The sequence below is a fragment of the Mizuhopecten yessoensis genome, unplaced genomic scaffold, assembly GCF_002113885.1.
Source record: "Mizuhopecten yessoensis strain PY_sf001 unplaced genomic scaffold, ASM211388v2 scaffold11119, whole genome shotgun sequence".
NCBI classification, from domain to species: domain Eukaryota; kingdom Metazoa; phylum Mollusca; class Bivalvia; order Pectinida; family Pectinidae; genus Mizuhopecten; species Mizuhopecten yessoensis.
Window position 1 is genome coordinate 64,466 of NW_018408889.1, and position 72,089 is coordinate 136,554.

Here is a 72,089-nt window from a genome sequence, read left to right on the forward strand (position 1 = left end):
GAAGTGTAGCAGTAAACTAGACAAGGACTAAGATGTTGTCCTGGAAACATCCAGTTAGACAGATTCCACGTAACCTTGGATAAATGAAGTACGCCAATGTGATGTTTCCAAATAATTCGACAGCCGGTATAGGAGATATTGCGTTACAGAGAGAGGGATTTACCCGCATTTTCCACAATAAAATACATGAATTTCGTCTATGATGTGTTATTTACATTTGAAAGAATTGCCATTTTAGAGCCAATGAATAAAATGCTGTTATTTCTTTTCCAAATCATCCGCATAAACTAACCAAATAAATATTTGGCATGCTTAAACAGTGTCATACAAGTGTTCATTCGTAGAAAGGAATTTGTGTTGACTTGTGCTTTGACACGGAGTGAGTTCGTTGCTGTACTCGGTGAACCCGTGCAAACATTTGTTTTGTAATACCACCATGAGTATTTGGGATAGACTTAAACTTAATACTTCAAAGTAGAAAAAGACTTAGGTAAGGACCTATAAACAAGTGTATTGCCTTTATGTTTTGATTGTCAGAAGAAATGCTACTTATACTTTACTTCTACTTAAGGAAAATTGTTTAATTAAACAATACGGAATCTAACTTGTCTGTAAACCTAAGTAAGTGCCAGTTTATAACGTTAATCGTCAGCATATAAAGTATAAACAATTTCAAACCTTTCGTAGATGCACTCTCATATCCCTTCATACTCAACTCTTGCTCAATGTCATTTACATACATGGCAAATTTAAATGGGGATAAACTTTCCCCTTGCCGTACCCCGTAATTCTGTTAAATTCCTCTGAAATATCACCTTTTTTTTTTAACCCTAGCTTTAACGGATTTATATACTTATTTCACAACATCCAACATCCAAACTCTGATTCCTAACCAACTTACACCACAAGTCTTCTCGTACTACATAGTTAAAATCATTAGAAAAATTCTCAAAGATACAGTATAACATTTTTTTAAGTAATAATAAGTATTACACGAACTCTAATGAAACGACGGATACATCTCTTTCCTTAAGTAGAAGTAAAGTATAAGTAGCATTTCTTCTGACAATCAAAACATTAAAGGCAATACACTTGTTTATAGGTCCTTACCTAAGTCTTTTTCTACTTTGAAGTATTAAGTTTAAGTCTATCCCAAATACTCATGGTGGTATTACAAAACAAATGTTTGCACGGGTTCACCGAGTACAGCAACGAACTCACTCCGTGTCAAACCACAAGTCAACACAAGGAAGTGACAGCAAATAGAAGTTTTAATTTTAGGGATGTGAAAATACATTTAATGTGATTTTCTTTTGTGAATGTTTTACGTGTTTATTTCCTGAAGGTGTCTATCACATTGACGTTTATATAGTCGACCTGACAATAGCTGTTACTTATCATAGGGTAATTCCTTTGGCGTTATTTAGGAGAAAAACAGATTGACCTTAATTTATCATAAGGCTCACTTGTGTGGATGTGGTATTGTCACTTCCCTTCTGTATATATAGAGTGTTGCACAGGCTTTTTTGTATTTGCAGCAAGATGAAGGTCCTTGTCGTTGTTGTCTTAGCGTTATGTCTGCTGACAGTAGAGACTGAAGCGCGGTTGTTTAGGGGTGGTTTGGGGAGCCTTTTAGGGGGCGCTGTACTAGGATATGGCGTTAGCTCTCTCATGAATAGACGAGGCGGATATTATGGCGGACGTTATGGTGGCGGATTTTATGGTGGCGGACATTATGGTGGCGGATATAATTACGACCCATATCACCACCATCATCATAGTCCTTATGGTGGTTTAGGATATGATTCCCCCTTCCTCGGCGGTGGACTGTTCTAGAAAACTATCTGGTAACTATGTTAAAGTATTATTTTTATTCGTTTGTCTGTTCTTTTGGAAAATAGAATACTTCTTTTATACTGAATCCGTTAAAATAAATTTAAAGTTATCTCTACAAATTTTAACAGTTTTTGTATTTGTTTTATTTTTATATATTTGATAGCAAATCATATTTTATACCAATACATTTAAATTCACATGAAACATCTTCTTGTGTATAATAAATAAAACGTTGACGTAATATATACTGTGTGTCATTAATGAAACAAAATAACAGTTATATGTGTTAAAAATTTCTATTTAATTTCAGGTAATTTACCAACTTACCGCTGACCGTCAGAAAACACCATGTCTATGTGAAAGTGTATCGTGTGTATACATCGTTATGTGTCGTCTGGAGTCCTTTTCGCCTTTCAATTTAGAAAATTGTATTTTCCTTGTTTTGAATAAAGTACTCAACTGCAAATAAGTGCAAATTAAATGTGTTAACCGTTTTGAAAAGAAATATAGGATTATGGCGAAAACAATTAGATGTTGCCTATTATAAGCAGTTTTTTGTTAATAAATTTATTATTGATCATCTAAACAACAATTATAACAACAACTTTATTTGATTTAAATTGAGAGAGGGAAGCAATTTTAAGACACTCAGTTTTGTTTGGTATACACTTTTTGCAACATTTTTTTTCAAACAATGAATAAAAACAATTTCCTGTGCATAAAATCAATTGTTGTTTGTCTTTGAAAAATATAATGTAAGAAATGACCATAATATATGGGTGTAATGTACAATTTATGGACGGAGTGGCAGAGTGGTTTACACTCCGGCCTTCCACGCGAGAAAGTGTTTTTCTCCTGCCCATACAACCCATAAAATGGTCTGCAGTATCAAAGTTTCTGCATGCATTCAAGTGCGGTGGCTCTATAAAAGATACCGTTGTCAGTAGTTAACGACTGATTAGACAGCTCCTCAAAATTGTATTGATTCATGCATTATTTAAGGGATATGTTAATTGTATTGGTTGTATAAGTTGTGTATCACTCTTAAGAGTTGCTTATTCTAGCTATATAAGGCTCTATATCAAATGGTGTATAATTTCATTTCATAATATAAAAAATTTTCTTGGTATACTGTACATGCAACGTGTAACTTCATCGTAGATAAATCAATCAAGAGAATATTTTACAAAAGCCGGAAGTAAGATTCTTGCAATGACGTCACGTAATTAAATGACATGATGACATTCCATACACGTATACATTATGTAAATATATTTTTTCTCACAACCACTACAGGTTTCCTCACTCCCGACCCATTGGATAAACCTGCTAGGAGTTGGTGAAAAAATTATAACTACAATGTATGACGTTAAGTAGCAATACATTGTGACGTCAGATCCCATTGGAGACAGAAATGATTTATTCTCAAGAGAGAATCATATGGCTTTCTTAATATAATATCTGAATGTTATGGTACAAAAAAGGTCCCATAACTCGTGATGGTTGATTATCAGGATAATCCTACACACTTTATGTCATGGGGAACACAAGCTTTGACGGACAGTCCGAAGTTAGGTGTCATTCTGTCCATCTGTCCTTCAATTGTCGCTTGACATTGAATTTGTCTCCATACCACCTTCTCAGTTCATCAGTTTATTCAATTAAGAATGGCATGTGCATGGGAAGCGGAACACACTAAGAATGGTTATCCTTTAAGACAATCTTTATGATATTATTGCAGTGCAGATTAGTCTTCGTTATTCCGTTAAACTTCAAGGACATTCAATTCAACTCCGTAACAAACCACACATTTATTTTAATGTCGACTTAAGTGAACGTAATAATGCTAAATACGCTGATGGTGTACACTCTTTAAACAAAGGCCATGGGCTTGATGTTGATTGGATTAAATTGTATTGTCCATGTCATTGCGTCAAAGGAATTGCACAGCATCAAAATGAGGGAAAAGTACCTGGTCATAGGACGTAGAACTATGCCAGAGAAAAAGATGCTTTGGTTGCTTTATGATTATGGTTGAGCATTCACAAATTTTAAAAAACGGAAAAGTAACAAAAAAAAGAGGATCTAAGTGGAATTCTTCTTCGAAATTAAATCTGAGACTATTCTTTAGAAACTTCACATTTTGAGAGAATTCCTGCACTTCTCTACTAAATACAGGCATTCGTCTATAATCATACAAAGACCATCATTTTAGGGGTTAAAACATGCTAAAATCAATGCCCAATAATGTTGCTGAAAGCTATAGTTTTAAAAATAGGATGACCTGTTGCGTAGTGCTTAGCATTGTAGAGGTTCGGGAATCGAATCCCTGTTGGGAATGTTTCTGTGAAAATGATAATTAATATATTTCTTTTGTACATACGTAACTCTTTGCTTTAACCAACACCAGAAAAAGTGAAAACTAACGCGGTGTAGAAATGAAATAGCAGGCAATTACAAGCAACACGTTACCTGGCGAGTGATATCAATATAAAAGATAGTAGCGGGTTGTCATAGAACCCGGTTAGGAAAAACATTGTAATACAAAAATATAGGGAGCAGATTCCGACAGAAAACAAGTAACAAAGTACAAATGTACGAACGATTCATCTATACTCATAAAAAGACCATCATTTAAGGGGTGAAAACATGCTAAAAATAATTTACTGTACGTAATACAGCTAGTTTTTTTCCGGCGAAATGTTGAAATATTAACAGCATATGACATGTAACAACATATTGAAATAACCATACAGGAAATATTGATGGTGTAACTGGAAATTTGTGTCACTCACCATTCATTTCATTCGGTTTTATCAATTTTTCCAACAGGGATTTGAGAATTTGTCACAGCATAGCTATACTTGGACCTTAACTGTTTATATCAACTTTTGCTAAGGCCGCCAACATAAATGATTGTAATATAACTCTGAACCCATCAGTTTGTGATATATTATGTTTTAGGGGTTAAATCAACTTTCGCTAAACTTGCCTCCCCAAATGAAAGTATACAGACATGCAACACGTAAATGATCAGGTCCCTGTAGAAACTATCTACTCATTATCATAAATTCAACAAGAAGCGCTAGCGCGCTTTATGGAATTTGCCTTTGTCCAGTTGGCATTCATATAACCTATGAATGCCAACTGAAAGCAGTTCAATGCTTAAATGACACAACGTATAACCGAAGATTAGCTACAGAGTCAGTCCCATAGGCTAGTAACTTGGGTGTTAATTTTTGCAGTGATATGACCATGCCAATAGCCTACCATCATTGCAAGGGCATACTACATTTAAATACAAAATGGTATATATACTCGACATTTCAGCACCATATATGCCATTACATGTAAAACTTAGGTATTCTCGCAGGTACATTGTAGCCTATCAGCTAGACTACGGCAAAGTTAAAGGATGATTTAATAGTTTTTCCCTTGTAGTTTAAAAAGCAAAGATTTTCTAAACAACCCATTATTCTACGTTGCTTCAGATGCATCTGACCAGGAAATATGTAGTTTTTGATACAGTGAAAAGATAGACTCTTAATCTTGACTGTTCATTACCAAATGTCATATTTTTTTGAAACTGTAATAAATATCACTTTCTGTGTTACACGTTTCACAGTGAGACAGATATTACTTTTATCAAGATGATAAAATTCAATTAACCACTGGAAAAAGTTATAAAGCTTGTTTCAATGTACTGTTACCTATATTTGAAGAAAAAATACCAACGTGTCAACAACATCACAACTATAACTCAAAATCGATCAATCCAGGGCAGAATAAGGACAAAGGGAACAACTTAAACGGAGTCCATGCAAACGTGCAAGGAGAGTCAGACCAGTGTTATGGTCGCCATCAGGGTCTCGCAGGGATGTACGCTATTTCTGTGTGAGATATGACGGTCGATGCTTTTGATTATGCTCATTAGAGGGCCTTGTGGTTGTGTACCTGAGTTCTCGATGCAAGGACGTGATAATACTTGGATTTGACCAAGATTTACATGACAGGTGCCATCGATGACGCAGAACATCCTTGCACCTTATCCATCTTCTTTTTCATCAACATGCATCATTGGAAGCCCTGTGTTGTAAATGTGTCCGTCAGCAGTCGACATCAATCACGGAAGGCGTGATATTCGGAGCAAGCTCCTGAGTGCCGAAACAACTGCGACATGTAAACACTATAGGCAGAGGAAGATGATGAAAGACAACCCGTGATCGTGTTGTACTCCCTTCAGGTCCTGTTTACTTTCATCTTCTTGTGGAGTCTTCATTGTCCCTTTTGTCTTTCTTTATGTTTCGGTGTCTCCTCTTTTCCTCTGTTGTCTTTTGATTGTTTGTCTCCTCTGTCCCCGTTCTATTACCTGTTGTATTTGTGTCTCCTTTCCCCCCGTTCCTTTTGATTTTGTGTCTCCTGTGTCCCCGTTCTATTACCTGCTGTATTTGTGTCTCCTTTCCCCCCGTTCCTTTTGATTTTGTGTCTCCTCTGTCCCCGTTCTATTACCTGCTGTATTTGTGTCTCCTCTCCCCCCGTTCCTTTTGATTTTGTGTCTCCTCTGTCCCCGTTCTATGACCTGTTGTATTTGTGTCTCCTTTTCCCCCGTTCTTTTTGATTGTGTGTCTCCTCTGTCTCCGTTATTTAACCTGTTGTATTTGTGTCTCCTTTTCCCCTGTTCTTTTTTATTGTGTGTCTCCTCTGTCCCCGTTCTATTGCCTGTTGTATCTGTGTCTCCTTTTCCCCCGTTCTTTTTTATTGTGTGTCTCCTCTGTCCCCGTTCTATAACCTGTTGTATTTGTGTCTCCTTTCCCCCCGTTCTTTTTGATTTTGTGTCTCCTCTGTCTCCGTTCTTTAACCTGTTGTATTTGTGTCTCCTTTTCCTCCGTTCTTTTTTATGTTTTGTCTCCTCTGTCCCCGTTCTATTACCTGTTGTATCTGTGTCTCCTTTTCCCCCGTTCTTTTTTATTGTGTGTCTCCTCTGTCCCCGTTCTTTAACCTGTTGTATTTGTGTCTCCTTTTCCCCCGTTCTTTTTTATTGTGTGTCTCCTCTGTCCCCGTTCTATTGCCTGTTGTATCTGTGTCTCCTTTTCCTCGGTTGTCTTAATATTTTGTGTCTCCTCTGTCTCCGTTCTATTGCCTGTTGTATCTGTGTCTCCTTTTCCTCTGCTGCTATTTGATTTTTTGTCTTCTCTATCCCCGTTTTATTACCGGTTGTATTTGTGTCTCCTTTTCTTCTGTTGTCTTTATATTTTGTGTCATCTCTATCCCCGTTCTATTACTTGTTGTATTTGTGTCTCCTTTTCCTCTGCTGTCTTTATATTGGGTGTCTCCTCTATCCCCGTTCTATTACCGGTAGTATATGTGTCTCCTTTTCCTCTGTTGCTATTTGATTTTTTGTCTTCTCTATCCCCGTTTTATTACCGGTTGTATTTGTGTTCCCTTTTCTTCTGTTGTCTTTATATTTTGTGTCATCTCTATCCCCGTTCTATTACTTGTTGTATTTGTGTCTCCTTTTCCTCTGCTGTCTTTATATTGGGTGTCTCCTCTATCCCCGTTCTATTACCGGTAGTATATGTGTCTCCTTTTCCTCTGTTGTCTTTATATTTTGTGTCTCCTCTGTCCCCGTTCTATTACCTGTTATATTTGTGTCTCCTTTTCCTCTGTTGTCTTTATATTGTGTGTCTCCTCCGTCCCCGTTCTATTACCTGTTGTATTTGTGTCTCCTTTTCCCCAGTTCCTTTTTTATAGTGTGTTTCCTCTGTCCCTGTTCTATTACCTGTACTATTTGTGTCTCCTTTTCCTCCGTTCTTTTTAATGTTTTTTCTCCTCTGTCCCCGTTCTCTTACCTGTTGTATTTGTGTCTCCTTTTTCCCCGTTCCTTTTTTATTGTGTGTCTCCTCTGTCCCCGTTCTATTGCCTGTTGTATCTGTGTCTCCTTTTCCTCCGTTCCTTTTTATTTTGTGTCTCCTCTGTGACCGTTCTATTACCTGTTGTATTTGTGGCTCCTTTTCCCCCGTTCTTTTTGATTGTGTGTGTTGTATTTGTGTCTCCTTTTCCCTTTTGATTTTGTGTCTCCTCTGTCTCCGTTCTATTGCCTGTTGTATCTGTGTCTCCTTTTCCTCCGTTCTTTTCTATTTTTTGTCTCCTCTGTCCCAGTTTTATTACCTGTTATATCTGTTTCTTATTCCCTTCTTATTCCCTCTGTTATTTTTTGATTTTGTGTCTCCTCTGTCACCGTTCTATTTCCTGTTGTATTTGTGTCTCCTTTTCCTTTGTTATCTTTATATTTTGTGTCTTCTCTGTCCCCGTTCTATTATCTGTTGTACTTGTGTCTCCTTTCCCCCGGTTGTCTTTTGATTGTGTGTTTCCTCTGTCCCCGTTCTATTACCTGGTGTATTTCCTTTTTTATTGTGTGTTTCCTCTGTCCCCGTTCTATTGCCTGTTGTATCTGTGTCTCCTTTTCCTCCGTTCTTTTTAATGTTTTTCTCCTCTGTCCCCGTTCTCTTACCTGTTGTATCTGTGTCTCCTTCTCCTCTATGGTCTTTTGATTGTGTGTCTCCTCTGTTCTATTACCTGTTGTATTTGTGTCTCCTTTTTCTCCGTTCTTTTCTATTTTTTGTCTCCTCTGTCCCAGTTTTATTACCTGTTATATCTGTTTCTTATTCCCTTCTTATTCCCTCTGTTATTTTTTGATTTTTATTTGTGTCTCCTTTTCCTCTGCTGTTTTTATATTGTGTGTCTCCTCTATCCCCGTTCTATATCTGTGTCTCCTTTTCCTCGGTTGTCTTAATATTTTGTGTCTCCTCTGTCTCCGTTCTATTGCCTGTTGTATCTGTGTCTCCTTTTCCCCCGTTCTTTTAGATTGTGTGTCTCCTCTGTCCCCGTTCTATTCCTGTTCTATTACCTGTTGTATTTGTGTCTCCTTTTTCTCCGTTCTTTTCTATTTTTTGTCTCCTCTGTCCCAGTTTTATTACCTGTTATATCTGTTTCTTATTCCCTCTGTTGTTTTTTGATTTTGTGTCTCCGTTCTATTACTTGTTGTATTTGTGTCTCCTTTTCCTTTGTTATCTTTATATTTTGTGTCTTCTCTGTCCCCGTTCTATTATTTGTTGTACTTGTGTCTCCTTTCCCCCTTTTGTCTTTTGATTGTGTGTTTCCTCTGTCCCCGTTCTTTAACCTGTTGTATTTGTGTCTCCTTTTTCTCCGTTCTTTTCTATTTTTTGTCTCCTCTGTCCCAGTTTTATTACCTGTTATATCTGTTTCTTATTCCCTTCTTATTCCCTCTGTTATTTTTTGATTTTGTGTCTCCTCTGTCACCGTTCTATTACCTGTTGTATCTGTGTCTACTTTTCCTCTATGGTCTTTTGATTGTGTGTCTCCTCTGTCCTCGTTCTATTACCTGTTGTATTTGTGTCGCCTTTTCCCCCGTTCTTTTTGATTGTGTGTCTCCTCTGTCCCCGTTCTATGACCTGTTGTATTTGCGTCTCCTTTTCCCCCGTTCTTTTTGATTGTGTGTATCCTCTGTCTCCGTTATTTAACCTGTTGTATTTGTGTCTCCTTTTCCTTTGTTATCTTTATATTTTGTGTCTTCTCTGTCCCCGTTCTATTATTTGTTGTACTTGTGTCTCCTTTCCCCCGGTTTTCTTTTGATTGTGTGTTTCCTCTGTCCCCGTTCTTTAACCTGTTGTATTTGTGTCTCCTTTTTCTCCGTTCTTTTCTATTTTTTGTCTCCTCTGTCCCCGTTCTATTACTTGGTGTATTTGTGTTTCCTTTTCCCCCTTTCATTTTGATTTTGTGTCTCCTCTGTCCCCGCTCTATTACCTGTTTTATTTGTGTCTCCTTCTCCTCAGTTCTTTTTTATGTTTTGTCTTCTCTGTCCCCGTTCTATTATCTGTTGTACTTGTGTCTCCTCTGTCCCCGTTCTATTGCCTGTTGTATCTGTGTCTCCTTTTCCTCCATGGTCTTTTGATTGTGTGTCTCCTCTGTTCTATTACCTGTTGTATTTGTGTCTACTTTTCCTCCGTTCTTTTCTATTTTTTGTCTCCTCTGTCCCAGTTTTATTACCTGTTATATCTGTTTCTTATTCCCTCTGTTATTTTTTGATTTTGTGTCTCCTCTGTCGCCGTTCTATTACCTGTTGTATCTGTTTCTTATTCCCTCTGTTGTTTTTTGATTTTGTGTCTCCGTTCTATTACTTGTTGTATTTGTGTCTCCTTTTCCTCCGTGCCTTTTTATTTTGTGTCTCCTCTGTGACCGTTCTATTACCTGTTGTATTTGTGGCTCCTTTTCCCCCGTTCTTTTTGATTGTGTGTATCCTCTGTCTCCGTTATTTAACCTGTTGTATTTGTGTCTCCTTTTTCTCCGTTCTTTTCTATTTTTTGTCTCCTCTGTCCCCGTTTTATTACCTGTTATATCTGTTTCTTATTCCCTTCTTATTCCCTCTGTTATTTTTTGATTTTTATTTGTGTCTCCTTTTCCTCTGCTGTCTTTATATTGTGTGTCTCCTCTATCCCCGTTCTATTACCAGTAGTTTTTGTGTCTCCTTTTCCTCGTTTGTGTTTATATTGTGTGTCTCCTCTGTCCTCGTTCTATTACCTGTTGTATTTGTGGCTCCTTTTCCCCCGTTCTTTTTGATTGTGTGTATCCTCTGTCTCCGTTATTTAACCTGTTGTATTTGTGTCTCCTTTTCCCTTTTGATTTTGTGTCTCCTCTGTCTCCGTTCTATTGCCTGTTGTATCTGTGTCTCCTTTTCCTCCATGGTCTTTTGATTGTGTGTCTCCTCTGTCCTCTGTATTTGTGTCTCCTTTTCCTTTGTTATCTTTATATTTTGTGTCTTCTCTGTCCCCGTTCTATTATTTGTTGTACTTGTGTCTCCTTTCCCCCTTTTGTCTTTTGATTGTGTGTTTCCTCTGTCCCCGTTCTTTAACCTGTTGTATTTGTGTCTCCTTTTTCTCCGTTCTTTTCTATTTTTTGTCTCCTCTGTCCCCGTTTTATTACCTGTTATATCTGTTTCTTATTCCCTTCTTATTCCCTCTGTTATTTTTTGATTTTGTGTCTCCTCTGTCACCGTTCTATTTCCTGTTGTATTTGTGTCTCCTTTTCCCCATTTCCTTTTTTATTGTGTGTTTCCTCTGTCCCCGTTCTTTAACCTGTTGTATTTGTGTCTCCTTTTTCTCCGTTCTTTTCTATTTTTTGTCTCCTCTGTCCCCGTTTTATTACCTGTTATATCTGTTTCTTATTCCCTCTGTTGTTTTTTGATTTTGTGTCTCCTCTGTCACCGTTCTATTACCTGTTGTATCTGTGTCTCCTTTTCCTCTATGGTCTTTTGATTGTGTGTCTCCTCTGTCCTCGTTCTATTACCTGTTGTATCTGTGTCTCCTTTTCCTCAGTTATCTTTATATTTTGTGTCTCCTCTCTATGGTCTTTTGATTGTGTGTCTCCTCTGGCCCCGTTCTATTACCTGTTGTCTTTGTGTCTCCTTTTCCTCGGTTGTTTTTATATTGTGTGTCTCCTCTGTCCTCGTTCTATTACCTGTTGTATCTGTGTCTCCTTTTCCTCGGTTGTGTTAATATTGTGTGTCTCCTCTGGCCCCGTTCTATTACCTGTTGTATCTGTGTCTCCTTTTCCTCTATTGTCTTTTGATTTTGTCTTTTCTGTCCCCGTTCTTTTAACCTGTTGTATTTTTGTCTCCTTTTCCTCCGTTCTTTTTTTATTTTGTGTCTCCTCTGTCATCGTTTTAATTACCTGTTGTATTTGTGTCTCCTTTTCCTCGGTTGTCTTTATATTGTGTGTTTCCTCTGTCCCCGTTCTATTACCTGTTGTATTTGTGTCTCCTTTTCCTCCGTTCCTTTTTATTGTGTGTCTCCTCTGTCACCGTTCTATTACCTGTTGTATTTGTGTCTCCTTTTCCTCCGTTCCTTTTTATTTTGTGTTTCCTCTGTCACCGTTCTATTACCTGTTGTATTTGTGTCTCCTTTTCCTCGGTTGTGGTTATATTGTGTGTTTCCTCTGTCCCCGTTCTATTACCTGTTGTATTTGTGTCTCCTTTTCCTCCGTTCCTTTTTATTGTGTGTCTCCTCTGTCACCGTTCTATTACCTGTTGTATTTGTGTCTCCTTTTCCTCCGTTCCTTTTTATTTTGTGTCTCCTCTGTGACCGTTCTATTACCTGTTGTATTTGTGTCTCCTTTTCCTCGGTTGTGGTTATATTGTGTGTTTCCTCTGTCCCCGTTCTATTACCTGTTGTATTTGTGTCTCCTTTTCCTCGGTTGTGTTTATATTTTGTGTCTCCTCTGTCACCGTTCTATTACCTGTTGTATCTGTGTCTCCTTTTCCTCATTTCTTTTTTATTTTGTGTCTCCTCTGTCATCGTTTTAATTACCTGTTGTATTTGTGTCTCCTTTTCCTCCGTTCCTTTTTATTTTGTGTCTCCTCTGTGACCGTTCTATTACCTGTTGTATTTGTGTCTCCTTTTCCTCGGTTGTGTTTATATTTTGTGTCTCCTCTGTCACCGTTCTATTACCTGTTGTATTAGTGTCTCCTTTTCCTCTGTTGTCTTTATATTGTGTGTCTCCTCTGTTCCTGTTCTATTACCTGTTGTATTTGTGTCTCCTTTTCCTCTGTTGTCTTTATATTGTGTGTCTCCTCTGTCCCCGTTCTATTACCTGTTATATTTGTGTCTCCTTTTCCTCGGTTGTCTTTTGATTTTTTGTCTTCTCTGTCCCTGTTGTCTCTTCATTTCTTTGTTTAATGTCTCCTTCATTCCTTTTGCTTATGCGTCTTCTCCGTTCTTTTTGTGTTTGTGTATCCTCTGTTTTTGTATTCTTTATTTCTGTTTGATGGTGTCTCCACTGTCTTTGTGGGTTTTCACCTAGTTTAATTAACGTCCTAATGCAATTGTAAGGGTTCACGCTAAGGTTAGAACATGAATTGGTTTAAAGTCTAACAAATCCTATCATACGTCTATAAGCTTTGGAAACACTTTTTTATAAGATATATGCGTCCAACTACCTAATTGTGCGTGAAGATGGATGTTCGGCTGAATGAGAGTTTTCCTGTTTCACGGATTAAAAATTCGTCATCCTCTGATTGATACTGATCTTTGACAAAGATATGGGTTAAATAGTCCTTTTGTACGCATGAAAGGATTGTTGCAAAGCTATACACTCTAAGAACAGGTAAAAATCATACATACATACATACCGCGCTTTCCTTGTTCACAAGGTAGGTAAGGGCTTTCTATCTGATATTGCTTTTACTGGCTGTGTGTAGAAATTAAAGCAGTGCTGTATTGTATTAATATTGGTTTAAAATCAATCGTTTCTGTAGTTAGGACTTAACTATACCATCTTTTGTATATTGTTGTGAACAATACATATCCCGGGGGAAAAGTGGACAATTATACATATATATCATATATTGATATATTTTTTTTTTCATTTATTGTTTTACTGAACAATTTGGTAATTGTGCATAGGGTTGAAATGTACAACGCTTCTGTTCATTTTAATTAATTGCTCTAAGACTAGAATAAAGAAGTAAAAAGTACAAAGACACAAATATAGTTATGAACGGAACAAAACAAATGCCGTATTGACTAAATGTTGAGGTGGAAGCAACCAGTAAATCAAGTTCAGCAAAACCCCTCATCAGTTAGCTGTACGCCAACATGAGGGAACCCCAAATAGAACGGTACCCAAGATGGAACACTTTATATATATGTGATGCAGCATTTTAATTTGCAATACAAATTGTTGGTATCTATTCTTAATCAAAATTCATACAGTTTTAAGCAATTGGAACAAGTTCTGTCCGTTTACCTTTTGGTTTTTTATCGTTAACTAATTGAAAAACTTTTTAAAAGAAACGAAAATTTAAAAAAATCCGGAAATGGTACGGTGTGACAACAACGATATCCTACGAAATTTGTAAACACATACATTTTTGTTCAAATGAATACTTTAATGATTTAATGACTAATATTTATCAGAGAGTGTCAAAACTTTCTTGAAATGGAGAAAACTATATTAAATGCTGTCAATTATTTGCATAAACTGATTTATACCATGGGTACCTAGAAAACTAAAATTTCAAAGTGAACCTGACGCAATTCAATGAGCTCTAAAAGTAGACACGTACACTGGTGACACTCAAGAAATACATAAAACGAAAGCTAAGGACATATATAATTCTATCATCGTAAAACATTGATTTTCTAGAAAATAACTAGGAAATTTTAATATTTGCCTTCAAAAGGTTTCCAATTTTTGGTACCCTGCATGACGTTTCTCTAGAATGCTAGAAATATGGTCTACAGCGCTAGGTTTGAAAATCGTTTCTTTTTTGTATTGAAGGTACTGTTGAGTAGTAGCGAATATATATAACCTATACTAGTCGACTCCAAAACTAATTTAAAACAGAAATAATCTAATAATCCTAATTTCGCAATAGACATTACTGTCTTTGTGTAACACATGTTCCCAGTGTGGTAGTGGTACAAAATTTACAGTCGGCTACATTTAAACAATCTGTACAGAATAATTTCATATGATAACCCCAACATTAAGAGGATACATTGACATATCTCAATGCAATTTTAATTCAATAATACTTCATATCTGATTTTATTTACTTTTTCAAATAGACATCGCTAGTTTTGAAATTATAGTTGCATCTCCGATGATAAAAGTTCTACAACTTTTCCATATTTGGTCGGATAAACATTGTTGTAGTATTCATATGACCTAAAGAAATTTTGATTTGGTAAATTTCATTTCTGATATTCACTTTTTTTTACAGACATTAGTAGATTTTGTTTATAGTTACGTCTCCGATGAAAACGTGTTCTACAACTATTTCCTTGTTTGGTCTGATATAGTTTTTCCCATATGAAAAAACAATGACCTCATTTCAAAGTATAATCAGCATTCCATAACAAAATGGTGATAACCTTCAATTTGAACGCAAGCCCTATAGACCTGCATTTCTTGGGTAATGGGGTTAGGTCTTCGCCGTATTCCTGCTTCTGCATTAAGTCTATGTGATGATACCCTCAGGCCAGTTAACTATTTTTGAATCTAATATCAACTTTATCAAGATAATTCTTGTGACAGAATTTGTTTCAAAAAGAGGAGAGATGCAGGGCTCACAATAAGAAAAAATTCTGTGTCGCAAATTGGTTTTGCTATCAAAATTTTGTGTCGCCAAAGTGAGATTATTTGTCGCCAATTTTTGTCGTGCTCACAACTTTAAGTGTCTTTTTCAGATAATGATTTATTTATTAAGAACTAATTCAGTATATATTCATTCTAATTGCTCCTTTTGTTTAATGTGTATTATAAGCAGAATACTAGTTCAAGAGAAAAACAAAAGAAAACAGTGTTTTCCATCTTTTATTTATTCATTCCCATCATCTATTATACTTTATTTTTTATCCAATTTTTAATATCAATTCATCAATGCTAATAACATCTTCAGACCATACAATACTGCATTTAATTTTCAATTCATTTTTATATCCCTTCGTTATATAGGTATACATCTTCTGGAAATCAATACTACTGACAATACGGTCTAACTCTTATTACTTTGCTGAGCATCAAAGTCACTTAATGTCCAATAGGCTAACTCAAAGCTTTGATGCACCTGTCACAATAGTGTTATCATTGTCTCATCGGGATATATACATCTTAACCACGCCTGTCAATTGCCCATTTTGGGTTAAATATCTGACATTTTTTGGGGGAGACGGTTTGAAGAAAACATCACACGGTGTCATCCGATGGGTACATAACATATGGTATCTGGCTCTGAGCGATTCAAGAAACGCCCTGTGTCAATCTACAAAGGATATGCTTCTTTCCTCAAATATCAGTAACAAGCCATATGATAATCAATCTTAACTCCAAAATGAATGGTTATACATGTATTTATCACATACCTGTTGAATCTTGTTATAGTAGTACAAGCAATTTTCAGACGTTCTGTTTTTCACATGTGCAAACGGAATGTTGTATTTACCTACGAGCTGGAACTACTTTTTATGGGAATCCCCTTGTCATGGCGAACTGAAAAGTTCCCGTTATTTGCAAAAAATATCAATGTTTGTTGTAAAAGCTTTGTATCGATCTCTACCAAATACGGAAGGTATGTGATAAAAGCAAGACCGCACACTTGTGTTTCTCTAACGAATCAGAAAGCACTCATTTATTGCGCGGACATATATATTCACTCGTGCGCTCCGCGCACTCGTAGATATATTCGTCCGCGCAATAAACTCGTGCTTTCTGATTCGTTAGAAAAACACAAGTGTGCGGTCTTGCATATATATACAAGTTGTTATTACGGTGCTTTCTGCTTTGTTGTATTTTTAAGTATATCAGAACTACTCCTGTTGGTATTGCATTAACAAATATTTGCATGGGGTCACCGAGTACAGCAACAAACTCATTCCGCATCAGGTCAACTGTTGACGCAAGGGAGGAGTAGCAAAAAGTATATAATGATCAATAATTATAATTTAAGTCATGTATAAATTTAATAAGATTTCATTTTGCGTTTAAGTGTTTATTTTCTGAAGGGGTGTTTGACATTTATGTTGTCGACATATTCGGCGTTATTTGGTAGAAAACTAATTAATCTTAATTGTGATACTGTCACTTTCTATGGTAGCAGTGTACAGTAGTGTACGGTGGTCATGGGTGATATTTTTGTACAATGAATAACCCCTGTAATATAACATGTATCAAAAGTTAGGGAAAAAAATCAGCTCTAAAATTGGCATATGCATGATGAATTGGACTATGTGGGCTTCACATTTAAAGAAAAAAACCGAATTTGGCTTGAGACTACATTTTTGGCCATTTGCAAATCTGTGTTTACACAACAAAAGCTAGCTTTTCGTGTAGTCTATTTTTGACTCAGCACATGTGTAAATATTGTGAAAAAAACAGTTGAACGACCTATGCTAAAACGTGAGTATTTCTGTTACCGAGTAGGTGATATTTAATTTAAGACAGGTTTTACGAAAAAAATACTACTTGCGTGGGTCAAATTTTGGGTTAAAAATCATGTTTGTTTTTGCATTGTTTGGCGTTTTTTGTGTGGTAACCATGTTTTTCACAAGTCCCAAAACTGGGGAAATCACTTTTTGAAAAATAAATTATTCTTCAAAAAAAAAAGATAGTTTATAAATAAATATATATGTAGGTTTGTTGTGCAGGATGAATGCGCTATCCGTGTGTATCCGAGACATGCCCTTTATTTTCATGGTCAAGCCATTTCTACTGTATTCTGCTACCTATATAGAGAGAGAGAGCTAGATAGACAGAGAGAGCTGTACGGGCTATTTTATATTTGCAGCAGGATGAAGGGCCTTGTGTTTGTCGTCCTAGCGTTGTGTCTGCTGACAACGCAGACTGGAGTTCGAGGTATCGGCCTAGGCGTAGGCGCTCTGATGGGATATCTTGCTGGTTCCCGGCTATATGGACATGGACACTATGGCGGATATTATGGCGGACATCATGGCGGACATCATTTCGACCCCTATCATCATTACGACCCGCATCATCATCACGACCTCTACCATCATCACCATCATCATGGTCATTATCCGTATGGCGGTCATTACTAAGGATATCCTGGAGGATTTAACCCCTACAGCCTATTCTAGAAAACTGTCTAATATGACAGATAGTGAAAATGGATAGGGAAAGAGAGAAAGATCGTAATACATTTTAATTGATGCTATCGACACGTTGACGCTAATTACAATATAGGCGTAATTGAAAATGAGGAGTTACCTCCCGTGGTGGAGAACATTGGTTGAAATATAAACAGCATATTATATTTAACAACATATTTAAATAAACTGGATATATCAATGGTTAAACTGTGAGGTTTTTGTTTATTGTTGTTGCTGCTGCTGTTGTAAGTAACTGCAATATTATTCTTTCCCACAGAGTCACTCAACACCCTTTTCACAGGTTCTTACCACTTTAACCCACAGGGACCTGAGAATTTGCTTAAAATGTGTTAAGAGCAATATAACATGTTACGTTTTTGGGGTTAGGATCAAAGTAGTATCGGACCAAGCGACCACCTATCGTTAGTTTTAAATTGGCACGTTACACTGATGAGTACATGTAAGTTGGCGATAGTGGATAATCTTATCCTATTATTGATTAAACAATACATTTTTAAAATGAAATGTCTAGAAATGGAACTTAATATAACGAGTTTAAAGTATCACATACTTTTTGAACTTAAATCTCATAAGATCTTGATAAATAAGCATAAAAACTGCATAAATAATATAGCCTTCCATAATAAAGTGGAAAAATGGCTTCTCTTACAAAATAACGTGAACAATTATCATTATACTATAAAGAAAGGTTTGCAATCCCCCCAAAGCATTATATAACGATAAAAGCTTGTGTATTAACGATTGCNAAATAAAAAAAATTGAATAGGTAAAAAAAAATTAAAAAAAATGTTGGCGATAAACAGCATCCTCGATATCCAGGGGTTACGCATATACTATTGAAGGCTCAGTGTGCGCCACCTTGTTGATGAGACAAGAAGGCTAGTTTGATCCTTTGATTTACATCAAAAGATTTTCGCGGTCACATAACGGTAAAAACTTATAGGCTTTGAAGTCGGCTCTCACCTTTGTAATCTTCAAAGGACAGGTATCAGCCTGGCGATTGGTCAGGTGTTGTTTTTTTACCTGAGACCAATCAACCAGCTATCTTCGTGCCTTCAATTTTGCTACATGTATGACATGTGCAGAGAGCGAAAGTGAGAGTAACCCCTGGATATCGAGGATAGATAAGCAGAGTCTAAATTACCTAAACTGACTACACAGCAATTAAGAAGGAACTATCCATTATAAAGTGTGATATCATGAATGATATTGATCTAACCGAATCCTGGAATTTCTTTACTCAAATTGTATCCAAAGTTGTTAAGCAAAATACTCCAGTGAGTATAAAGGACGAACGGGAAAAGGGACGGACCATTGATATCATACAGAAATACTCTACAAGGCAGTTAAAATCAAATGGAGAAAATGGAATATATATATGTACACAGTAAATAGGCCTCAAACGTCAAATCCTACCAAAACGCAAAGAATATAACTGCAAAAGCAATTCCTTACAACACCTACAAAAATGAGAAAATATTAAAACGGAAAATACGTCGGAAAGAGAAGATAACACAACTTGACAAAGAAAATGGTGAACTCACTAAAATGGCCTAGAAAAGGTAGAGGTACTGGACAACCTCTTCGCTAGTGTTTTCGTGGTCGAGGGGCAAGAACCACTACCTCCATCCCAGGTTCACTCCCCAAATATCAAAATAAGTTCATGTAGTGTAGAGATCACTGAGGAACAAGAGGCCCAATGGGCCTGAATCGCTCACCTAGTAATCTCACACTTGTAATTTTAAAAGAGGACTAAAATATAGCTACAGGCAAAATATTAGTGCTTGATTCAAAAGAATCTACAGTGTATTAAAAGATTTCAACATGTTTAACCCCTGTGACCTTGAAAATGGGTGAAGGTCATTCATTCAAATAAACTTGGTTACCCTTCACCCCAGCATGATACAGGCCAAAAATCAACACCCTATGTCTTCTGGTTACTCAGGAGAAGTTGTTTTAAAGTCTAAAACATATTTGACCCCCTGTGACCTTGAATATAAATCAAGGTCGTGCATTTTAACAAACTTGGTAGCCTTTTAACCCAGTATGTCCCTGGCCAAATATTATCACCCTGGGCCTTCTGGTTATTCAGAAGAAGCTGTTGAAAGAATTTATTATATTTGACCCCTGTGACCTTGAAAATAGACAAAGGTCATTCATTTGAATAAACTTGGTAGCCCTTTATCCCAGCATGCTACTGGCCAAATATCATCAGTCAGGGCCTCTTGGTTATTCAGAAGAAGTTGTTTAAAGTAAAATGTTGACGCCGAACGGACGACAGACGGACGCCGTACCACGGCATACGCTCAATTGGCCCTTCGGGCCAGGTGAGCTAAAAAGCGTTTAAATCTATAGGTAAATTAAAGGGAAGCAAAGCGGCTGGTCCAGATTACATCCATCCTAAATTCCTAAAAGAAAATGTGGATCAACTAAAGGCAATAGGTCTTTAAAACTATCAGTGGCAGAAAATTGTCTGTTAAAATCATGGAAGCAAGCAAATTTTACACCAATTTTCTAAAAAAAAAAAAAAAAAAAGGTCGGAAAATATATAGGCCCATAAGTATTACATCAACATCAGGTAAACTGCTCCAGAGAATTATTAGACACACAATCTATTTTCGACGGAGCTGTAAAAGATCTACATTGATAAGGTTGCCTTAAAAGCGTCGGCTTTAGGGAATTTCTGTAGTAGTCTGGACACCCATGCATGCTGCTGATAAAGGATCAAATAACTATAGAAAATGACAAGAAAGGACCACTGAACTGGTCGCTGGTATCAAAGACCTAACATAACTCTAAAGACTCAATGCTTAATGGATACCCACTATGGAGAACAGGACATTTAGGTCAGACATGACGCCAGTTTTCAAATAAGTGAATCTGCTAGATATAATATCAAAGAAAATTTCCTATTTCATAATGCTATAAGAACAACCAGAGTACTAACCCGAGTTTCCTCTGGCCCCGACACCAGACTGAGACATTTTCCCGTGATCTGTCAAAATGTCTAAGTCTGGTGTCGGGGCCATAGGAAACTCGGGCTACCAGAGAACATAACAATTAAGAGACTAGAAAAAAGTAAGGTGTAGAAGCAAACAATATTGTGCCCATTCTTTTTAAGTTTAGATTTGTAAATAACTTGAATGGGGTAAATGCCCCGTCTCGGTTTTCCCTTAAAACCAGGTTAAACAACAAATACTGGGGAAATCACCAAAACAAGTTTGAACCGAGTTTCAACTAAAAACTCCCTTTATACTAGCAATCATAAGTATATTTTTAATGCCATGAAACGTTTTACAGTAATATCCATAATACTTTTAATTAAGAAATATTGCCAGGTCTGTTATTACTGTACCCTGTACACACTAAGTAAACTGTATTATATGCATTTGTTCTGCTTACTTGTGAATTATACATGCCTGTGATATTTTTGTTTCAAATTGTACATTTCTATTTTAATTGGACCTATATATAAATATAAGCTTACTACATGGCATATGATGCACCTACGTCTACTACACATCCCTGACTAAATTAATGAACCAATAAACCAGGGTATATTAGAAAATTGAAATGTGTTTATATCATCTTTATTTCATCCTCGAGGATGTCATTATTTAAGTTAAATTTGTTATTGTTGTTATTGATATAAAGGCTTAAAACTTTGTCCCTGATAAATACATACATAAAACGTTAACAAGTATATTTTGATAAGGTTGTTTACTTCAGTATAAAACTTTTAATAAGGGACTTAGATAACGTTTAGCATTTTTTAATTAACGTTAAAAATCTTGGAAATACCGAGTGAGCACGTAGTTATATATCGTCTAGTCACCAGTTTTCGCGCGTTATGTATTTCCGCGCAACCATTTTATCAAGCTATATCTCGTAACTACTTGACCTGCTGGACACAAAACAAGGATATTTCAGACGTTTGGCCATCGTCTGTAAACTGACTCAAAAAATACCGGAAGTTCGTCCGGAAAATATAAGAAATAATCACCGATTAAAAAAAAGGAAAAATATGCAGTTTTGCTCAAAATGAACCCATACCTGAAAAACGATGATATATTTCATTCATGAACCGGTCTTTTTTGTAGTCTGACAAACGTACGAAAATGTCGTATGCAAATGAGGCCACATCTCCTCGCCGATTTTTTTCCACTTTCGAAGGACAAAGGAGACATTCTTTTATCGATAAACAGTGTTTTCAATGAAACGTAAACCTTGTAATGCAATGAACTTCCAATTTTCACCAATTTTAAACAGAACAAAATGAGAAATAACTTACCATCAACCAAAACCGATATAAAACTGCAGAAAAAAATAATAACCGATTATGTTTTATAACTAAATAAATATAATAGATAAATTTGTAAAATTACATGAATTCGTTCAATCTGACATCTTGAAAAATCGATTAAAAATGTGAAATTTAAAAAAAAATGTTTTGATAATTAATTTGACGATCAAAGATATTTTTTTATTCCAAACGAAGCTTTTGTTCTTGCAGGTCACTGTAGAGAATTTCTTTTTAGTGCATTCGAGTTATCTTTCTTTGAACCCTAAATCAAAGTAGACACACGGAAACATATGACGGCTACTACCGACGGGAGAAATTTGTTAAAAATTGTTTGTTCTGATTTTTCTTAAATACAGTCATGTTGCTAGTTTTTTGTTTCCATTAGTAGATTGTATACATGTTTATGACAGTCATCCGTAATTTCAACAGTTTTCTGCCGATATGAGTACGAAATCGCGGATGCTTCTTAAGTGCGCGGAAACCGGTAACCCGAGGGTATTTCATGTTTTTATACGGATTGAAAAGTATTTAGAAGCTCTTCTTATTTTTAATGGATAACACGGACAAAATATTTACATTTCTCCGAACAGTCCCAAATAAATATATATTATATCCGTTTTATCCTTATCCGACACCGCTCAAAGTTATAGAATCTCCTTATTATCGGATCAGTTTTGTGCTTGACAAAAACGGACGTGTTACCTTGAGCACTTTAAATTTCTTGACGACGATTTGTAAGTTTTGTTTTCATTTGAACTGCTCTCACCTACCAATGACAGCGGTAAGTAGCAACATATTTGTGTGTTACAATTTGTTAATGAAAAGTTGAACTATTCGAGCAATGCAAGTTCACACAGTATCGAATGTATCATGTTACAGTGCAAGATCTTGTTATACGACGCCGTCAACACAACACCAGTGCGAAGGTGTCAAAGCGCGAAACATCTGATACAAGTTCAAACAGATCGACAAAGTGGCTAATCCTGGTCGAAAACTGCACTTACTTTATTATTTTTTATCTTGTGATATTTTGTCCAGATATCTTAAATGTATTCTGCAATACAGTGAAAGTAATAAAGATATCATTCCTTAATAAATAAAGTGGAAATTCGTGATCAATGTCGATTGCGAACACTCGCAGTATTTCTGCACAGGCATCTGCGTCGTATGTAAATTTATATATGAAAATACACATATTTACATACCAGAGGCATTGCCCCGAGTTTACTCTGGCCCTGACAACAGAATCGTTTACTCTGGCCCTGACAACGTACAGAATCAGACATTTTGACACCAGACATCTACTGTATCTGTCAAAATGGCTGAGTCTGGTGTCAGAGTGGTTAGTAAGGGGGTTTTTCACCAAAAACAGTGTAAATTTGACATAGACCAATAAAACTTTAAACAATGACTGGCATGTCCGTCAATTAAGATGCCAGGAAAAAATAGGCAAATATACTTCTATTTTAATTGATTTTTATATTCATGGATTAATAGTATACTTTATATCAAATTTTACAATACATTTCCACACATTACAATGGCTATTAATTTGTCAAGAAAAGGATCATACTCCATAACAGGAAGAAAGTACATTTTAATGAGTGGTTTTGAGACCTCTACACCTTGCTAATAAATTAATCTTAGTAGGTGATAAAATATCTAGGATCGGCAGGAAAATCTAAGGTTCTTCAGGATACTGTATAAACATATATTTTTTTGGCATTAGAAAAAATTAAGTACAAATTTAAAGGAAAGATTTTTTTCTTTTTTAAATCATCACATGTACTGGTGGCTAGTATAGTTCTTTAGTTTTATCACACCTGTCGAAGTCTGCTTAGACCAATCAGTAATTCAGTACGACCATTCAGCACTTACATGTAACAATGTAATTTGGATTAGTGACCATCAGGTTGCAGTATACAACTATATTTAATTTGAATTGACAAAATATATCTTCATTTCTTTTAAGGTGCAGTGACCTGGCTGCAAAATGGTCTTCAAAAGATCAGAATATGGAAGAGAATTCAAGATCCAAAGTCTTGTTAAAAACATACCCACATATTACGACAACTTAACCTACCGAAGTCAGCGCCGGGAACTAGAATACGCTCATACATCGATCGCATGGGGTGACCCTGACAGCAACAACAATGAAACGGCAGAGAAAGAAATTTTGAAAGAAGAAAACTCATCAGCTGTAAAAGAAATGAAGATAGCAGAACCAACAAGTGATGTTCTTCCTGCCTTGGATAAACAACCAAAGGAATCTGTTTGTAAATCTGAAGAAAAGACAAGTACACAGGAAGGGAAAATTACAGAATCTACCAAAGGAAATAGAGGGGATGTAGAGATGCAGAGTCTGTCAAAAGATGAAGGGCAACTCCGGAAAGCAGCAAAGGAAAAACTTGTCAAGTACACATGTAAAGAAAACATTGATGTACCCAGACAAAAAACAAAAGGTGGTTCCCAGATAGCAAGTCAGGAAAAGGGGCATGGTAATGCTACATTTAACATTGTTATATAGAATTTATATTTGTGTGTTTCCTTAAAAACTTGAAAACAAGTATACATTGTAAATGCTAAGTTTGTTTTGAACACAAACAGTAATTGAAGACTTATTTTGCAAGCTTTCAAAAACATCTGTTTCCTTTTGTCAAGCAAAGAGTGCAAATGGCCGACGTCTTGACTCTGGTCTAAACCACTGAAAACAATTCATTGATGTACAATGTGCAGCGTCAGTAAATTGAATTCAGCTGTCAGAAATCATACACATTTCTCAAAAAGCACTCTATAATACTGCAAGCAGTCAGAGAGATGGGTAATATGTTTTCGAAAGCTCAAAAAATAAGTTTTCAAGTACCATTTGTATTCAAAACAAGCTTTGCGTTTATTATTCATATCAAACTCATTCCGAAGTATACATTGTATATCTCACAGTAGTTGTAGTGGGAGGCACTTGATCTGACACTGTACATAATATAATGTAAGCTATAATTGAATAGTTTATAATGAAATAAATGTTATTCAGATTACCATTCACGATCAGCCATTTTACCCCCAAATATGACTAATCAATCAGGATTTTCAATGATCAGTGTTGGTTTGACACCAGAAAAAGACATGAAAACAGTTTTACTCTAAAGTTTTGTAGTAATCTGTATTCAAACCACATTACTGCCAATGGCGATGTAGTTAAAAACAATTCACAACATTTTATCCATTTTGGTAAATGTTTTTCAATTTATTTTCGTTTCAATCATTGATAATTTGAGAAAACATGCTTATCATTGACTTGTTAAACATTCTAGATCTCTAGTGATAGTTGTAATGTTCAAAGATATATATGTTTCACAATACATCATGATGCAAGAAGATTTTTTGGCAACCACACTATTTTTACTTGAAATGATTTACAAGTTTACTTGGTTTGAAACTCTAGTGCAGTGTATTGCTACAACAATAGTGCTTTCCATACTTTCTATTGTAACTGCGCATTACCTTTAACTCATGAACATGTATATACATAAATGTACTTACAGTGCTGTATGGATTCTTTATTTGACTGTTCATTTAGTGTGGAATATTTTGTACATGTAGAGTAACCTATATATAATATAACATGCAAGACTAATTTCAGTAGAAAAATTTAAGCCATTGTCATTTATTATTTTCCAGAAAAATCCAGTTTTAAACTCCAACCAAAGAAAGTTGATGATAAAACATTTGTCAACAAAGCGAATATTCCAGTGCAACCTCGAGTGAGTAAGTCAGCATCAGGTGCCCGTCCAAAATCCGCCCCCTCCACCAGACAGCTCGAGCGAGCAAAACCGAGACCACCATTCCTGCCGTACGGATCTGGCGACTCGGAGAGGTTGACAGGAACACAAAGAAGCCATAATGTTCTTGCCTCTACAGATGTGAGTCATACAATATATGTATTTACTAGGGTTGTCAAACCGGACAAATTATATTAATGGATTACTCGAAAAATCTTCCGATTGAGTGACCTGTTATTAATACATAGTATGTTTATAATTAGCTAATGTTCTTATCAATACATTTTTATAATTAATGTATATTAATTAGTGCGATACTAAACAGTCAGTCTGAACATTGTTTTCATTAGTGTCTCATTGATAGATAATTTGTAGGTTTAAGCCAGATAATAATGTCCAATTATTTGGTTATTATACCCCCCGCAACGAAATTAGGGGGGAATACTGGAATCAGCTTGTCTGTCTATCTGGACAACTTCTAAAGTAATGGACCAATTTCAACAAAACTTTCCAGATATCATACATGTAACTACCACCTGTAGTTGTGCATCCAGGTATTACTTTTTCATTCTGACCTTTTTTTATGAAGTAATGGCCATTTGTTGAAAAAATCCTGAAACATTTTGTTTGGACACACTCCTTCTTAAGTTATGGTTGTGCATCAAGGTATATTTTTCCCAACCCTTTTTTTTATGGAGTGCGGCCCTTTGTTGAAAACTTCCAATACAGCTGGAGTACTAGTGTATCACAATATATTCCAATACAGCTGGAGTGTATCACAATATATTCCAATACAGCTGGAGTGTAACCAATATATTCCAATACAGCTGGAGTGTATCACAATATATTCCAATACAGAAGGAATGTATTGTGATGCTTAACCCAATTTATTTGTCATTTAAAAAAGTTAGTCAACTTCAAATGAAAGTGTCAGATTTTTATCAAACTAAATCTCATCATATGGTTTACAAGGATATAAGATTTTCATTAAACCAACCTGAAATTTCAAAAGGAGGAGGCGCAGGATGCACTGTTTAATTTCCAAATTGTGAAATACTATAACTGATAATGGTATAGAGAATTATAAACAGGTTTTTTTAACGACATGTTCCCTCAGGGTACTCAATTGCACTACATGTATTTTCTTATGTTCGTAGGTATATCCCGCAGCAATAAAAGCTCACAAGAAACTAGTGGAGGATTCAATAAGACGCAAAGATGCAAATGTGAAGGCTGCTAAAGAAGCCAAGAAGAGGAAACAGTTATTCAGAGACAAACTGATGCGTGACGCGGCATTCTGGAAATCTGAATATGGCTTCAGATATCCTGCTCATCCAACATCAGAGTATGCCAAGAACTGTGACATACCGAAACGGTGTAAAAGTGCATTTGGGCTTGTTTGAAGTTTTCCATGATATTTTGTTTTCTATAGGGTATTAGACATACTGCTAGTAAGAGTTGTCAGAAAAAATGAGTTGCATGCTGTATTTAAGCTGATCATAACTGATGAAGAAACTGATTTTTTATTTTTTTCATAAACTTTTTTTTGTTAATAATTGGATGAGTTTATATGTTCATGTACATTGTACACTGTGATTTCAGCAATTTGTATTTTAGATGTGAGTCTACTTAATGATTTACATACAAAAATCTAGTTTTACAGGTAAACAGCGTGTTAATATTTGAGGTGAAGGAGTTGCATGGACACATTGTGTGCCATTTAACACATTATACACATGTATGATGTGCATTATTAGTCAAATCTGTCTGTGATATCAACTGTTTTTTCTTCTTGTCCTGTTGGAAGTTTGTGTTACATGGAAATTGACTGTTTATATATACCATTCAGTAGTATTTCACTTTACCGAAATCATATTTCCCCTTTAAAGTAAGGGGGTATCTAGCATTCACTTTGTACATCTGTCTGTTAGTGTGTGTGTATTTGTTACCGTGTACATTTATGTAAGTGTGCGCATTTGTCAAGACCTTGCTAGGCCCATAATTTCTTATCACATTAATGTTTTATGAAACTTCATAGATGTGTTTATCATGAACTACATGGTATGTCATCAATATTAATTTCACACCTTCAAGTCGAGGCATTGATGTGGGGTCAATATTCAAGTCATTTTATGGCTTGTACGACCGGGTACCCCCAACATTTCTCTTCAAATTTTGTAATTTAACTTCATACAGTTATTTAACATTCTCAGGTACATACATACCCCGAAAGTTTATGACATGATGGGGTTAACTCAAAGGTCAACACTCAAGTACATCAGAGTAAAGATAATTCTTGTGTAGCGGAACTGGACTGGGTTGATCGTAAGCGACCAGATAGCTCAATTGGTAGAGCATCCGTCTAGAGTTCGGAGGGTCCTAGGATCGAACCCCGGTCTGGCCTTGCATTTTTCCTCTCCTGTTAAATTTGGTGCCCAAAGAAATATACCCACAGAAGGTCAGGTATAGGGTCTCCTGTGTCTTCGGGGTCGAAGACTTTGTTTAAGGAGGGAGGTATGTAGCGGAACTGGACTGGGTCGATCGTAAATTAAAAAAATTAAATCCAGTAAATTGTTCTAAGGAAAAAAAGCAAAATATTCATGACATTGGCTGTGAATGACTAAATGAGTATAAATGGTTTATATATGTTCTGTATATGTGTGTCATATAGACCTATATATTTCTATAGTTAAAATAAAATTCATTAGATGAATGCCAGTCGATATTTTAAGCCATAGAAAACCACATACCATATTTATTTATTTTATTCATAGCCTAGTACTTAAACAATACACAAAAGAAAATTAAAAGTACATTGTAATAGAAAGGATATCCAGGAAGTGAAGACTCAAACAAAAATGCATTTTTTTTGCTATTTTATAAATCACAACATTATGATCCAGGTTTTACTGCCCCTTTTATGATATGGAGATTTATAAGAATATATATCTCATGTTCCCCAGGCATGAAATTAAAAAGATAAGTGTGCCTAGGTGAATTAAATATTATTATGGACTGCACTAGTGTTTAAAAGACAATATGGTATATGAACAAAAAGATATTTTATTGTACTCTACAAGTTAGTGCAGATGATGTATTGTTTTGTTGAGCAGGAAACCACTTATGATATATATACTCACCATATATAGGCCTACTATAAAACTTTGAGGTGAACAAATGCAAAGAACTGCATAGCATGTATATTTTTTTCGGTGGGGGGGGGGGGGGGGCCCCGTTTTTTTTTTTTTTNCGAGTTATTTTTTATTTACAGGCTAATCTTTGTAAACCTGCCCCTGCTACTGAATTCGGATCCTGGTCTTTATATTTTGGCCTGTCATTTCTTCTCTTAAATTATAGTGCAGTTGTAAGTAAACTCGGTCTAATCTGATCCCTGTCAACTCGGGATAGTACTTAAATAAGTTCTAAACAATTATACCAATATAAAAGATCCTAGCTAATAGCGTTACAGATATAGTCATATTGGCTTTTGGCAGGTTAGACTGTAATATAAGGAAACAAATACATCCTACATTATCCTTTTGCTGGACAAATGTAAAATGTAATTCTCACAAGGGGTAGGGAATTTATATATTGAAAGTATGGTTAAGGTGACATGCTATATGTATTTATACATATAAATACTCATATGCCAGTGCGGCAAGTAAAGCTACGTGTACATGTACAGCTAAATTTGATCATAAATATTAGCAGTTTATACCAGTCCTTGAAGACATGATAGAATGTTATTGCCACTTAATATAGAAAGATTATTTATTTTTTGTTACGTGTACGTAGTTAAGCATGATATAGGATAATTGTATAATAACTATGTGCTTCACAATGCAGCTACACTGTACTGAAATGCTATCACTAATGGTACAATAAAATCGTTATACAACAACCATGTTGTTACATTTATAATTATGTGAAAGACAAGAGGCCTAGAGGGCCTGTATTGCTCAATTGGATGATGTTTAAGCAATGAATGCAAACTAACCTCAATGAATATTGCAAGTATATCCATTTTGGCTCTTTCAGGAGCAACCTTTTATACATTTGAATCTCTGTTCTCAGGGATGTCTTATAGTAAATGTGCTTGATACATTATCAACTGTTCAGAGGAGGCACAGTAGTCTTTTGGAAGGACACCGGGCTCGTGCCCGAAGGGTTGCGGGTTCGAGCCACCTCACTGTATGTGTTGTATCTTTGAGCAAGATACTTTACTCCACTTGTTCCAGTCTACTCAGCTGTAAACGAGTATGTGGTTGGGCAGTGCTAGAATTGTTTAATGCTAGCTGTTAGCTATAGCGCCGAAGTGGCAGCTCTGGCTGTATGCTCCCCAGGGAGTTGAGAGAGATATTGGCTGGTTGCAAAGGCCCTATAACCAGGGATAATAATTTGTGAACTGCTTTGAGACGACCTACGAACTAGGTTGTGATAAAGCGGTATATAAGAACCTCAAATTATTATTATTATTATTCAGGGAAGTAGGCTTTCAAATATTTCAACAAGAAAATTGCCCCCAGACTGTTTCCAGCCCTCAGGGAAGCTTTACTTCACCTTTTACCCAACAATGGACTCCCTGGTCAAAGGGTCAAAGATGCTTCATATTATATAAGTTAAGATCTATACATTGTCACCCAACCAAAAAGAGGGAGCCACACCCACTGTTTAAAATTGAATCCCCTTTGCTCAAGGTACTCTAGACCAAATTTGGTTAATATCTATCCATTTATATAGAAGAAAGGGGATTTTTTTAAAATTTACTTTTATGTATAAAACAAATATAATCATGAATTGTGATGACAAACAGACACAACCCCAAAAGTTCCATGACATTACGGTCAAAAGTAGTTGATTTGCTATTGTGACACTACACAACATTTGATATGGTTTTGGGTGGTCGGGTGGCGGAGTGGATAATGATCTCGTCTTTCACCAAGGTGACCGGGGTTTGATTCCTTGATCGGACATGAAAAGGTATGGTGTCACTTGCCCAACCACGTTGGTTTTCATTGGGAACCCCAGTTTCCTCCTTCATAAAGACCTCCCCCCCCCCGCACACGCTAACATCTGGACCAACAAAAGTGACTAATATAAGTTGTGGTAACTTGTTTAATACTTGTTATAGCTTAATATATATAACATTTACTACATTATGGTATAAAGACACACAAAAAGCATGAAAAAATTGTCAATTTTACATGTTTATGGAAATACCTTATGATGATTGCTACCGCTTAATATTTGTAGGCAATGTGCTGATACACCTTGATAGGAACTTGAAATAGCATACCACACAAGTAAAGTCATCAATTAAACCCCCAATTAGTAATAAATCACATCAATCTACCCCCCTACATTTTTCACTACACTACTGTATGCTGACGTTAGTACAACAGGACACTGGGTAACAGGAAATGCTGCTGACTTATCAAGAAAATCTGTGATCACAGATACTGTTTATTTTTTAATCAAACATTTCCTGATCATACAGAATAACACCAAGTGACCATGAGGCAAGAAAAAACAGACGCATGAATATTATATGTAACATTTATGTTTATTTATAAAAAAAACAAAAAAACAATGATGTACAATAAATTCATACATTGATATATCAATATTTCTGATGAGATTGGACTTCTAACAATTCACGATGACCAATGAAGCATACATTAATTGTACAAATATCTCTACAGAAATTCTTGACATGATGGCTACATAAAAAGTTAGGATGTCAACAAATTTATAAAACCTATTGGCATTCTCACATACAAAGAAACAGAGAGATTCCAGAACAACCAGTTACAGTAAGTCATAATTGGTCAGAGATACTGCAGAAAACAACGAAAAACAACGGTAAACAATATCAAATACAAGGGTTGATTTCGTAACTGAAAAATCTTGCTAGACAGAAGCATTGTTCCTTGTAACACCTGTCACAAGTAAATTCTGCTGCAAAATTTGATTAGCTGGTAGAAATGAAGGGGTTTTTTTAAAGAAAAGAACTAGTTTAAATGAGAATGAACCGAGAAATCACTACACAAGTTCAAAGTAAAGTATAGCGACTGTCCACAGTTGATTACTGCTGTAATTCAATATATAGTATTGCTACAAACTTTAGCTGATATATTTATTTTCTGAATTATTTTTTTGTAATTTAAAATTACAAATAATGCAGATGTATCAGTGTGTCTGTGTGTCTTGTAGCACTGGCAACTTTATCTTCACAATTCACAGACGCTTAAAAAAAAACATATTATTAGGATGATATGCTTGACAACTGGTCGTAATTTCTATCATTCACAGATGATGCTTTTTACAGATTCTTTGATCCATTCAACACAAGGTTAGTTGAAGGTACTAACAAATACAATACATTTTAAACACAATACAGGTGCTGACAGTTAAGACAAACACACTCGATCATGATTCTGTGAGACTCAAAACATCCTAAGTATTTGTGCTTGATATAATCTTCAAAATAATGGTGCGTAATACAACTTTACAGAATAGTTTTGTTTTTAGTTAATTGAAGCACCTATTGCAAATGTATTGTACTCGTAATCTTAGCTCATATACAGCATACACGTGCACATGGAGATGTGTAAAGAACACATATATGTTGCAAATACCAACAATAATTATTTTTAGTTGAAATACTTAAAATTTATTTTTTGTTCAAATTAAAAAAAACAAGACAGAAAAAAAAAATTGTTATGATAAACAAATTTAAACTATAACTTTTGCATTGTATGTTCATCAGAAAAACGAGTGACAAAGCGAGGAGAAAATTAAATGTAAAAAGAAAAACTTCTTTCAAAGCAAGTCAAAACAATTCGTCCTTCTGGACCAACTCTCAATTACTTAAATATTTCATTGGAATGTTTCAGATGCTGAGTTGCCTACAACAAAGGTGAAAAAATGATAAAAAAATGAAAAAAAAAATGATATAAAATCTGCTCTGAATTTGAATTCAGTAAAAGAGTATATGATTCCTTTTTTAACTTCTAATATTTAGTGTATTTTTCCATTATTTATGAAGATATATATATATATTACATACAAGAATTATCACAAATTACTTACGATTTTTGTTAAGAAGTCTACACAAATTTAGGGTGTATGTTCACATTAAAGACCAAAGAAAATAATTCCTTTATTTAAGCTTGACTAGAGGATCTAATATTTAGATTATAGCATAAACCAACAATCTCACAGCTATCACCCTAAAACATGCTCACAGGAAGAGCTTCTAATTAAACAGAATATGACACTTGAATTAGACGAGGTATCATCCTCTGTACCAAATCAAACTTCTCCACTTTTGTTCCTAAAAACAAGCCCAGAGAAGATTGATAGGTTAGTTAACAAAATCCAAATTCAAAATAAAATCCACTTTCTTTAATGTTTTGATTTGTTGATGTTTAAAAAGGATGATATCACAAAACTCTGAAATAAAGTTCAAAATCTTTATTCGTGATGAGAATAAACGAATGGAACTCGGATCTTTTCTCAAACTTTGAAATTATTCATATTATTTTCCCTCCGATTTTAAAATTTGTATTTTTACATTATTTAGTTAAATCTAATAAAAGTGACATACAAATTTATCAATTAAAAGCACAGGTAATATAATAATATATAACATTCGACAATGTTGGTGCTATAGTGTTACACCATCCGACTATATCCCAGCTGGTAGTATATATATATATACGTAAAACAAGACAACCAAAAGACTGTCTTGTCCACAATACACCTTAACGAATAAACATGAACAGCATGAAATCAGTATTTCTGTTTCATATTTTTAATCAACTACATACTAGTATTTTGAGATTTATTAGGGTGGAAAAAATAAATAATATAATAAATGAAATATTAAACCAACAAAAAACTGAAAGGCTAGGCCTAATTCATACTTCTTTCTACACTCATTTCTTTAGCTTGATTCAGATTCAAAGATAGATAACACCACAATGCCAATCTGTTTATGCACCATTTACACTAGTAATGGCCAGGCCACTGACATTTGACATTCTAATAACTACAAGGAATGAGTAGGAATGACCCAAACACAAAAAATACAGTAAATATCATGTACAGGTCCTATGAAATATTGCCTATCTATCTTCATGAACGATATCCAGGGGTTACGCTCGCTTTCGCTCTCTGCAACCGTGGAATATGTCCTGGCAAAATTGAAGGCTCAGTGTGCGCCACCTTGTTGATGAGAAAAGAAGACTAGTTCGATCCGTTAATATACATCTAAAGAATCTCGCGGTCAGGTAACGGTAAAAATTGACAGGCTTTGAAATCGGGCATCTTTCCTTTGAAATCTTCAAAGGACAGGTATCAGCCTAGCGATTGGTCAGATTTTTTACCCGGGACCAATCAAACAGCTATCTTTGTGCCTTCAATTTGCTATGACATATTCCAGGGGTGCAGAGAGCGTAAGTTAGCGTAACCCCTGGAGTATCGAGGATGATCTGTCTTATTTAAAACTTAAACAAAGTGTTTTGTGTTTTGATCACTTTTACTCATTTCTAGCTATTACTGCTATTAGTATGTAAATTGTCTCTCGACAGTCAGAAGATTACAATACATGATCTGCTCATCACAGCACTTCAAAAACCACAGCTCTAGCATATACGTAGACGTCTTTGCTGATGTCACGTATAGGACCTATAATCTAGGGTCACCGCTCTACTGTATATATCTAGGCACTAGTACGGTCCGAGTTTTGTAACATCAATATGTCCCATCGAAATGACATTAATGATACATGTGTATTACTGAACCTTGCACCATGATATAGTCTATTACAAGTGACAGGTATTACACTGTAGTAAGATGTCTAGTCATCCATTAATTTATCCCTACCTACTTATACTTGAATTACTAGAACCTATATATTAGTTTTTCCTTAACTCATTCACCCCTGATTACACATTTGAACTCTTCCAATTCAAAGGTTGGAATAGTTCATTATAAATTTTCAGGGGTGAATGAGTTCATGCAATTCGCAATGAAAAATTATGGTCATATTTAAACAGAAAGTGTAATTACTCATATCATATTTTAGCTTGCATTATATACCTAATGCTATATCATTATAATTTCACCTTAAAAAAGACACCTCTTTGCTAAATATAAATATAAAGAAACCATGCCAGAATCATTCAAAGGGAGATAACTCAAAATATATGACAAAGAACGGATGATTTTTAGGATACAGCGACACAATTTAAATTATTTCTCATGATTTTAAACTAGCAAGCTAAAGGTTTGAGGGCCTTTTAAGATATTAACAAGATATATGAATGTATACATTATAATAAACAGGTACCCTGGATGTAAAGTGAATTACAGACATGTACATGATGATACCAACAGTTTTCCGCCACAAGGCTAATAAAGAGTAGGTATGAACAGATTTCCTCTTATGATATGACAGAGAGTGTACACATTTAAACTGGGTCATGGGAATTACTCTTACATGTATTTAAACATAGTTACAATGCTAGTTGGATTGGTACAACAAGCTTTATGACAAATTATTAACTTTAATCTAATTAAAGCTTGTCCTCCCAACCAACCGCATAGTTATCCTTTACCAAATTTGGTCCCAACAGTGGTGAAGATATCTTGCAAGAAACCTTCCTCATTAAGCCCAAAACACATTCTACGGTATATTTTTTATACACCACTTCATGGTGCATGTCACAGAAATGTTTCGATCCTATCACTACAAATTGATACACACATTATTATATTAGGCTTGATATATGATCCACTCACAATATACATGGACCAGTTTTAAATGATGCACTACATGGCACCTATAATATCACATATTATATGGCCCAATCTAGTAAAAACATCACCTTTCTCTGTGCTCCATTTTGTTTGTGAAATGCCCCTCCCCCATCCCCGTGAAATTTGATGACACTGCACAAAGTAAACCCTGTCACATTTTATTTATTTTTTCCAGCTAAAGTCCCCTTGGCGCTGGGATTGCGGAAACATCTTTATCATCCGAACTCTTTGAAATAGATAAAATGAAATTATTTTCCCGGAATTCTAGCTGGTGGCTGGATCAGATCTTGCGAGTCTTGAATATACACGTTTCATTGACCTTTGCTCGACCTTTCATCTTTTTTAGAAGTTTGATGTTTTCCAACTCGAGTCTGATGGTGATTCAATTACTATGGACACAGCTTGGCTTCGCGACGGAAAGATTACATATAGGCATCAACAACAGGTGACAAACACGTTATAAAATGGAGCAAGATTGTGATCACATTGTTTTTGTAAGATTGTTTATGGCTAATGTTAAAACCGTTGTAAAACAACAGTTACGAGCCCTACATAGTTTGATTACATTCAGTGCAAATAACAATGCATGAAATAGACATGTGCAATGTCCTATCACAACCAAAGGTACTTATACAAATTTCTCCACTAATATATTGTACACACTCGTTCAACAGTTCTATAATGACAGCCATATAATAATATATAGTATTCTCCAATTATGATATCACTAAAAGCACTTTTCATGATATATTTATGAAAACTACATATACAATATATAATGAACTACAAGATTGGTATGTTTTAAAACTCGGATATTCGTCAGTACTGCATGCATCAACAACTGCCAACTACACTGTAAGACTGTATGGGGTTGTGGCTATAGGGTGAACTTATTATACTGCAAGGAATTATCGCCAAACTTATAGGTACTGCATGCAAGAAGTCCCTGTATGAGCTATCATGGTATCTATGGTTTTCTGCCTTTTTTATATGGCTATAATGTGAGCCCGGGGAGAATTTGTTCAGCTGACTTTCAGTCAACTACATATATATACATACCTACGTAGATTCCATTGCAGAACACATCAAGGCTACATGTAGTATATATATACAGGTACTAAGAACAATCCTTTAAAATGGACATTATACATGTACATTGTACCAGTATGAAAGTAAAGTTGAAGTACAATAAAGTCATACCATCTCTTTATTACTTCGTTATTATGATAGTTTATGCAGAATTGAAAATCAGTTATGCCCTGCGAAATTAACAGTATATTTTTGCATGAATTGTAAAACATGTACATGTACGAGTACAGAAATATATAGCCAGATTATAAAAGAAGGGGAATTTATCTGTTACTGTTAGTGTTATCTTTGCAAAAATCTCAAAAATAAGTAATCAGTCGCAAACTGCAAGTAGTTTATCGTAAAGTGCATCCTTATGAAGTTCAACATCAACATGGCTGCAACAATCGCCTTTTATCTCCTGTTAGACCTATTTATTAAAAGTACCGTGCTGCTAACCTTCACTCTTTTTTCTTACCAGCAAGATAAACATGGTATTTCTTATCTTTTTATACATTGCAAAAGTTATTATTAACTTTTTGTTAATATCACATTCAGGGTTTGAATTCGCTTATGCATGATAATAACGTAAACATGGCTATAACCAACCCTGCACCTGGTGAGATGTAAGAGGCAGTCGTGAAAAGGCTGTGCACGTTTATACTCAAGACAAATATAAGTCAATGGAATTTGAAATCTTTCATAAGAATAAACTCATACATGATTCTTACCAGGGAATATTTGTGAAATTTTATTACTTCAATTTAAACCACAGTTTTTCCGACAGATTGCGGCACGGTAACTTTAATAACACTGTCACCATCAATATGTGTACAAAAATGTAGCATTTTCATAGAAGTGTGCAATATACATATGTACTGATTATATGCAAAAAAATGTGATGATTTTAATTTCAAATTCTGGTTCAGATCTCTTGTTTCTTTGACAATATCTTCTTGTCAATATATATATACACATGTATCACCAATGTTGTAGTGTGATACATGTATCGCTATAGATTAGAATTACAATATCACTCGACGGCTTAAATCTGGCAGTCAAAATGTTTGAAGGTCATCATTATGGGGATTTTTACATGTGAAAATTCTTTCAGGTAAAATCTCTGAAAACTTCTGCGGTGGGGCTACATGATGTTGGCCTTTACATAAAGTGTCAACAAATCCAGTTTTAACAGTACATGTACATTATATTGAGGTATAATTTAAATATACAATAAAGTATTTGATTTTTAATGTATGAGACAAGAACATCAAAGCAAACTTGAATGGAAAAGATGTTTTTCTTTTAAACAGAATGCCATGCATACACAACTGAAGGGAAAATACTTCAAAAACTTTATAAAGTATAACAGGATACTGTAGCAGATTTAATCCCTTCAGTACCGGTTCAGGAAAGTGATGATCAAAATATTCTTGGACAGAAATTTCCCAAGGTTGCAAATGGGGAAAAAACAGCAACCCTTGATACCAGTGATTATTTTATCTTAACTTTATGACCACCAATTGTCCAGGACATTAAAAATGTATAGTAACTAACATTTACCGGTACCATAAATATCTATCTTTGAACAATGATGATAAGCATAAATGGATATTTTATATCAGTATATATCTAATCCAAATTGTCTTCAACCCTATAAACCACACAATTAACTGAATAAACGTCCAGTTCAAGTTGAGCACAAATTCAAATCTAAAATCTGGTTTCTCCTGCATGTGATGCTGAACATCAGTAACTAGTTATTATGATTTTATCATAAAGCTAAACATTTCTCGTGACAGCAAAACTTAACCTGTGGTATATGTTTAGAGTTTATTTTTTGCTTCAAAGATTATTTCCTAACCCCATGTCAACAATTATATTATTAGTCTAAGATTCCTCAGGGAGATATTCCCAAAATAAAATAGAAAAGTAATTGACAGTGAGAGACATAAAAAAAAATTATATTAAATTACAAATATTGTGAAGTCATACAAAATTTTGATAATTCAAATGCAATATTTCTGTATTTTAAGCAGGATTTTTAAAGGAACGTACATTATTTGACAACAACCTATTCATTATACAATCATAACATTATGATAGCATGATTATTTTACAAACCAAAAAGACTATTGGATAGCGATGTTTTTAAGGCGATTCACCAGTCCTTGTTGAAAATTGTGAGCGTTGATCCCAGTGATTTGCATTCTTTATATTTTTCACAGTCGTTTCGTAATAGAGCATTGGGAGAAATCCATACCCCCCCCCCCCCCCCCCCCTCCCATCTCCAGACAAACTTTGATGTTAAAGAATGAACAAAGTACTTTGTATCATAAATCTGTTTATGGTTGGGCACAAGTTCAGATTTAAGTATGCATCACTCTGCCATTCCGAGAGGTATTCTCATACAAAATTTTGCAATCGTAGGCAAAGTATGTACAACATGTAATATGATATATGCCCTGGATAAAATGCCATAACTCTGTATATAAGTGGACACAAGACCCCTTTTTCAGTATGTGACACCAATCATCACATGAGGTACTCCCATACAAAATTTAGAAATTGTACCAGGTTTAGACTCCTAAATATTTTTGCTTGGTAGTCCACAGGATTAGTGTAACAGATTATGTCCTTAGTCCTATGTCAATGTAACTACTACTCCACAATTTCCTTAAGGAAACATCTCGAACATAAAACAAACAAACAATAATACTGCCATAAACACATGCTGAAGTTTTTCATGTAGAAAAATCAGTTTATCAGTATTTTAAGCAGTTTTCCAACAGGAATGTTCTTATTTTATAATGAATCTATCAAATTATATAGCTATAAGTAATATATTTGTTTACAAGTCCAAAGGACCGGTTAGGTTCGGCGATTCACTAGTCCTTGCTAAACTCTACTAGTCCAGGACTAGTGGACTGGTGCTAGTGTCGACCACTGCTGTTGATAAATATGCCCGGAAAATGTGAAGCATAGACTGACAAATGGACCGACAGATGGAGTGCAAACCTATCCTTCTCTCCAGAAGTATCAATTATCATTTGGCAGACTTAAAAACAAACATTTCCACAAGTAAATAGGTTGCACTAGTACTGTATGCATCTGGGTTTGTAAAATATCAATCAAGGGGTGGTATACACCAATCATGTTGTTCATGTACATAGATGTCCAAATGAAATTTTACACATGTATACCAAAATAAGCATCATATAGCAGAGAGCATTATACATCCACAATATATTAATTGATGAAGGAAAATACATTTCACTGACGACTAACTGCAAATCTTTATGATATTTGAACTGCGAGGTCACAAGAATATCATTTTCGAATTTTCATTTTTTTCGGTTTTTGTTAACTGGTTTACAGAATTCTTTAGAGGGATTGCTTCCCTTTGCTGTGTTACTTGGGTTCAAATGTGCTGAATTCAAATAAGAATGGACCAAAAGCTATTGTAAAATTTAGCACTGTGTTCCCATTTCAAGATATGCAATTCTTCATATGATTCTTATCCTACACACCAAATCTCATCAGATTCAGTTGAAAATTGGGATACATGTAGATTATAGTGAAAACGGTCTGTAAACAGATGTTCAGACAAACAGTGTGATAATATATGATGCTCTGCATTTGCATGGCATAAACAAAAAATCCCAATTTTTCACCACCACAGGATTTTTTTTAAATGTGGGTCAAGATCTTGGTCTCACACCACTGACAAAGAGAAGCAATAACTGTTCTTAAGTGTTATTGTCATTGTAATGTATCATAGCATTCACTTTGTTTTGTGAAAGAAACTCTAAAACCTTTTTATCGTTATGTAACACTATGCAGTGTATGGTAGCATATATGTTTGTTATAACAGCACAAGGAGAGAAAGATGTCCCTTTGAAAGAGATTTTATAATTAATATACACAAATTAACTTAAACACCAACAAATTTTACACATACATACCAGATATAGCATGGATCTATAACATAACACACATTTTGTTTTTTTTGCGAGTGTGTAGCACTACACCCTATGGTATGTGTGTTTCACACTGCATAAATATACCGCACAGATATATAGCACTCTCCTGACAACTTATCTCAGACATTGCACTTTATAGCTTACAGAGGGCAGGTTGAGAGCCGTGAAGCGTACTCTACATTGACAGGAAGTACACGGTCCTAGACAGTGCACAGATGTAAGGGATGTGTCTACACTGCAGTGTATGTATATATACATGCATGGCAAAAATGTCAGGAGGTGCATTACCGAGCATCTTGCATTCAAACTAAATGGTTACCAACAAAAGCTGCTTGTTAAAACATTCTCCATCAGCCTTGCCAGTGCTGAATTGAGTGTTGTCCCTTAGCTTGAGTAACGTCTCTTGTCTTGGGTTGCCTGCCTTGCATGTCAATGATACACCATGAAACATGATGAATGTTTTGCAATTATAACATTCCTTTAATCAGCAACCACAATCCGGTTTCTTTTGCTGTAGTTGTTCCTTTTGTAATCGACGCAGTGAAGTGTCACCGTACTGAATACCAGATCCCATCCTCTCTGGATCAAGCTCACCTAAAATAAAACAAAAAGAGATAAATGGTAAAGATTATACTACTTTGAATTTTTTAAAATAAATAAGGCGATCCAACACTCGCTGTTTCGAAAAATGCGGTAGCGTTCTAGGGCAGTTCCGGGGGCGGATCTTTACTAATAAACATAATGAAAAAACAAAGAATGCTCAACACCTCAAAAACCGTTTTGTGATTTTTACTTGTTTGTCTACATGTTTTGGCCTGCTATGCGACCATCGTCAGGACCTGTCCACATGTTTCCGACTGCTAAGCGGCCATCATCAGGACCTGTCCACATGTTTTGGCTTGCTATGCGACCATCATCAGGACCTGTCCACATGTTTCGGCCTGCTAAGCGGCAATGATGGCTGCATAACAGGCTGAAACATGTAGACAAACAAGCAACAAGCCATTTGGATTGATATGTCTCGCCTGTGCCCCGCTTTGACCATCCATACACATATCAAAGAAACTAATTAAAATGCAAACTTCATGTTGATGGAGATGCTGACAAAATCAATGGACCATGAAAGGTAGGTGGCATCCAGTATTTGATGCATGGGTTGAGATATACTACCTAAGATGCATCTATGGTCCAAGTTTGGTTGTCTAGCACTTATACTTTAATGTTGTCACAGCTGCCGTCGCCGGAAAAAGTAAAAAACACCTTAGTCTTGCTTCCGCTACTTCGTGGCAGCAAGACAAAAATCCCAAACAGTTCCTGGTTATAGGTTTAAAATTGTATCTGCAGCTTTGAATTTTAGTATAATGTCTCAAAAGTTTTACATTTCAATTTTATTTTGATCAATAATTTTGATTGGGTGCCTCGGTAGCCGTGATCGCCAACGTTACGTGCACAGTCATTATTACTGCAATCAAGCGTGAGCATCAGACCGCTCACTCTCCAAAGAATTTCTGTTGGATCCCCAGCGGAGGCAGAAAAAAGAGATTGATGTCTGATACGGTTTGTTGTTATCCTTTCGATGGCATACTGGTTTTTCCCAAAGGGTTTTCCTCCACCACCAAAACAACCTTTGTTCCCTTAGCGGAGTTGTAATTAAAGCTTATGTTTGTTGTTGAAAATGTACACGACATTAAATAAATATTATTTATGCATTTATTATTTTTATGAATCATCATAATCAAATATAACCTTGAAAGTACCACAAGTGCCTCCCCTCCTTCCCATGTATCAATCTGTAAAATAGTTTTAACTTAAATTACAGCAGTTTCCCTGTAAAATATCCATGAAAGAAGAAGAACGTTGGTTGAAAACAGACAAACTAATGTATGGTTAAGTATTTACACTGTACAGTACTTACCAGATTCAATTTTAGTTAATATTGATCTAGCACATTTCAGAAACGTCTCTTCAATATTTTCTCCAGTCAGGGCACTTGTTTCAAGAAACATGAGATCTGAAATGCAAAAATCGTAAAAACTGTACTGTAGATTGTTTACTAGAATGAGCAAAGAGTCTTTCTCAAAATTATTGAAATGGTAGTCAGCATATTGAATACCGGCAAATTGATGAATTATGATGCAATTTCACAAGAGGAGGTCTACATGCATGTATTTCAGTGGGATTTTACATAATTTGCTTATATTTTCATTTTTTAACCCTTAATACATAGACATTTATTTTAATTTTTACTTGCAATTGAAAAAATATAGCAGCCTCTGTTGAATGAAGTCTTGTAAACTTTGAGGAAAAAGACTTAATTAATCAATGATGACACTAAAAGACAACAGGAAATTTAAAAGCTATCTTTAAGTTCCTACCATTTTCCTGAGCAAATCTGCTGGCTTCTAGAAACGTCACTTCACGTTCAGCTTCCAAATCTTTCTTGTTTCCCACCAAGATTATCACAATATTCGGACTTGCTAAAGTTCTTGCATCTGTTAACCAGTTTGTCAAGGCATTGTATGTTTCACGGCTACAAGGAAAAAGTGTTAAGTTATTATATATAGTAAAGATGTCAGGTCACTCAACAGTGCTGCTTTAGACTGAAGAAAATCAACTGGGCTCTCATAAATGACACTTAATAATTTTAAGCAAATAAATTTACCCGTAATGAAAAAGTTTACCGGTAAGTTATTGATTTTCTAGCAATATCATACATCAAACATCAATACCAAAACTGTTGTATTGTATACAGTAGCGGTTTAGATCAGCATCTCTATCATTACAGTGTCTATCATTACAGTGTCTCTATCATTACAGTGTCTCTATCATTACAATACACATATGTTCTATTGCTGCCAGCAAGCATTATTCTGAACCAAGCCTGCATAGTTGGTGTATATGTTAATGTCAACTTAAAGAATTTTAAAAGTTGACAACAAAAGTTGGGATCACCTATATATAGACCAATGTGAATAAGAATAAAAAGCTTGTATCTCTTAATATGTTCAAGACAATTGTACAGTGATATTTAATACATTATTTGTCACAAAAGATCTTTTGATCTCGTTACAATCAACATGACAGATAAACTTGGTTGGACTTGTGGACAGGTTCAGTTACCCCTGCTAAAAGTTTAAGTGACAGCCATCAAACTTTACTTACCTTGTGATGTCATAGACAAGTAGGGCACCTGCTGCTCCTCTGTAGTAACTGCGGGTCACAGATCTGAAATAATTTTTATAATCCACATGATACAATGCAAAAACGATATTTTTCTCTGTGTAGATATTTTGCAATAACTTGTCGAGCATTCTAAAGTCGTACATATTACCTTGTTTCTTTAATGTTGGATTACAATATTCTGTTTATTATGTGCTTTGTTTGCAGTAGTGTCAAATCTGTTGTAGGCCTATACAACCCATAACATATACTGTTTTATCACCAACCCTCCTAAATGTGCATGTAACATGACAGTGTTAAAATACGGCTCGCGACCAGCACAGGTTAATAAAAACCAGCCAGGCTGTGCGACCATTGCAGCATGAAACGTGCCCATGAGCAATCAAAAGATTGGCTGCTAGCTTAACTTTGGCTCGGTGCCTACAGGTATAAACAAGCTCTACCAAAGGTATCATCGAAATATCTCTTAATGCTAACGAACGTCTCTTAATACAACAGAACTACCTAAATATAACAGAATGTCTTTTAATCCAACAGAACATCTAGATCTGTTAATACCATCAAAAAGTCTTAATGATTAAGAGACATTGTGAAAAATAAGAGAAATCTATTCCCTAGTGGCTTACACCAAATGAGATCTGATACCAGTGTGCACACACCTTGTGTTATCATGGCAGCAACAGACAGGACTGCAGCCACTGACAATGGATTTATTTTTAAAACACCCTATAAACCTTTATTGTCTATGGGTCCCTAGCTAGTAGCTGCAAGCAGAGCAAGTGTTACAATTGCTACATGTATAAGTTGAATATTGTCTGCTAATCAACATATCAATGTGCTGGTAATGTAGCTACAATCTAACATACACAGAAAAGCACACACTGTGCTTTAATTGTGTTATAACAAGGACCACAATTTGCTGTGTATTTCTGTCATATGTTGTTAGCTACAGGAAAACCAACTAATGACAGAGTCGCACACAAAAAAAATAAAAAATATATATAACACATCTACACTCAGTTTACTGGAAACATGAACATTGTCTTTGCAAGGCATTATTTATAATAATGCTAAGGATTGCCCACCTGAACCTTTCCTGGCCAGCAGTGTCCCAGATCTGAAGTTTGACCGACTTCCCTCCAACATTAACAACCTTGCTCCCAAACTCTACACCTATTGTGTGGTTGGAATCCTGCTTAACTGTTGGGTAGGAAAAAACACATGAATATGCTTTGATAGGTTCATCAGAAAAGATGGTTTGATAAAAGTCAAAATGACAATAATTACTGATGTTGTTCAAGGACGTAACAATACAATCAAACAAATTATTAACAAAATTAACTCGAAAATTCCAATTTCACATTTAATAATAATTAAGAATATTAACACAAGAATTATTTGTGTTTCTCCTAAAACCAGGAAAATGGAAACTCACATTTGTTTTCTATAAATTGATGAAGAATACAGGACTTTCCAGCTCCAGCACTGCCAATCACCAGAAATTTAAAGAGGAAATCTGAAAAAGAAGCAATAAAGAAGTCAGATTATCTTCTACTTCAACATCAGCTTAAATGAAGCATTATAAAGTATAATATCCCTATTAAAGGAGCCAATTAATTAAGTGTTATAGTTTTATGTGCGCATGCATATATTTACAGATTATATATCAACAACTCTCTTATGCTTGCAAGTGCACCTGTTGGCTCTTGCTTGAGGCTACCTGTTGGTATAAATATTATTAACATGTCTATAATACATTTGATCAAGTTCTGGACATAAACAAATTCTTGCCAACTAAACTTATAAACATTCTGTAGAGATAGACTTTAGTGTGAAAATAATACGCAGCAAACTGTAATTTCAGCATGTAAAAGCCAGCAATTTGGCCTGTCAATGTTTTTTAAACAAAAAATAGATCGGCAAATGATGAGAAAATGTTCAGGGAATGATTATAGAAATACTTTTAACATTAATGTTGACTCAGAAGGAAGGAAAAACTTGTCTGGCTCAGGAAAAAAGAACCACAGGGACACGATCAGGCACCTCAAACTATTCAATTAATGAGGACAGGATGTGTTCTAATCAAAATATGCCTACTGCAGCTGTACAGGAAACTTAAAACATTTATCAAATGCAAATGTGAAAGATTTCATCACTTTTGACTATGTTGACTTCCCAAGTTTTGTGATAGCTAGCTGTTATTTGAAAACTACACTCTGATTAAATTTACAAAGGGAACAAACTTTTTATTGTTTGTTTGTACTTTCTGTCTTATTAACAGCTATAAATAGTCATTTAATTATAAGGATGAAGGAAAAACCACCCAGCAATTGACGGCTAGTGATTATAGATGGTCAGACACTGTAACCACTTGGCAACTAATTAACCCTATCAGCCATCACTCATTTTCCGCAACCTCAGGTGACTGCGTCAAAATTCTTGGGAGAGCGGGTGGTCTAAATCTCATGCTTTGCACACAGTAAAAGGATTGCAGGCGTTAGCAAACATGGTTACAGAGGCTACTCATAAGTTGAATTTAGAGCTATATGCATTTAGATTTTCTGGTATTAGAAGTTAATAGATTCAGTATAGCATATATACAGCTATTGCTTCTATGTGAAGATGATATATGTCATAATCGTTAACACAAAAGGTGTTAATTATTTCCATATACATGAGGACAATTTTACTGTTTTGTGTGAAGCAGGAAAAAGAGTAGTGTATGTGATTCCACCAGGGATCGAACCCACAATCCAAGACTTCCTAAAATGATCAGATACACTACCATTGAGCTAAAGGGAAATTCCCTTGAACGCAAAGCTAGAAGGAGACTGTAATCCTATGTACAATTAAAAGCTACTACACTATCCACCTTTCTTATAATTAAATGTGTTTGCCATCGAACACCACAAGCAAGGTTCTAACTCAAGCTCCCTGTCTCCACAGGGAAGGTCACGGACACCATTTGTTACAGGAAAGAGCTAAAAATGCATTGCCAGACATGGGTTCGAACCTGCAGGGACCTTCCAAACTCTAGACGGACACTCTACCAATTGAGCTATATAGCTACCTCACTCAGGTGCCAAGGATCAACCCAGTACAGTTCCTTTACATTTCCCCCTTTTTTACCAAGTCTTCACCCACGAAGACACAACTATTTACAAGCCAGACTTGGGTATTCCCTAGCTAAGCATTCACCCACTGATAGAAACAGTGGTTGACAAGCTCACCAATTTTGTAACTGCATGGAGAAAGAGAAATTGCATGGCCAGACCGGGGTTCGAACCAGAGACCCTCTTAACTCTAGACGTACAATCTTCCAAATTGAGTTACACGGTCGACGACAATCGACCCAGTCCAGTTCCGTTACACGTACGTGTGTTGATCGAAGGAATTAATGTGTTGATTGAAGGATCGAATTTATGTTGTTAACTTGAAAACAATTATTATGACAGAAAGTGTTATGTTACTCTTTAGGGTAAGAAATTAGAAGTATTAAAGGATATCAGGCAACAAGTGTCACCACACAAATTTTCCGTAATGCTAGAGAAAGAATGGTGACGATATGTTACGTATAACAGTTACATTACAGCACTGAATATCTGCCAAAATCAATCATATGACAAGTCAGCTGATCGTGTCCATCCTACAGATGCCAAATTCATTGACTATTTCTCGCTATATATAATCAGTTACTATTTCAGCAGATATTACACTTGCATTCAAATAAGTAGAAGACCATATGATGAGTTATATTGATCTCAGCACGATAAAAACAAACGACTTCCGTGTCCAACTGAAAATTGTGAGACTGTGGGAGGGACAATCGACAGCAGACGGCCTCAATTTGACAAGCCATTAACTACAGATCTTTGTGTACGTGACCTATTTTGACAGTGCAAGCATATATGAGGTAGGGAAGTAGGAGAAAAAGTCATGACATGCAGCATTACCGTATGTTTCTGACATATTGGCAGCGTAAATGCCAGTGTTTTCGTCCTGACAAAACTTCGCAAAAGATGGCAATCGAAGTCTCGCTCAATTCTCGTCGTCATATAACCAGTGACATGGAGGCCGGTAAGAAGAATCCGGATGTTTTATCATGATTTTATTCCATCCCCAATATAACGATAGAATTACATAAGTATCTTTTATAATGACCAGAGTTCATTTCGAGTTTAAAGAACGTTACTTTAGATTAAAGAAACGTCTTTAGGTAAGATTTTTTATAAAGAAGCATTTTCTTTCTCCCCCCCCCCCCCCCCCTCCCTTATCTTACCTGTAATTACAGATAGGATCTAAGTTTTACGCTTTTAAACAAAAGTACATCCAACCCTACCAGATAAAAAAATGAACCTATAACTGTAAATAGCTATATAGGAACCAGAAGTCAAACTAGTGCGCGTGTGTACAGTATACATTAGAAGAAAAGAATATCATACATCACCACAAGCTACTAGTTAGCTTATATTACAACGATGTCATCTGAGCGAAACTGTAATACCACGGACTTAGATAACTAATTCCGTGGTAATACTGTATAATTTTATATTTTAGAGAAAGAGAGAGAGAGAGAGAGAGATGACTTTTGAACTAGATTTTGTACTAAAATGTGTAAAATTGAAACTCTGACTATATGTGACTGCTAGCTCTTTCTCAATGCAAATGGAACTAGCGATAATCTATTCACTATTCGTTCATAATCACTGTCTGTTGTGTTCTAATGTTCATCACATCTCGTGCTATAAATCATTCGTCGCTTGCTGGTTTTTTCGTCTCCACTAGTCTGTCTGCACACAGAAAGACCAGCCACGTGGTATAGTTTCATTTTCACATATTAGATTACTATAAAAAGAATGTTACACAGCTGGTCAACTAAATATTATTGTATTACCGAGTCAGCTGGAATAAAATACTTAGTATAAAATTAGTCTAATTTGTGAACCTGTTGGGAGTGCAAAAATGATATTCAAAATCTGTTTGTATTACTATTTGTTCATTATCTTGCTGTAATGTGAAAAATACTTTGAAAATAAACAAATAAAAAAAAAAAAAAAAAAAAAAAAAAAAAAAAAAAAAAAAAAAAAAAAAAAAAAAAAAAAAAAAAAAAAAAAAAAAAAAAAAAAAAAAAAAAAAAAAAAAAAAAAAAAAAAAAAAAAAAAAAAAAAAAAAAAAAAAAAAAAAAAAAAAAAAAAAAAAAAAAAAAAAAAAAAAAAAAAAAAAAAAAAAAAAAAAAAAAAAAAAAAAAAAAAAAAAAAAAAAAAAAAAAAAAAAAAAAAAAAAAAAAAAAAAAAAAAAAAAAAAAAAAAAAAATCTTGCTGGAACCAATCTACCATATAACACTAGCTGCAAGTCAAGTGGAATGAAATCATTCAATTTACGGAAGAGTTCAACTCTCTGGTCCGCATATACAGTTATTACAGACAAAAAAGAAGTGGTATGCATCTTCTACAGGATGTCCACACTGGCAATGCTGGAAATCAATTAAATGTGCATGAAATAGATGCTTATTTAGGGTATTAGAACTATTCCCTTTTCTGTCGCCAATGAGGTAATAATTTGGAACTTGAATTAAGTTTTGCTTACGGAGGGTATTTTTAAAAACGAAACGCTGCGTCTAATATCAAGGTCTAAATTGTTTCAGAGTCGGATTGTGGACGGGGAAAAAGATGTTTTTGTTAGTTTTAGTCGGGAATTAGGTACAGTATACAGTAGTTTTCAGCATTACGGAAGTTAACATGGGAGTTTTCTGACACTAAAGGGGGTAGTAGATCAGAGACGAGAAAGTTCGGTGCGAGATTATTATGAATTTTATAAAAAAAAAAAACAGTTGTAATTTCCTTCCTGATCTTCTCTCGGATAAAGTTTCTAAACCACTTTCAATGAAGGTAACCCAGTAATTATCCTTGCAACCACTAGCAGAAGTTTTTCTATTTTGTCTGCATCACCGAGAGAGTACATCCATCCCATACTTCACAACACTATTCTAAAAAAGGGGAGAATGCATGATCTAAATATTTTGTTTAAAGTTTTTCTTTCTGAAATATATTTCAATTTACGAAGAACGCTTATTTGCTTAGATGCTTTTTGGCATATATTCTCAACATGCCACGGGAGCTCCATTTACAGCTTATATCTAATACTACCCCTAAGTGCCTATGATTGTCCACAACGTCAACACTTACATTATTAAATTTTACATCTATTACATACTCTTGTTCGAAGTTTGAGATGAGCAATGCTTTTGTCTTTGCAGGGTTGAATTTTACCAGCCACTTATCCGCCCAATCTTGAATTTGTCCTAGGTCATTATTAATAGTGGTTCGATGTTCAGTGGAGATGTATCTGAACATAATAAAGACGTATCGTCAGCAAATAATTTTGATAACCTTTTAAGATTATCAGATATATCATTTATATATATAAAATAAAAAGTAAAGGGCCTAGTACTGAGCCTTGGGGTACTCCCGCATTAGTATATATTTATAGAAGACTTGTCATTACTAATAACAACTTACTGCCTCCTATCACTAACATAATTACTTAGCCAATTTAATAATTTCCCGATTATACCATAGCAAGCTAATTCTACTTTCATTCCCCTGTGCCAAACACGATCGAACGCTTTAGATATATCACAAAAAACTAAGCAAGTAGTTATAGGATGCCTTTTTTTCTACATTTTCGCATAGTGTGATAAATTTCGATCACTTGATAAACAGTAGAGTGACAAGGCTGGAATCCTGATTGAAATTTATATATTAATAAATTATCTAACAAATAGTTATTTAAATATTTTACTACTAGCCGTTCAAAGACTTTCCCAACTGTGCTTAAAAAACCCAAATTGGTCTATAATTAGCAGAATCTTGTTTATCTCCTTTTTTAAACGAAGGCATCACTAAAGCTTGTTTCCATTGGCTTGGAAAGATACAAGTCTCCAAAGAAGATTTAACTATAAGAAATAGAGGAAAAGAGGTTGCTGTATTTTTCAACATATGATGGCTAATTGTGTCATGTCCAACAGCTTTACTAACATTTAAAGATTTCAGAATGTCTATAATGTCATTAGTGTTGAGAGGTATGTCAGATAAAGTAGAGTTTGTCTTTATTAATCTGCGGACAATTTTCCAAAAGTTTTTAGGGTTCGAATCGGAGTATTGATCTATAATGCCATTTATGTCTGCATTAACAAGTTCACATGATTATGTTGTTTCCGAAAGTTGGTTAATGTTTTTGGGGAACAGTGTGATTTTTAAATATTGAAGTAGTCTATCTCTTTTCCTGATTCCTCGCCGTAAATAAGAATTGAACCAATTCCACTGTCGTCGCTTGGTGATCTGAAATGTCCTTTTCGTCAGCGAAACTAACAGTACATGTGTCGGAGAGTAGAACTGGGTCAAGTAGGGTAGAGCACGTGCGTCCAATGCGAGTCGGTTTGTAAATAACGTTTGACAAGTGGAAGGAGTTTATAATATCGTAAATAAAATGGGCATTTTATTTTTACAGCTAAGAGGTCTACATTAATGTCGCCAACTATAACTACATACGAAGTTTCTTGAAAGGCATTTTTTCCAGAGAGTGTTGAAAGTGATTCCAGAAGGAGCGTGCACTATTCGGAGGTCTATAGAGTGTACATAAGAGGTATTCCTTGTTTAGAAACTGGATATCTATCCAAACCACTTCACCCACCCCAAATTCCAAGTCAGCTCTACGACGGGTGCACAAGAGACTGGAAGTGTAACCCCCACCCCCACCTAGGAGTATATCGTCGTCTGCTAAAGATGTACAAGGTAAGTCTCGGTGACACAGACAATATCATAATGAGACGCTACTTGTCCTGAATATGACAACTTATTTCTCAGACTACGTATGTTCAAGTGAAATATAGATGGTTTGTAGTAGGGCCTGGGTTAGGATGTACGTCATTACATAATAGAAGGCGATGTAGTAAGAGAAGGAAACTTGAGTTGTTGATAACACTAGATAGGGCGAGGTGTACAGCGTATAGGAGATTTACTACAGTATACAAAACACCCGACTTGCAGCTTGTAAATATTTGTTGTAAATTGATGTGGAATAACAACTTATGTTTAGTCAATTCACCGTGTGTACGTTGGTAGAAACAACCGACCGCCACCCGATACTGAACTAAATTATTACTCATGATCGTCAAACACCAAGGTTCATGACCCCATTGAACTTGAAAAATTGCAAATCATCACAACTCCTTATCATGTTAAAAATATAGTGGTATTATATATCAAAACGAGCAGAAAAAGATCTTCTTTCTTATTATCATGGTTCTACTGTATTTTGTAGTTGACATAAATTTGTACACACCATGCAAGAGTAGTACGCATATGTCTATCAAGAAATCCTTCGAATGAATAAAATACATTTAAATTAAAAAGCCTATGTCCATGGAACATGATGCTACAAATATTGAAAAAAACTGTTGCATAATATTTTTTGTCACATATAATGTCCATGGAACATGATGCTACAAATATTGAAAAAAACTGTTGCATAATATTTTTTGTCACATATAATGTCCATGGAACATGATGCTACAAATATTGAAAAAAACTGTTGCATACTATTTTTTGTCACATATACACACATCGTTTTTGTTTGCGTATTAACCCATGTAATATGACCTATCAACCCTGTGATTGGTTGTAAGTTTCAATTGTTTCAATTGTGACGTCACGCTAGGACAAGTACATGACGTCACAGACTTACGCACTGGAGTAAAAATGGCGGCTTTTTACATTTCAAGGTAACATGAAAATTGTCGTTTTACACGAACACATACTACAAATCTTGATCATAAGGATCTAAATAAAAAAAAAAAATCATATGAAATTTATGAAACTCGTCACGAATTTTTCATTTTAGCTCGCCAGAGGCTCGCTAAATTGAAAAATTCTTAGACTCGTTTCATAAATTCCATATGAAATGGAAACTCATGTAAGATCCTATATGTAATTCAATCAGTAATGACAGTATTCATTTTCAAAATTCTTCAATGTCACAGTGTTTGGGACTACTCTTTTTCTACCAAAAGTATGGAAGCCCAGAGTTGGCAACGTAAAGTCAAGTATTTAGTAAATATTTAATAAAGTCATTTCCTGCAGACAGAACATGTGTTGCTGATAATTTTACACTGAATGCTACCATGATATATAACCTACCCTATAAATCCAAGAACTTTACACAACCTTTCTGGTAATCTTCAATCAAATGATCCACTTCAAATGCTTCATCATCTCCATCACATAATATTTCGTACACAGCAGAAAGTTCTCCTTCAACTCCTCGAACTAATTACAAAACAGTTCCACTATACCACTTAGCCAAACCTTTCTGTTCATGAGTAATCCACTTGTGGGTGATTTTTCTGCCAACAAACTTTTGTCGACTTCTCCTTTGAAAATAAAAATATATATCATTTACCAACGTTGTTTATATTATTACCTGATAATATGTATCATCATATTGCACTGTCCATGCTGAGTGGTAAGCAAAGAAGATACACCTACCATTTTATACGTCTTTGAGTATGACATGCCAGGGATTCAAACTCAACATAGCACCTATACTAGAAAGCAACCGCTCTACAAGCTGTGCTAACTATACAGTTATATATTCAGATGACATGTTCGTTAAACTGTACATGTTGAATCATAGAATAGGGATCTTGTACGAATACAAAGTGATGGTACTTGCTTAGCTAATTCGATATTAGAATTAAAGTTATTAAACTTATGGCTTTTATTTATGTTTGCAGTATTACACATCATGTCAAAATGTATCATAGGATAACTGCTTGAAGGGTTTTTAGCAATTACTAGTTACATGCATGCCACCTGTCAACATGTCATCGGCTTTAAAATCGATTTTCACGAGCAATACAAAGATACATTTTGTTAATAATTTGGTGTTAATTCAACATTAAAAGATGGTTCTCATTTCCTTATGAAGCGTTGAATATTGATTCATACAGGCAAAATACAAATATCTTACCTAGTTGAACGAGCGTGGGTGATGTTTTGTTGTTGCTGCTGCTACCTTTTGATTCAACTATGGTTGGGGTATTGTGTTCATTTGTTTTCTTTTTGAAAATGTTCCTGCTGAAAACAAAAACAATAAATTTACTATGTATTTATTCATATTCATCTGATTATCAAGAACCAGCTATTCCGTCTTTGCAAGCAAATACAGATTGTCACAATTTCTCAATTATCTTACCAGTATTCTTTTTTTATACCTATACAATATAAAAGATATATATACCTATGCATACGCACGTTGTACATCTTATATACATTATTGCTAGATACTAATGGACATGTATTATCTGAAATATACAGTCATTACACAAGAGAAGTATAAACATTTTATATTACATTTAATACAAAAAGAAATGAGCTGAAATGGTCAATTTTGAGCTTATCTGTGTTGAATCGCTACAATTATGCAAGGGAATCTTGACAACTCCGTCATTCATCTTCATATTAATCGGGTCTCTTATATATCAGTATTATATATGTTTGCAGTACATTTTTGGATAAAATAGTAATGTACTTTGTGTGTACATTACAGTTACTTTTAAGTTATTTCCGTTCTCAAACACTCGTACACCGAGTGCCTCGATATGATATAGCTAGTTATGTCCACACAACTCCTAAAACATTTTACTTTTCATGATTATTGTTTTATATATACTATACACTTTCATATATAACTTATACATTGTATCTATTCATATATTTCTATAAGTCTGTATATACATACATGTATACCTCATATCCACATGAAATTATATGCAGATGCCTAAATACTCCACTGGTGTGCTAAAATTAAGCAATGATATTCATAAAATTTACTTACGTACACCACAAGATTAGTATTATATATGTTTACAATAATTTTTTTTTAGAAAATGCAGCAAAGTGCTTTATGTGTACATTGTAGTCATTCATGAGGTCTTCTCATTCTCATACACTCGCACTCAGTGTCCTGAGATTGTATTTTGACTTGTCATGTACATTCCACTTCTAAAGTTTAAAAGTACTTTACTTATCGACTTTTTTCCATGTTGATACTGTACGATTGGGTTTCAATACACACGTTATGCGTGCCTGCATGACTTGCTACACTGGTAGTGTTCATGTAACACAGTGACTGTCAGATCTCGCAGCATCCTCAGTAACGAAGGATGAGATCAACAGATGAGGTTGGACAGTTGGACAACCATTGTCTAATGGCAGTTGTTTTCAGTTGGTAGATTCATGCACAGAACAAACATCAAGAATGTAAATATACAACAATTTACCGCACACGCAGTGACTTACATGACCTAATATGAATAAAAAGTAACATTTCAATTGAGCCTACCCGAGATTTGAGCATCCGGCAAAGTAATTCAATGTTTATGACAATATAACATTAATCACGTTCAAAAAGGTGACATTTTTGTCGTTTTTTATTTTCTTTCTATAAGTTACACCAGCCGACTTTAGATCTAGGATGTGATGCGTCAGTGCCTTCTATACGCAGTCCCAAGTCACCCGGTAAATACAAAATGAAAATGTAAATAAAACTCTTTTTTTTATTCTATAGATATCCAACCTGTATGTGTCTTACTATTTATTAAATTAAAAAAAAGCAGAGAATTTATGAACTTCTGATTGCTAGGAGATATTATGTTATACACTATCATTCTGGGTCTGAACGCTTGCATGTCGATATATTTCCTTGGTGTCGTTGGATAAACGATTCGATGTGATGGCCCGTGTTTCTTAGGAGGAAACTGAATAAAGATAAAATGTATAACCTGTAACTGAGCGCGCGAACAGGTTATCTAAGTCGAGGTCTAAGATTCTGTAACATAATCCCAAACGAGGCGTAATCTGATCTCGCTCGGTTACAAGTTATATCCGCCCTTACAAGGAAGAAAAACACTTTTATTTAAACAAAAGGTATTAAAAACATTAAAACAATAACAACAAAACATATTTAAAAAAAAAAAGCTAGTAAAAATAACCACTTGCATTAGCACGCGGATAAATACGATTCCACGTAATGTCGCGTATATGTGCCAGACAGATCGGACGGATAAACCCAATTTAGAACTTGGTATCACGTGGGATATTCCTGTCTGAGAACCGAGAAAAAATAGATATACCTGGACTGAAATATGCTAGAGGTTGTGGAAAGATATTATCGGGTTTAGAGTATTAAGGGCTAAGCAAAGACGATAAATATTAATTTCGCACGATGGGGAAATGAGGCACATCAGCGGCCTTGTTCTTTTTCTCAGCAGTTCTAAAGGTTGGAAAGTTGGAGCATGACTGTCACACTTCCCGAATATGCCGACTTGTATTGACCCACATTATACCAAGCGGGGCGCCTCTGGACCCTTTCAAGGTTCAATTTGTGAACAAATATGAGAGTCCCAGGGAAAGGCGGATTAGCAAAAGTGGGCCGGACTAGCGTGGTGTAGGTTCGAGGTTCGATATCTTCCGGACAAGCACAGAGGTTCTTGCGGAGGAAGTTGATTGATCTCGACCCTTAAGACGACATATGTTGATAAAAAGTTCGCACCTCGATATTGTAGTTCTGATGTGATGGTAACCCGTACATGTAGGTACATGCACTTACTGACACCGTCACGAGCTGATGTTCATGGAGTAAGTACATTTTGTAAGTGGTTTTATGTTGTTTCCTGTTCCGACTGTGATGATCCTTGTGATGCACTTCTCTTGGTTTATCTTCATTTGCCAAATAGTGACCTGCCACCTCTGAAGGTTTTCTAGGGCCTGTTGATGGCGTTAGCTTCCTAGACTATTCTTGATAGATCTATAAATTATGCAATCATCATCAAATAAACACACACCGGATGTTTAAGATTCTGACAAGCCATCAATAACAAGAAAAGGAGTGGGTCAATCACTGTCTTTTGGGGAGCTCCCGATATCCTTTGATGCTTACGAGTTGTTTTGTGTTGGGTATGAATCCTCGAACCAGCAAGGGTTGTTCTCTCAGATACCATAATGATCAAGCTTTGTAGATTAGCCTCTAATGGGACATTTTGTAGGAAGCTTTTGTGTGGTCAAGGAGAACTAGGCCATTTGATCGCCTATTTCGAGTAAGCTTCGTCTCACATTGCCTATTATACGGTCTCTTACGAAAGACATCTTTGGTGTCAGATAGTATGACAAAGTGGTCCAGATGTATGACTGAGCTGTAGGTAATGTCTTGCAAGCTTGGAGCAAATTGGTGCAAGAGACACAGTAAAGTTGTCTTTAGAACGCTGATCTATACGCACCAGCGAAGTGATGGTGCCCAAGCTTTTCAGTAGTATCTCAACCCTTATGGAGGAAAAAACACTCTTGCCATTGCAGAGAGAGAGTTTTTGAAGTACACAAGTCCGTCTGGTGTTACCCCAACTGCCATGTGAGGCTAAGGTATCCTCGATGCACCAGGGATAACGCTCACTTTCGCTCTCTACGCCTCTGTAATATGTCATTGTAAACTCGAAGGCTCGGCCACCTTGTGGATGAGACAGGAAGAATAGGTGATCCTTTGATGTTCATCAAAAGAATCTCGCTGTCACCTAACGGTAAAATTGACTGGCTTTGAAGTGAGGTGTCGCTCTTCTGTAATATTCAAAGAACAGGTATCAGCCTAACAATTGGTCAGGTTTTTGTTTTTCACCTGAGACCAATCAATTAGCTAGCCTTGTGCCCTCAATTTTGCTATGGCATATTACAGGGATGCAGAGAGCCGGAAAGTGAGCATAATCCCTGCCGTGTCGAGGACGAGGTGTTGGCGAACAGAACTGATGATGATGATGGGGATATAAGTTCTTTGGGCACGCTAATTATTTGTCGTACTTTGTACTTCTGATCAGGTCGTTCTGTGACTGGACCAATCACGCTCCCTTCTCCTTGATTTTTCCTTCTTATAGGTACTGTCCTTACGATGCACATAATAAAATGTTTTGCGTCTTTTCACTGATTTTGTCATTATTTACTTTTTATCCTCCTTTTTTGTAGTTTGATCAAAATTCTAGAATTTCCTTTTTTTAACGGTGTCAAGCTCTTGAATACCGAATCAACTGCAACATGTTAACACCGTAGGTAGGGTTGCGATCAAGAAAGGGACAGTTTTCGATCAGAAAGTCAAACTCGTCCCGCTTATCGTACAGCTTAGTAGTTAGTCGTCCCTGTTGGTCATGCTGTAAGTAGAAGTCGAGAAAACGGTTGTAGTCGATGAGTCTGTGGTGTCATTGATATCAAGCTCTGGAGGGTATATATACGGTCTATGTGGTCATTGCATTTCTTGTTATTCAAAAGCAGCACATCGTCGATGTATCTGAATGTGAAATTGAAGGACCTGGCTAGAATTTTGCTATCAGTTCTGATATGCTCATCAATAATTTCAGTTTCATATGAAAACAGAAACAAATCGGCTAGAAGAGGGGCAACGGTATTCCCATAGGAATGCCTACAGTCTACTGGAAAATCTTGCCACCAAACTCATATACTGTCAACCAGGAACTCAACTATTCTAATCGTCCTTAGTATATTTCATTTTGGCCTTAATTGTATTCTTCACAACAATGCTTCAAAATAATTTACAACCTTATCGCGGTTCGCCTTTCTACGAACGGAAAGCCCTTACAACAAAATAATGTAGGCGTTCCTTAAGTTTGGTATTCTATTTTATTTTGAATTCTTCAAAATCTACACACTGTTTATTCTACGGTATCAAAATACGACTGCAGCCCTGATTTAATGGTAGTAAGAATGGTAGTGAGAAGTTAGGATAATGGCGTAGTTCATCAAAAAGCACGACACTCAACTAGGTCACATAATATTCCGATAACGAGATAAACATACATGCCTAATAAGGTTCCCTGTGTATATAATTAAAACATAATTTCTCAATTTGACACAAGCGGTCCATTAAATATGGAAAGCCATCTGGGTGACACTATCTTTTTTTAACGGTAGGTACGTGTTTTTTGAGAAAAGGAACAACTTACCTGCAGCTATGATATTATTGGGTACGTGTAACTTAGACATGGACAAATTATAGATATACTTTATCCCCAACATCTCTATCAATATCATGATGTGCAACAGTTCTTTATAGAATATGTATATTCATCATGGACTTAAATTCTGGTTTTTGCATTTTTCGTATATTTCTAGAGCGATTGGGTCAGGTTGTAAGATACGATTGTGAAAATAGGCTTATAACCATGACATCCAAATATTTGAAACTGGACACATAGATAGCAAACAGAAAACTGAAATTGAGCCTAAACAGGAAGTTTTGAGGGATTTGTTTTTCAAAACTGGTACCCTTGTTTTATACAGAAAGAATCTACCTCACGTAACCTTTAACTTTTCCTATATAAGTACAAATAGTATACAATATTGTGACTGATATTCGTGATCTCTTCTTAGCGACACGGAAGGGACAATTGATCTGCTGCAGGTTATGGGCAAACAAATCCAATACATTTCGTGACCCTGATAATGCATGTTTTAACGTTTAATTTCTCTGTCAATCAAACATATCATTGACATGCTTAATAATATACAGACATAATGTGTATTGTTGTGGTCGCGAAGAAATATTTACTGTAAAATCGGGGTTATTTCCCCTTATCCACAATTTGACGCGTATCAAAGCTACGAATTGATGGATGAAGAATGAAAGCGGCAATGAGAGACAGCGAATTAGAACGATGTAGAACAAAATAGAGATATATAAGTACTGTAAGTAAAAAGTAAAAAGTTCTAAGTTGCTAACCTCAAATGCTTGTGATATTTTTTGAACATCCTGCACTTGTATTGAGCAACCTGCTCAGGATGATGCGTGGTACACATGCTTGATGTGAGATATGTTTTCATCGCCAGTATGGCAGGATTCGGGTAATGTATTTATGGATAAACCTAAAAATCACCCTTCAAGTGAATTAGTATCATTAGTCCATGTTTATGAACTTCCAGTGAAGTAAAGATTCCTTGTTTCCGCGTATGCTTGAGCAGGCAAAACACACAAACATGTGTGTGTGTGTGTTTTTTACAATGTGGGTCAACACAAGTCGGCATATTCGGGAAGTGTGACAGCCAACTGCCGGATTTGACTTTCTTACTTTTAGAACTGCTGAGATAAAGAGCAAGAGCACTGATGTTTCACATTTCCTCCCATCATGCAAAATTAATATTAATCGTCTTTACTGTGGTTTATTAACCATTTTAGCAGAAATAGTTATTAAATCGACGGGGATGCTGGATACAACGTACAAAGGTTTAGGTTTCTGACTCAAACCATTTCTGGAAAGTTGAATTGTTACGCCCTCCTTGTTCAATTTGCTGTCTGGACTCAAGAAAGGACTTCTAGAAATTGAATGCAGGTTTAGGAACACTTTAAACATGGATTTTCATTCTTTTGAAATAAATGTAAGAACCGCTGATCAGTCCTAAATGGTTCCCAATGATGCAGTAAACCTGCTTACTCTGCTTGGCTTCCATCATCGACTTATTTCTAAATAGGAGCTTCCGTTACTAGACATTTTACATCACTATATGGTTACCTCTGCTGGTGTACATTCAGTGCCCGGTCCCCGAGGTTGCCCGTAAGAAAAATCTGGAACTAATTTTGGCAAGGTTTAGAGGAACAAATAGTTTAAGAATCAATTGTATGTTGTAGTTTATGGCTATGTAAATTTTGTACCGTTTTAAGTATTTATAGGAACCGTTCCCCTTTATCTGTATATTTTGACCTTGCATGAAGTACCACCGACAGGACAATTGGCCGTATGATGCAGTAACACTGTTAACTATTTTGGCTTTCTGCATAGACTTGTTTCAAATTTTTAAATAGGTGCTTCCTTACTTTGAGTGATTATTTTGCGTCACCCGTCTCTACAGGTAGACAACCATCCTCGATATCCAGGGGTTACGTTCACTTTCGCTCTTCACAGTCACAGCAAAATTGAAGGCTCGGTGTGCGCCACCTTGTTGATGAGACAATAATACTAGTTCGATCTGTGATGTACATCAAAAGAATCTCGCGGTCACGTAACGGTAAAAATTGACAAGCTTTGACGTCGGACGTCTCTCCTCTGTAATCTTCAAAGGACAGGTATCAGCCTAGCGATTGGTCAGGTTTTTTAACCTGACACCAATCAAACAGCTATCTTCGTGCCTTCAATTTTGCTATGACATCATATTCCAGGGGTGCAGAGAGCGAAAGTGAGCGTAATCCCTGGATATCGAGGATGGTAGACAAGCGGTCCCCAAGGTTGTCATCAATAATTTAGCTGGAATTAATTTTTGAACAGTTTACATGGCATTATAGTTTATAAATTAAATATCTATTGCCGCTATTTCTAAATTTTAAAATCGTTTCGTGGTTGTGGTTTTATTGACATCATTCTCCATTTAATGTATTTCTAAATACAGTCAAACCTGTATTAAGAGGCCACCCAAGGGACCGGTAGAAATTGGCCGCTTAAGACAGGTGGCTGCTAAAACCAGGCTCACCCGAAAATCACAACCAAGTTTCCGTACATCCACAGCTTATAATGACATTTTCCTGGCAATATAGGCTTCTATGTTATTTTTGAATTTTTCTCCCTTCATCAACAGGGGTACGATTTCATACTTGAATATAAATGCATAATCAATAAAATACAAAGGCGTTTTGGTGATTAATTTCTTGAATGATGAATTTATTTTTGTTTGTCTACACACGTGTTCCACATACGTTTTGCGCTAGCAGACCACCACCAGTACTGAAATCTACATGTAGATCTACTTTTAATGAAAATCTGCATTGCGATGTATTCTGATCTATGTGGTTCAAATAATTTTCTAATGAAATGTTATATATTAATATTTAGTTAATTCATCACTTATAAATAAATCACTCAATAAATCAAGAACTTTGCAAGAATTTTTGAAAATCACAAGCTGATTAAGTACAAAAGGTGGGATTAATTGTTTTGTTTGTAAATCATTGTGGACCTGCCCCAATTTGCAAACTGAAAATCGTTGTGTAAACAACTTGTCAAATCAAAGTGTCAAACCTTACCTATGGTTTTTATTTACACATTGTAATTAGCGTTGCTTTATTAAGATGTGTTCCTGTAAATATATTGTGATCTTCTTGATGTCAATTTCTGGACAAAATGACCACTTAATACAGGTGGAGATGACGTCTCGGGCCAGAGTATTGTGACCGCTGGCCGCATTAGACAGGTGGCTGCTTATTTCAGGTTCATTATATAGTTTTTTTTCTATCGGGCGGACCACCGACTGACCACATAAGGGAGGTGGCTGCTTATTTCGGGTGAACGCTCAAGCAGGTTTCACTGTATGTTTCAGAATAAGTTGAAGTTTTTCTTTTAACATTGCGAACGACTATTAAGTCCTATTTGGATAAAATGGCCATATGGTAAAGTAAAAATGTGTACTTCTTTTGGCTTTCTACAGCGACTGGCTATTGCCTTAAATAAACGATTCTTTACTTCGTATTTTAGTGAACAAGACGTCTGTCAACTATTTTTTAATATCTTAAGCGAAGTGACGTATATATCAAGTTTGAAGAGAAGTTTCTAAAACTACTATGAATCTGCTTCACCCATTTCATCATTTGGTATCTTTATCTTTCTTCATGCTTCAATGGTGAGCGTTCGCCCAGGTGAGGCAGACAGTGGGTTCTGTCCCAAGGCCGGGGCATATCAAAGTCCTTACCTAGCTGATATTCCTGCTTAACATATGACCGGGCGGAATGCTGTGCTGGCGGTTCCTTCGGCATGGCATTTCAGTGAGATAGCACTATAAAGTCGGCATAAGATCCGCGTTATCACAAGGAGGCAATTACACCAACATACCCTGTCTCCAGCACACATACACGCATACACGCATTCACAACACACATGGAGGCACGTCCTTAAATGACACTAGCTGTTAATAGGACGTTAAACAAAATAAAACCAAACCAAACCAAACCTACAAAGTGAAAGACGACAGGAAGATTCCCTGCTCATGCTGTCCTCCATGTTAACTTTGTTATCAAACTTTTGTCTTGAGAATGACTTAGCTCCAGTAAACCTTTGGGTATTTCAAGTAAGAAAGGATGCTGCTGTTAAGAAACTGATGCTAGTATACTTTTTTATAGACAATAAGAAATAGGTGTTTTTTTAACAACCCCTTGACAAGTGTGGTCATGTAGGGTCATGGCGATGTTTTTTTAAACAAAGATGATGTGAGTAGCGTATAGATAAAATCATTTAATATGAATATTTTAAAAAGCACTAGCATGGTATGGGTAAATAATAAAAATATGAAAGGGCTAAAAATAACAAAAGTTAGAGCGTTGTCCTTCAAAAAGTTTTAAAAAAAAATGTCTTCGAGTCCACGGAACTGAAAAGAGTTTTCATATCTGGTACTCGAAAGTTTTAATCACGAATGTGTCTGAAATCAGAACACTTTATCAAACAATATTCCACTGTAAGTCTATTGAAAGTTTGAAAGCGTACTGTCTAAATTATCAATCAACAGTACTGTAGTAACGGAAATTATCACGTGTGGAAATTTTCGCATTGGCAATGGTTTTAAAATGTATCTATTCCATCTATATAAAATCTATATGATCTATAAATAAATATTCGGGGGTAGATGTTTGCACACTAAATTTACTCAACGCAAAACCGCGAGCATTTCTACACCCCGAAAACAACCGCTTTTACAGCATAATGAAGAACAAGGAAAACACAATGCAACTAATAACATTGTTAAAAACGCAGACACAATGCTATTGGGAAGCAAAAGTTCATACATAATATTAGAACAACGACTGTGCACGTTTTCAACGGTTCGAAATGTACAGCCGTGCAGTAATATTGTGAACAAATTGCCAATTAGAATTACGTGAACAAATAGTGAACCTTAAAAAAACTAGGTTGCCAAGTTGCCGTTGCATGTAAAGAAAAATTTTGGCGATTGCTCAATAGCTATTTTTATCATAACTCTGGTATAAAATGTGAGCTTCATTTAATAGAATTATCAACATATCTAACGTGTACATTGGACAGTTATACATATGCAAAGATATGTTAAAATAATTGAACGGAAAGTAAGATATAAGTATTGTGGATTATAGAACGCATACGGACAGGATACAAATTGTTCCAGAGCATGTCGTGGCATTTTCTCTTTATTATCGTTTTCATCGCTATAAGAATATGGGTAATCCCCCAATATTTTACTTCGAACTGGAATTAATTAAACTTCTTCTGTATCTTGCTTTTACAAAAATGGCAAAATATATTATCAATTCTCGAATTGATGCATAAAGAAAATTGACTGCAATCATTGCCACATCGCCAATTTTAATCTTAATTCAAAGGAACAACATGTACCGCGCCCCAACCTGACAGAGATAGTCTAGTGCAAGTACCAAGTGATACGGAAACGTACGGCCTACTTCTTTAACTGAACTCGCTCAGTGATAGTGTTGGATCGATCATTTGTCATATAACTAGCTAGCACTTTTAATCTGAGACCATTACTTGTGGCATTAGGTTTAAATTCAGATTGGTGTTCGCACCATCAATTAACAACTTTGATTACTGTTTCAACGCCAGGTTTTACATATGTAAGTCTCTAGAAAAAACTTTAAATCTTCAATCTTAGAGTTCTTAATGTCAGTCACACCCTAACGTGTTTAATTGAACTAAGTAATTATCTGACGTATCATAATTAAAACCGAAACATGTCGATACATATGTCGTAAATATATTTGTTTAAAACTTGTATCGAAAACAACATTAACACGTATGATACGACTTTATGCTTTGCCACTCGAGTAGAGTTTTGAAAACATCATTCAAATGATCTCTGTCGTTAAGTGAAAATTCAAAGTATTCAAGTATTGCTGAAACAGAATCTCTCATGAAAGTATCCAATGGGCTAAGAAGATAATGTTTTGATTTCAGATTTTAAAACCAGTATACTGAAACGTGAACTTTTGTTGTTTGTATTATTCAGGTAACGACGCTTAATACAACTGGGAAAGTGGGTAATGACCCGTATGTACATGAAGCAAGTGCTTGGTATGGCATCTAATACTTAATAATGCGTCAGCCACTAAACCCTGCAAAGGTGTAATGTCGTCTGCTCGTTTCACAATTAAATATATCGCAGTCATTTGTTTAAGTCTGTAGTCTCTTGATGCATGAAGTCAATTAATATATATAGTAATCACTTGAAATGCTATGTTTGGTTCGGTTTGGTTAATGAACAGCTTAGGTCATTTAAGGACGTGTCTCCATGTGTGTTGTGCATGCGTGCATTTGTGTATGTGTACCAGAGACAGAGTATGTTCATGTAATGCCTCCTTGTGATAGCGCGCATCTGATGCCGACTTCATAGTGCTGTCTCACTGAAATACCATGCCGAAGGCACCCAGCACAGCATTCTTCCCGGTCACATTATACTGACAAAGAGTGAACCAGTTGTTGCCATTACCCTAAATGCTGGACGTTAAGCAGGGTATAACAATCACAGGTTTTAAAGATGTTGGCATGTCCTGGCCTGGGGACAGAACCCATTGCCTTTCTCACTTGGGCAAACGTTCAACATTAAAGCCCAAAGTGAGGTATTGCCAAGCAAGTCGCTAGAAAATAATGTTGTTATAAGTAGAAATATTGCAATGGGTGCAGTAGATTTAATTTGGTTGTTTCTGCAATACGAAGTAATGATTAAACTATGCAAAACTTCGTAAGATGACAATGTGAATATTCACAGGGCCATTTCGTCCATTTTAAACTCATCAGTGGTACTTCAATTCAAGAGATTGTAAATGTAGTCTCAAGATGTAGAAATGCAACAAACGCGGGAAAGGCGCCTATACCACTCTTTATAAAATTTCAAATTTGAAACTTTTGGCTTCATGAGGTAGTTTATTTCTAGACTAGTATGTCACGTTAAGTGTCAGCCAGAGTTATTCCACCTAAAAGGCTCGGGATCAAACACATTGTGATGTAAAAATAAATCTCTAGAAATACAAAGCATGGGAGAACTTATTTGAATATAAAAGAGAAGATTTAGAGCACCATATGGCCATTTCGTCCACTTTAGACTTAATTTTGACGGTTTTACGTCGACTATTACGGCCTTGCGGCCTTTCAGCAGACGAGCCCATTTTATATTTTATATTTATCAGTGGTGAAGGGTACCAACGACTTTAATTATATTATTACCACTATCACTATTGTGGAAAGAAGTATTCCATGGAAATCACATGTTGCAATGCATCTTACTGAAATATAGTTGTTTGAAATTTGAATGTTTGGAAATAAAAAAGAAGAAGTCAAACATAGGACCTTTACTTTGCTTAGCCTACACTTAACACAAACGTTGCCATCTGGGATATATAAATGAACAGAATCAAAAATAGGTATACAATCTTTTGGCAGCAAAGCCCATGCAAAAGCAAGGGGCATTTACACAGATAACTGGACAGGGGGACATTGCATTAAGACAGAATACAGCAGCTTTTGTTTGCTTCATCTACAATATATATGTACATAAACATATATATTAACAAGGGAGAAAACTCCAAATCGATAAAACTATGATTTGAACTCTTCTTCACGACTGTGACTGATGCATTGATAGGCCATGGGTTCTGTTCCCAGGCCGGGACATACCAAAGTCCTTTAAAATGATAGCTGTTATTCCCTGCTTAACGTTCAGCATTAAGGAGAATGGCAACAACTGGTTCTCCCGTTGGCAGTATAATGTGACCGGGCGGAATGCTGTGCTTGGTGCCTTCGGCACGGGTTTTCCGTGAGATAGCACTATAAAGTCGGCATCAGATCCGCGCTAACACAAGGAGGCAAGCACACCAACATACCATGCCTTCTGCATACACACACACACGCAAGCACGCATACACTACACACATGAAGGCACGTCCTTAAATGATATTAGCTGTTAATAGGACGTTAAACAAAATTAAATCAGACCAAATCATCGTCATATACTGTCTTAAGTGTTACAAAACTTTTTTTCTAAATCTACAATAATGGTGATTATCACATCTTTATAACTCTACAAAATTTACTTTGTTTGCTACGGCAGATGACTGAATTCTTAGCTAGTATTTTATATAGAACGTGCCAAAGTAAACAACAGCTACAAAAGTCCGACCTTTTCATAATTTGGGCTGTTTGACAAGGATCTATATTGTGCGGATTTTTTACACAAAGAGTTGTTACATAGTGAATGCGGTATTCATACACACACATATGAGATGCCCACACAGTAACATTAATCTGTTATAAATATATAGAACAGCGATTTGTTTCCATTTAAAATCACCGAATGTGACACTTTTCTCCCTATGTCATAAGACACCTGATAATTATGGACATGTATGATGAAAAAATGAACATAAGTATACCCTAAAAGCGAATTGGTATCGGAGAGCGTAATACTTACCCATGTAAAAACATCCTCTTAACGACGATTCAAAGAGCTCCGAAGTGGAATCTACATATAGCTGTGGGATGGCATCGAATGATTAATTTTTATATTTTATATTATTATATAGTATATTTTACTGGGAACAATTGTACGTAGACACTCAGAAAATTAGGACTTTTTGCAGTCATATAGTACCTGTATTATCTATTTCCACACTGTTATGGTATCAATGAACCGAATTTCCTTTTTCGTTTTAAACTAAATGATAATAAAACTTATCAATGCAATTATATGAATATTTCGATGTAAAATTACGAGTCTCGAATTTCGAGCCCTCTCTAAATAACATATATGAACATTTTAATTTTCCCACGTTAAATACCATCATTTTTAGCACTAAACATCTCAAAGAATTAATGAAATAAATGATTTGTATAATAGAACATGTGGTCAAGAACAGTTTTGTTGAATTTTAAATAAGAATATATCAACAGGCTATATGTTTTTACTTATGGACTGACGATTATTATTCTTATATAACTGGGTTTTTTTTCAGGGGCTTCTCAAGACAGCAAATGAGTAACTGTCCGATCCTTTCATTTTACATTTTGACACATTGACGATGCTTTTCTTAATTATCCTGCCTACCTTAAGATACATATATCACAGAATTATCGTCTTCGTCTTCGTACCTTGATATTCACTAACATTATGTTAGCCGTTTTGGCTTTCTACTTTGGCTCACTGAATTCTTTCTTCCTGACTTATTGTCGCTAGTGAAACTTATGTGACAATTACCTCAGTAGCAAGATCCACGACAGAACTCCCACCTTCCATTCAGAACTTAAAATTCCTTTCTCAAAAGAAGTAAATGTGTAACAGTGGATTCTGTACTCCAGATCTTGCTATTCGGGATAGATGCAGAGTGTTACCTAGTGGTCACTCCTTCCGAAGCACAGGGTATCCCTATCGTGTGTATGTGTGAGAGTGAGCGTAAGCCAATTAACATTTTTTTGTTCTTGTTTTATTCTTTTTGTATTATATTTTCGTTCTTTTTATGCTTTGTTACATGTATATTCTTTTGCATATATAAGTAAATGGTGATATTTGTAGACTTAATATTTCTAAAGTAACATCTTTGACTTAAAACACAGCAGTTAGTTTAGAGATGTAAGTAAGACACACATGTGATTGCGTCTGTAAAATTTGGTATTAGATACACCATGACAATAATTATGAATTACACTGCACCATATATTGCAGTTCGTCCTTTTAGGGCTCATATGAGATGCTAGGAGTCAAGGGTCTAAACTACTGTTGAAACAGAAAGGGTTGCATAAAACCTCTTTATCATTAAAAGTACTGGTTAATTTCATCTTTTAAATTAATCATTAAACCGTAATCCACAAACAATTTTCAAGGTTATGAAAGCACAAATTACTACTTTACAAATACCACCAGACAGTTTATTATGAAAATGTGCTTGTTTGTTACTATATTTTCCACTTGTTATATTAAACACTGGCTAAACTGGCATACTATGACAATGTACCAAATAATTAAGCAATATTGACGTCGCCTTAATTAGCTTCTGCTGTAATGAAAAGGGCCGTTCGGAAATATGACCCCATATTGATGGAGAAGAGAAGAATCACAGACCTTTCATTACAATGTATTAGGTTACGGTTGTAAGGGGTCAGATGGGAGCAAAGATACCAACGTCCATGCTGAACAATAAAAACAAGATCTGATATCACATGATATAACATAGTTTTGCATTATGTCTAATTAGTGTGCTTTTTATGAATTGGCCTTTTACTGGTTGTTTTTAAATAAATATTTTTTGGAGGGTCAAGGTTGGAGTCACTGTTCAATGGTCGCTCGGTTGTAAAATCTTTATCATCACATGGAGCAAGATATATTTAACTAGATTTCAAACCGATCATGTTATAATTACTATTCAACGACCATTTATTTTCTAACTGGAAAATGTAAAAAAAAAATCTATTTTGAAGACATTTTCGATAAAGTGTTTTATTTTATAAGGTACTTTTCAGTGTACTTTGGTATCACACGGAGCAAGATATATGTAAATAGCATTCAAATTGATCATGTTATAAAAGATATCGAACGACCGTGTATTTTTTTTTATCTAACTGGACAATGTATTTTTATTTTATTTTGAATACATATTCCATAAAGTATTTTATTCTTCTACTTCTTCTAAATGGTACTGACCAACTTCAACAATTTGAAGATAAAATGTCAGACGAGGAGTGAAACATGGAAAGAGATTGGTTTAGGTACTTTCCAGCGTATTTTGATATCTGTATCGTACAAGAGTTAATTCTATATTTTATAAGACTGGCTGTACGTAGTTTCAATATTTTGTTAGTTACAATACGCATTGTGTGCTATACTCAATGGTCTTAGTTGATTTTATTATCAATCTAATATCTTCATATAATTATCTATGGTGTTGAAATATTGACCTTATTTCCTGATTTCAATTATTTCCTTACTAATCATTATCAGTATCCAACAAATACAGGTAAGTATAATTATGACACATGTATACAGGCCTTATGCAATATGTAAAAACCCGCTTCCCTAAAAGGTCAATAAACTATTTGAGTTATTCGCCTGTCATAAGTCATGCTGTGTGTATTTTTGGTTGTTGGTGAAAAGGTACACTTCTCGATTTTACGTGATGCATCATAACGGTTCTTCGTCTGTTGAGGAAAAGATTTACTTTTTCCGAGTACAATGTACGTAGTCTGTCTCTGCTCGCCTTGTATGGGTTCGTTATGTTCTTGAGATTGGAAGTTTCGTCCGTTCCCTTTCGTGCTTTCTTTCGTGTCACTTTGAGTCCCTATTGTCCTTGGGTGTCAACACCTTTCTTTATACTTAACGTTTTGGGCCTCTCAGATATAAGAACGAGTCTGTGCATATATGAGTGCCTGGCCATTACAATGTATCATTTACGTACATGTTAGTGCGTTAGTAGGTTTTCAATTGTAAAGAAGCCCGGATAACTTCTATGTCCTCTATCATATAATGGGATACTCTCTTTTTAGGTCATGCAAGAATATTACAAAATCTGTTTTTATCTCTTCATTTTAATATTTACTTCTATATTTATTTTAGCTCACTCAATTTTTTACACATTAACAAATGTTAACGATAAAGCGTATTGGTGAATTGGCGCACCCACCAAATATGCAAAAGAGAACAACATACATGAACATTAATTGGCACAATGGTAAATAAGCATAAGAATTAAAGCGATAAAATAAGACTTGTTCATCTGTTGCCTATAAAATGATTTTCTTACCATCTAAGGGTTGTTTAAATATTATTATTTAATGCAGCAGAGAACTTATTTTCTATTAACCGCTTTTTTACCAATCTTTCTTCTGGTCTAAAGTCATATTTGTGCAAAAATTATCACTTCGTTTTATCAGAAAGTAAAAGTATGGTCAGTATGGAGAATAATTAAATTCTGATATCATAATAAACATAAAGTAACGTGTATATTTACTCTTATATTTGTTTACTATAAAGACACAGCAGATATCGGATGAAGAAAAAACCACTAATTTTTCAATGACAAAATTGAAAACAATAAGGTAATAGTATAATGTGTTAAGACAGCCATGTCAATAACATTCTGTGATGATATTTCGACACAAAGCAACCTGCACATTTATTCATAATTCAATGTAATGTTTGATCATTGCATAAGCAGGTGAGGATATCCGTAGGCCGCCTGGAGCAATGTGTGACGTGTACCACGTGTTAACTCCTTAGGGAGGTGTTAATTGTGACCGGAGTACACAATATCTCTCAAGTTTGGTAAATAATCTAAACAAGAAACATGCAAAGCACGTGACCCTATCGTGGCTAGCCTCAACGTTAGCCTAAGGTGATGTAACATCGTTTCAACTACGTCATCAAAGACGAAAAACAATAAACAAATGGCCTATCTGATGACGGTTTAATTTTTCCGACATTTGTAATCCTTTAGATAAGATCTGTTTAATTCCGTAAAACCGCTACACAGGTTTCCTTGTCGTTGATTAGTGTATCCCCGGGCTATGACGACAAGGGACTTAGTAACGGCTCGGGTGCGGTGCGTATTGTCATTGAAGTGTAGCCATGCATATGTCACGTCTGTTGATGTATCGGCCGTGCTTGGGCTGATATACTGACTGGGTATTGTCTGTAAGAGATACCCGTGACGGATATGACTCAGAGCATACCCGACTCGGTTGATCTCTCACAACCGTTATCCCTATCAAAGGACTCCGATCTGTTGCCACGTAACGGACTCAAATTCATTCGACTTTGAATTAGATGTAAACGGACATGCACCATCACGCACTTATACTTAATTTAGCACAGTCCGTTTGTACTGACTTCCTTCGTCAGGTTGCATCAATCAACATATCAATCTGAAACGTACGAGGTACAACTTAGTTCCATACAACAGAATTAAGAAGCGCCTCAAGAAGCGACTGACGCTTACAACGGTGTCAAAATCAATGAACCAATGAACCAAAAAAAGAAAATTCAAAGTTACCTTTCTGCACCATGTTTAAACGCGTATATGTCACAGATTGGTGAACTACATTTGTTATGCTGACTGTATGAAAATAATTATTTATTATTAATATCATAAAATATGAATACATACTAAAATCTGTTCGGAAAGACAACATCAAGAAGTTGCAATCGTTGAGATGCTTAACCCACAAAAGTACGTAGGCCACAACGAAAAAAAAATTCAAGTACACTGGTGGTCTGCAGAACATCCACACATTGAACGAAAGGAGAAAATCACAAAAAAAAACCAGTTATAATCATGAGTTTGGGATAGTATTATT

The 72,089-nt window shown here is 35.5% G+C and overlaps 2 protein-coding genes and 1 long non-coding RNA gene across 3 annotated transcripts in view; 2 read left to right on the top strand and 1 right to left on the bottom strand.

The window, feature by feature from the left end:
* LOC110466128 overlaps positions 1 to 2,555 on the top strand; it is a 4,337-nt gene extending 1,782 nt beyond the window's left edge. The window contains exons 2-3 of the long non-coding RNA XR_002464695.1: positions 1,539 to 1,847; positions 2,147 to 2,555. This is a non-coding gene — a long non-coding RNA (uncharacterized LOC110466128). The remainder of the gene's footprint in view (positions 1 to 1,538; positions 1,848 to 2,146) is intronic.
* A 19,989-nt stretch (positions 2,556 to 22,544) lies between these two features.
* Positions 22,545 to 29,523, top strand: LOC110466138 (centriole, cilia and spindle-associated protein-like). The gene is made up of 4 exons (XM_021522469.1): positions 22,545 to 22,624; positions 23,816 to 24,341; positions 25,522 to 25,763; positions 26,780 to 29,523. The coding sequence occupies exons 2-4, from the start codon at positions 23,837 to 23,839 to the stop codon at positions 27,023 to 27,025; spliced, it is 993 nt and encodes a 330-aa protein (XP_021378144.1). The 5' UTR covers positions 22,545 to 22,624; positions 23,816 to 23,836; the 3' UTR covers positions 27,026 to 29,523.
* A 9,839-nt stretch (positions 29,524 to 39,362) lies between these two features.
* LOC110466131 (ras-related protein Rab-4B) lies at positions 39,363 to 47,720 on the bottom strand. Its single transcript, XM_021522461.1, has 7 exons — positions 47,632 to 47,720; positions 45,114 to 45,194; positions 44,764 to 44,878; positions 43,661 to 43,723; positions 42,874 to 43,028; positions 42,414 to 42,509; positions 39,363 to 41,092 (listed from the first exon to the last, which is right to left on the bottom strand). Exons 1-7 carry the CDS (start codon positions 47,645 to 47,647, stop codon positions 40,983 to 40,985), a joined length of 636 nt encoding a protein of 211 aa, XP_021378136.1. The 5' UTR covers positions 47,648 to 47,720; the 3' UTR covers positions 39,363 to 40,982.
* Between the last annotated feature and the right edge of the window lie 24,369 nt (positions 47,721 to 72,089).

What these genes read in the sequence shown, in the direction of transcription:
- LOC110466138 (XM_021522469.1), top strand. Translation starts at nt 23,837, where the DNA reads ATGGTCTTCAAAAGATCAGAATATGGAAGAGAATTCAAGATCCAAAGT. An exon ending in AAGTCAGGAAAAGGGGCATG is followed by an intron (nt 24,342 to 25,521) that starts GTAATGCTACAT and finishes ATTATTTTCCAG; the next exon opens with AAAAATCCAGTTTTAAACTC. An exon ending in ATGTTCTTGCCTCTACAGAT is followed by an intron (nt 25,764 to 26,779) that starts GTGAGTCATACA and finishes TTATGTTCGTAG; the next exon opens with GTATATCCCGCAGCAATAAA.
- LOC110466131 (XM_021522461.1), bottom strand. An exon ending in CTTGTCTATGACATCACAAG is followed by an intron (nt 43,029 to 43,660) that starts GTAAGTAAAGTT and finishes TTTTCCTTGTAG; the next exon opens with CCGTGAAACATACAATGCCT. An exon ending in CAGATTTGCTCAGGAAAATG is followed by an intron (nt 42,510 to 42,873) that starts GTAGGAACTTAA and finishes TTTGCATTTCAG; the next exon opens with ATCTCATGTTTCTTGAAACA.